Consider the following 72,089-nt stretch of genomic DNA (forward strand, 5'->3'; position numbering starts at 1 on the left):
ACAAGCTAATCCACATTTCAGCCAGGGAACTTCTCTCATATGCCCACCTCAAAAGGAGCTATTAACAATGTTGACAAAAAGCTGTTCAGTAAAATGCCTCCTTTCAAACTGGAAACTGCTTAACAGAAAGTACCATTAATTTTATTTTTTTTAATCACTTTATGTTGCATTGCAACTTCATACATGTTAGTGTATTAGTGTGTAAAAATGTATACACATCACATCAGGAGTTGTTTTATAGACAGCAGATTTTATGGATCTCTTGCAGATAGCAGATCATTTTACAGCAAGTATTCCTCCAAAGTTTCCGGAAGATCATATTCTTTGTTGGGTTACACCCAAGCCTCTGACCTTAGCAGGATTCGTGAGCTTTGTTTTTCTGATTCATGCCTTGTCATTGTCTTAAGGAAGTCACTGAAGGAAAACAACATTGTTTTCTATGTAAAGTGCACCAAAAGCAGGAGGTGCAAGTGCACATAATATTCCAACAAAGACAGCAAAGTTTACTAAACACACTCTTAAAATTAAAAGTTCTGAAAAACACAATGGCACAGACTAACCATTTTTGATTTCCCAAAGGATCATTAGTTTATAAAACAACTTTTATTTTCTCTTTCAGTGTGTAGATTAACATTCTAAAAATCTATATAACCTTTATAGAATTACTTAAAGAAACTTTTGTGTAATTGAGACGTTCTATGGATGTTAAAGTTTTCATGGGATCCAAAATGTTTAAGTCTTTTTACTTAACTTTTTTACTGTCGCTCTACCAAACGGTTGACCATGTTTTTACTCTTTTATATAATGACTATTAAAGTCATTTAAAGAATGGCTGTTTTAAATAATGGTTTAGACACAGCATTGTTGGTTTAGAAAAAAATCAAACAATTGATTTTGGTTATATTGTAAACACACACAAAAACAAGAACACGTGATAAATGAGAATCTGAAATATTTTATGGCAAACTTCAAAAAATAAAGATGATTAAGTATTCAAAAATGTTTTATTTTGAATATTCAAAAAAACAAAAACAAATTGGTCCTACACTTCATATTTTCACGTTTTTTTTGTATATGTATTAATTCTGGTACTTTTACCATAAACCAACATATCAACCATTTGGTAGAGGCTGACATTTTAGAAATTATGGTATGTGTTGGGGGAAAAAACTAGCGACTAGTTTGTTAACTAGCGACATTAGGAGTTAAGTTATGCAATACAAAAGTTTTTTTCTTTTTTCTGTGGGGCAGTTAAAGATATAAAGATCCTTTTGTGCAATTGAGAGCTTCAATTCAAAGTAAATGTTCTTTAAGGAACCGTCAATTCAAATAAACAACCTTCAAGATTGCATGAAAATATTTTTTTATTGTGTTAGCATTGATTATTATCTTATTTCCTTCAAAGTATTTAAAAATTGTATTTTATACAAAATATATTGATGCTATGATGTAATCTATAGTTTAATGCTTTTAATATGTTGCCAAACTTTGTAGGACCGTGTAAAATATCAGTGAAGGAATGGCACATTTGGTGTTAAATGGTGCATACTTTTTCATATAAATTCAGACATGAAATGTGTACATGTTGCTTTTACAAATATATACAGAATTTTTTTATATATAAAATTCAAATATAAAATGTATGTATTTAAAATATGTCTTTGCGTTATGTGTCCTTTTCTGCTACTTTGATTTTAACAAAAGAGATTGTATGTAGTGTTAAAAACTAAAAATGAAAATTCGTTACGCAGTATCTGCATGAACCCTGACAAGAAGATAATGGACTTTGTCCTAAGCTTGTATAATTTGCAAACTGCTTACTTGCAAAGCATGCCAGGCATCAGGTGTGTTCTTTCACGTATACTCACTCAGTGCCAAGAGAACAAAGCAAATGTTAAACAGCACAATGACACAGCAGTTCAGAAAAACATGACATTGACTGATAAGCCCTCATGCACACCATTTTCCCAAACACCCCCTCCATTTATGGCATTACTTAAAGATATAGTTCATGCAAAACTGAAATGTGTCATCATTTACTCAGCCTTTACTTGTTTCAAATCTTTATGAGTTTCTCTTTTCTGTTAAACTCACAGGACGATATCTATTTTTGGCTTCCATAGAATTTGTTTTTCCTACCATGAAAGTCAATGCTTGTAGGTTTCCAGCTTTCTTCAAAATATTTTCTTTTGTGAATATCTCATAAAGGTTTGGATCCACTTGAGGGACAGTACATAGTGAATACACTTTCATTTTGGGTGAACTATCCCTTTAACACATGTTACCATATGAAACCCATTGTGCTTGACTACTTCACGGATTAATTTGTAATATAGACTACTAAAGCAGTTTGTTGATTTATTAAAACAATATTTAATTGTTTTGAATTTGTTTTTCGTCCAGTTACAGTTAAAATATTTTTACATTTTATTTTATGTGATATCTGAGGCTGATAACTGTAGAGAGTGCACTGAGAGTGTTTCTCATTTTTGTCATTTTTAACCCTGGAAACCTTGTCCAATTGAGGTAAATACATTGTGTTTGTGCTCCCTCTAATGGTTGCCACTGCATAGCACACAACTCAGTTGCTACAGATTTGATACTTTATGTACACACTGTTATTTTGTAGCTGTTGTTGTGCTTTTCAAAAATTTAACCTTTTGAATAGTACAAAACATAATGCTTTAGTTTTGTACTTTTTAAAAGATTAAGTCAGTTGAAAGCTTAACAACAGCTACAAAATAACTGTGTACAGAAAGCAAATCAGTCTAATCAACTGTGTTACACTCTCAGAAATAAAGATACAAAAGCTTTTACTGTTTCCTCCTCATTTATTACCATAAATGTACATATTAATATCTAAAAGGTAAAGTATAGTAAGATTTTTAGATACACTCTTAAAATGAGGTTTGCTGCTATTTATTTCTTATGTAAAATGAGCTGAATCGACACAATTCTTGTTTTTTTCTAATAACTTAGTAGTTTTATTTTCAATCCACTTTGTAAATTAATAAGTTAACTTAATTCCTTCACGTTATCCCAACACAAATTGATTGTGTGGAATCCAACATTTTTTACAGTGTACTAATGTGTATTTTTATACTACTATGGACCCTTTGTGTGCAGAAATTTTAAAAGGTGCCGCCCCAGTGACCGATTTTATGTCTGAGACTACATCTGTCAATATTACACATTAACATTTAGGACTGTAATTCATGGATTTGAAGTGAACATCAATGCATTTCCCTACATATTTATGACTTCACCAAAGCCAGGTGCACACTGTACTATTAATAATAGACATATAATAGCTTTTCAGATTGTACAAACATGTTCCCATACAGCTTCAAGCCATGCAACACTGTAGGGATTTCATTACAGAGGAAAAAATGATGGTGATGGTAATTAATGTAGTGATCAGAGTCTACAGATTTTAGCCTAGAATTATAAGAATCAAGTTCCACCCTGGTTGAACTTAGATGTGAATGTTTACCTGTCACCTTAGAGATAGAAGTTCATGTAACTTTGTTTTAACTCACATTCAAGATAATGGTTTACTCTAATTTACATTTTTAAAAAATATTTTAAATGACTTTAAAATCCAAAACTTGTCACAATCAATTTAAAAGTGAATAAATAAGGCAGGCAATCATGTTTTACATACACTACCTGACAAAAGTCTTGTTGCCTATCAAAGTTTTAGGTAAAACAAATGAAAACTTGACTTCTAGTTGATCATTTGATGTCAGTTGTGGCTTCTATGAAAGGCAAAGGTCTCTTACACTTGTTTTACCTAAATAAAATGATCATGCCTTGATTTTTAATTGTTTAATTAGGACAGTAAGGTCTGACTTTGCTTTGACACAAGTCTTGTCACTTAACAGAAATAATGTACAGTATAGAATATTAAGTCATGGTGCAGTGAAAAAAGAATTAATATTGTGTATGACTCCCACAAGCTTGGAGGACTGCATTCATACATCTCTGCAATGAATTAAATAACTTAATAAATTCATCTGGAATGGCAAAGAAAGCGTTCTTGCAGGACTCCCAGAGTTCATCGAGATTCTTTGGATTCATCTTCAATGCCTCCTCCTTCATCTTACCCCAGACATGCTCCATAATGTTCAATGGTGACTGGGCTGGCCAATCCTGGAGCACCTTGACCTTCTTTGCTTTCAGGAACTTTGATGTGGAGGCTGAAGTATGAGGAGCGCTGTCCTGCTGAGGAATTTGCCCTCTCCTGTGGTTTATAATGTAAGGGGCAGCACAAATGTCTTGATACCTCAGACTGTTGATGTTGTCATCCACTCTGCAAATTTCTTACATGCCCCCATACTGAATGTAACCCCAAACCATGATTTTTTCTTAACCAAACTTGACTGATTTCTGTGAGACTCTTGGGTCCATTTGGTTTCCAGGTCTTCTACAGCAGGGGTTCCCAAACTTTTCAGCCCGCGACCCCCAAAATAACAATGCCAGTGACTCGCGACCCCCAATATCCTCTGAGGTGGTTATAAATACACAACCTTGCATGCAATGACGCAGACACGCCAATTAAATTTGTGTCAGTGCTTTAAATGTGCCAGAAAGTATAACCTGATGTTATAAAATCAAAATGCATCTGACGCTATTGCTGCCTTTAATATAATGTAATTACCCCAGGGGTCGCAATCCAATAGAACTAGTAACTATAAGCTACTATAGTAACTATATAGTAACTATAAACGACTATTTTTATTTTCAGTATAGTTATGGATAAAATATGTTAATTCTTATGGTTTAATAAAAATAAATAGATTTTTGGAAATCACCAGGCGACCCCCCTTCATTGCCCTGTGACCCCTCGGGGGGGCCCCAACCCCCACTTTGAGAACCACTGAATCTACCTGCTGCCACTTTTCCAAATGATCAACTAGAAATCAAGTTGTTATTCATTGCTCTTACATCTGAGATTGACAACAAGTCTTTTGTTAGATGTGTGACTGAAATACTGGAACTTCTGCATGATTTACATAACGTAAAGAGGATAGAGGAAGCACAGCTTATGAGAAATGAATAAAGAATTGAGAAAAAAAGAGAATAAAGCATGGATATATTTGCTTTACCTATATTCTTGTTTGATTGCTGATGCTTTTCACCCAGTACATTGAATCCAGATGGAATGAGGAGAAAGAGCAAGTTAACAAGTCAGAGTCCCGTGGGGATTTTGGCTACACATTTGCTAGATCTTGCCATCACTGAGAGTATGGTTGATATACATCTGTCATGCATTATTTGGGGGGGGAGTGCTTTTCCAAAGGTGCTTTTCTGGCTTTAGAAACTATGTCAGGGGTATCAGTCAGAAATGATGATCTGAATTGTCTTTCTCTGACCATTCATTCCATGTTAATTCCCATTAAGCCGTTCTTTAAAAGCTAATACGCCACAACATACAGCGCAATATAAACAAAGCTTAACCAAGTCTGGAAAGGCTTTGACCCTACTTCAAACAAACATTTTCTCCCAATCAGTGAGGATTGTACCGCTGGGGTCAGTGACTGTCTCTGTGTATTAAGAGGAAATTGCTTGATTTACAGTGATTTCAGCACATGTTTTGCAGAGCTGGAGCCTCTCCCAGCTTTTCAGACGTTTTTAAGAGGGTTTCCGTGTCGGCCAAGTTGATTGGACGTAAAATGCTGAGGTGTGTGGGACTGAGGTTTAATCTCCCCCTTGGGTAATCATCATTATATTACTGCCTGTCCAATTTGAGTTCCTTGGAGTGCTTCAAAACAAAGCAGCCAATGCTTTCACACTCCGCTTGAACGCTGCGAGTCCAAGCCTCTATCCCGAAGAGAATTCCTCCTGAAATCTTTATGGTGGGATAATTTGTTCCACATGCCAGAGCTCACCCACTAAATCACAAGGTCCCAGTAATCAATGCTTCCCTGTCTCATTATGGTGTGTTGTACTGTCTCAGAGCAGGCTTCTGGAGGATAAATGTCCTCTTAGATACAGACAATTCCTCGAAGTGTAAGTCATGTTCTGGATAGGCATCATCACCTAGTTTGGGGTATATTCATGTGTCCAATAAGACGCGGTCAGCGAATTGGCTGAGAGATTTACGCTGTAATTCATTCGCCGGGAGGAAGTTCTTGTTTGCGTTTCTGTTTCTAACTATCTTTGTTGTGCCGTCTCCAAAGCAGAACTCTTTTAACACATTAGTCAGATACGCTACTAGAGGGAAGAAAAAAACGCACATTTCTTCTTCTTCCTCTGCTCTAGTTTGATCTGCATAGCTAATGTTTTGGATTATTTCCCCATCTTTTAGGATTTAGTGAAAAACGTAATCACTTTTGGCCTTCAAGTTGATCCAAAGTCGTTTAAAGGACTGGATTAAATTGCTAAAGATCTGAGGCGGAGGATAGTAAGGCCATTTCCTCTGAAATCTGGAGGTTGTTTTCGGTGCAAAATGACCATGCGTGTTGCTTCCGCTAGTCTTGTGTTCTCAGGAACAGCTACTATACTTCATTCACAGATAATTATACCTTGTTGATATGTTTGTGCCACTGAGGTTGTTGTGATTACAAAACATTGCGATTTGTAAATGTACGTTTCCTGAGGTGAGCTATTTATATGGCTTAACATTCTTAAGCACGCATTGACTCCCACAAGGTATATGCATGCATGAATAAACAGTTTGGAATATATTTACTTCTCTTTTAAATAACAGTTTAGATCAAATGCATGAAGTTGAAGGAGAAGGGCAGGATTAATGAATGTGGTGGGAGCTCTGGCTTGAGGGCTCTGGCTCTGGGAGATGAATGGTCTTTGTCTCCATTCACAGACTTTGGATAACATCCCTCTTGTTATGGCATTGTTTGGTGATAACTGGAAAGGAAGTCCACTCACTCGCTTACGAGATAGAAGCAGCGTGGGGCTAACGGTAAACCCGTCTTTAACAAGCATTTATTTTCTACACCAGATAAAGCACTGCTTTGTGGCTTGCTGACCCATGGGCGAACTGACTGTCATGGTTATTGTTTCAAAATATACATTCTCACCGAGCGAGTGACTCAGTGACTAGGACTTCGTCTCTAACTGCTCATAAGGATCATTAGTCAAGCGTTAGTCAAGTCATGACAATGTTGAGGCGTTGGTATTGAATTGATATTAATTTTCCATTCATTTAAATTTACACACACACACACACAAAAAAACTTTCCAAATCTTTTACCTATCTTTGAAAACTAATCTTATTATTTTTAAAAGATGCGTATATTACATATATTATCATACATGTTTTTTCATAGGAGCAGTGCTAGCACTGTTGTCTCACAGCAAGAAGGTTGCTGGTTCGAGTCCCAGCTGGGCCAGTTGGCATTTCTGTGTGGAGTTTGCATGTTCTCCCCGTGTTGGCGTGGGTTTCCTCTAGGTTCTCCAGTTTCCCCCACAGTCCAAAGACATGCGCCATAGGTGAATTGAATACACTAAATTGGCTGTAGTGTATGAGTGTGTGTATAGATGTTTTCCAGTACTGGGTTACGGCTGGAAGAGCATTCGCTACGTAAAAACATACGGTGGAATAGTTGGCGGTTCATTCCGATGTGGCAACCTCTGAAATAAAGACTAAGCCGAAGGAAAATGAATTAATGAATGTTATTTAACTATTGTGTAATTATTTTACATTTGCATTTAATTACATTTGGCTTATCAAAGATAAGATGTGCCATTTTGGTTTCCCCATCAAATTTAATTTAATTCAGCAAAACTGAGATATTTATGCAAAACTAAACAGCATATTATTATGTACTGCACTTAATTACTGTCCAAAACAGTAATCATACCAAACTTTATTAGATTTAAATAATAAAAAGTGTCTTGCTAATTCATATTTTGGGTCTCCACTGTAATTCTGAAATGTGCTGTTGGGGATGTTTTCATCTCTTCTGGGGTGATTTTAATTATTAATTGACCAGAACCTTTTTTGTGTTTCAGCTTGCCGAATGTTTTTTAGTGACAAATATTATTTTGACCCATATTTTGAAAAAAATATTTTGAATTTGTCCAAGACTGTGATAAAAAAGTAAAAGAAAATCAGTCCATACAGTAATTGAAAATATGTAGTTTTGTGTGTGTTTTTCACCAAAACAGTGACATAATTTGTGAACTTGGCAATTAAAGAGTTATAATCCTGTAATTCTCTAAACAACTTTGTAGTTTTGATCAGGACTGAGGCTATTTAATAGATTTATGCAAAACAAATTGTAAAAAAAAAATATCTGTTGCATTTTTACAGCAGTTAATTTTAGTGGATGTTATAACATAACAACAGGGTAGACATTTTGAACAGTGCACGAGGGTTATTACATCATAATATGATTGTTATTGTAAATATGCATTTACTAATACATTATTAAAATCGAAATCTGTGTTTGTTAAAGCCAATTAATAAATTAATTGATATATAAATACTCTAATAAATGTATTGTTCATTGTTTGTACATCTTAGTAAATATTTTATATATCATTACTAAAGGACTGTTATTTTAAAATGTTACCTTGTTGTAACTATTGTTGCACTTAATGACTTTGTAGTGTGTGCCCTCTGTAAATCATGGTAAAAATGTGTGAAAATCCTTATTTTTGCTCAGAAATTTTCAAATTAACTGTACAGCACACATACCAAAAAAAAAAAATAAAAATAAAAATTTATTATTGGGTACATGTGTTTAAAAAGACTTTTAATTTTTTCATTGATTTACATTTCCAAAAACAACAGATTAAATAAATGAAATGAAATGATGGTACACATTGACTCTACTTTTGACAAAAAAAAATCTGCCCTATTTTGAGTAAAAAAATATTTTAATATAGGACCACAAAACCATCTTTATGTTTCACAAACATATAAATATATATATATATATATATATATATATATATATATATATATATATATATATATATATATATATATATATATATATATATAAACCATAAATACTTTGTTTGGATGAAAATTATCGCTTTTCTTTTATGCCACAAATTATTGGAATATTAAATAAAGATGTTCCATGAAGTTATTTTGTACATTACTGTTAACATTAATATAACTTAAGAACTAGGCAAATTTTCTCAGTATATTTTTATATACTGAATATAAATATTTTAAACAATCATATTCCAGCTTTTCAGATTGTGGTATATCAGCCTAATATTGTCAGCTTATTTATTCATATTTTTTTTTTTAGCTTTCATGGAATGCATAAATACATTTATGACAATTATGGTTTTGCTTTTCAGGGTCACATTTTGTTTCTGGCTTTTTGAGGCACATGTATGTCTGTTTATTTAGTTTTAATCATGCTTATGGTAGTATTCAAATTCAATTTTTATGCTAGTCAAAAATTCATATTGTAAAAAAGGGGTGGCAGACATTACATATTCCTTCCAGCAAAATGTCCCAGAATGTTATTACTCAACTTCAAAATAGCTTCACATAATAAAGGCAGAAGTGGAAAGGCTTCCAATTAAGAGATTGCTCTAACCCACAGGTAGACTGAAGCTGACTGATTCAAAGACACAAGAACTTCTCCAGACCTGCTTAAGAGACAAGAGGAGGGCACATACAGAAGGAAGGGAGGAATAAAACGAAAGAAAGAGGCAAAAATGACTTGGAGCTGTGTGGGAAGTAATGGGAGGAGCTTGCGAAGTATAAACTTGGATGTTTCCTAGCAGTGGAGAGCCTCGGCACGGTAAACGATGCCAAAAGTAAATGAAGAGGACGAATGCACCGTCGCGTTAACTGAACATTTGGCGGCTCTTATGTAAAGTTCAGTGTTGTGGAAGATCCGCGGGACGTGAGCAGCTCAGGAACCGACGCTGGGATCAACTGTTCGGGTGCACTGGAGCTGGACTCGGTGTGGCATGCGTGGATCTTCAGACACTCCTGCATACGCCAATAACACGCTGTCGTGCTAATAGAAAGAAAGCGAACATTCCTCGTAAGATGATCTGCTTATTGTTTTTGCACCTCTGTGCTGCCGGCGTGTTGTCGTCTTCCACCCGTGAGTACATTTATAGCTCTCTGTTTGTGTGTGTATGTTTGTGTGTGTGTTACATGTGTTCTTACGTACCTTCACTAGTTTCCGAACTTGACGCGTTGGTAGACAGAATAGGCTAGTTCAAATGGAAACTTAACGTTATTATAATAATATGAATGAAGTAAGTGGATACTTCATAAGTATCTTCAAAGCACAATATATTGTTTGTGTGTTTTTTAATAACAAGGGAGAATGTGCTAGGTTGTCATGTACCTATTTTATAAATATTGGTTTGAATTTATAAGCTTCATAAATGTTGCATTTGCATTTTTTATCAACAAAACAGCTTAAATTTTAAGTGTATTTTATTAAACAAATATAATAGTAGTAATATTTTGGAAAAAATCCTGCTGTTTTGATGGCTCGCCTCTTTAGCCTATTTAATTTCTGAACTTAATTTGGTAAAAACTTGTAAAAGAAAAAAAAAGGCTCTAGAATTTTATATTTCTTGTTTAATATTTAACACAATTCATATTTCTGACCAGTATTTTATAATAATAAACACATAATTTAGTAATTACTAATTTGATAATAATAGTAATATTTTTATAGTCATCTGAAAGCTTTTATCAAAGATGCTGAGCCGAAATTTTCTGGATTGTCTTAATTTTAATTTTAAACTGAGTAATTTTAAACATTTTTGAGCATCTTTAAATTGTTTTTAGCAGGTTTAATAAATCTAGGATTGTAGAAGTTAGTAAACACCATTAAATGCTTTATTATTATTGTTATTTATAGTGCTCAGCATATAGAAGTACAACCCCTAACGCATTTTAATATGAAGCTATACAATATTATATTTGTGCATATACATTAGATTAGTCAGCACTGAAGCCAAATCTAGAGCTAATCTACCAAAATAACTTAGGATTACGGTCCTAAAACTAGTACAGTCAAATTTATATATTAGAAAATTATTAAATACAAATTTAAAAACAGGAAAAATCAAATCAATGAAATTTTGTAGGTTGTAATTTATTTTTGCAATATTTTTCTTGAATTTAATTGTATAACCTTTCAGTTTCTAAGTTTGTTTGGTGACCAAAATATTATTTAAATAAATAGATCTGTTTAATAAATCTGTTTTGTTTAAATGCACCAAAATACATTGCCTATATTCATGGATAAAATTTTTCATTTTCAAATTGTGGTGTACTCACTGTATGCATTGCAATGCTGATGATATTGTTATCAATGCATGATATTGCACTGCATTGAAAAGCCTACTGTTGATTAAAAAAAATCCAAAAGGTCAGAGCTTAATTCATTTAACACATGGAGACTTCAGCCCTGTAACCCACGGCAAAAACCCGGACATCATATTTCTTAAGCTTGTTTTTGCAAAAGTTCACCTCAATTCAACACAATCGCTGAGGCTGAGCGTTCTGTTCGTAGCACGTTTCGGTGTTGGTGAAATATAGGTGTTTGTGAAAGTTTAATTTGCTTTTAATGAATCACAGAGAACAATGTATAACAGGATCAAAAGGCAACATTGTGTTGCAAATAACAAAGGGCTAAATTATTAATAGCCATTGTGAAACGCATTTACAATGCAAGCGTTTAGGACATTCCCCTTACGTGACATTCACAGGTGTTGGTGGAGGGGAAGATTGAGACTAATTACACCTAATTAAGTATTGCCTCATTCACACCCTCAGTGCCAGGCAGGGGATTAAGAAAGTGAAGTGCGTTACGTCCACTGATGATGGTAAACTACACTTCCCTCTCCTCTTGTCACACAGTTCACATTAAACGCAAAAGCGTCAGGCGGACTTTTTCTGGGCCTCAGTGAAATATAAACAGAGTTAAAAGGAGGACAAAAATGTGCCGGCAGAAGTAACCTTTTAAAAGATCATCGCGGTTTGACAAAACGGGAAGGAATGTCCAAAGGGTGGTCCCGCTGTTCAGCATCTCAGCTGTGAGATACTTTACTGCGTTTCCCTCGCCTTGATGACAAGATGAACAAGCTTACCTCATGGCTCGAAACCCTCTGATCTGAAACCAAATATCTTTCTGCTGATTTCCTATTCAGGTAAAAAATTATTTCTAGTGTCATTAAATGCACTGAAAAAAGGATTCACTTGATTTACTACGGTAAATTTATATGGGTTGAATCTAAACAATCAAATTGAGTTGAACAATACTAAATTTAATTTGTTTGTTAAAATTTAGCCCATATAAATGGTTTCCAACCACTTACCTTAAAAGAATTTAGAAAATTCAATGAATCTTTTTTCCAGTGTGGTTTCAGTCTTAAAATTCTACTTAAAGGAAACAGCACCAATCAAAATTAAAGAACATATAGTGAGCCTTGTCATGAGATGAAATAACTGATTTGAATCTTTCCTTCTTTGATAATGATAGAGGATTTCAACCTTTCTGCTTGTTTTTTTTTGTGCCGAATATGTAATCTCTGTCTTTTAAGGTTAGTCTGTCTATCCATCTTGATGTAATTACATGTAATCACATGGCAGATCACTCATCACTTACATTACCCAATTGCACTTTTTTTTTAAAAGGGATTCCACACTGTCACATTACAAGGGTGATAATGAACTCCAACAGGGTTTTTGAAATGACATTTGTGTGCGAGATCCTGTTGTGGAATTTTATATGCTAATTTAATGGAAGCGTTCAGTGCAGTGATAGATGCTGTTAGGAGTTTTGATGTGTGTGAATGTGTGTGTGATGTGTGTCTCCCGTGTAAAACGTACGCTGGAATAGTTGGCAGGTTCATTCCGCTGTGGTGACCTCTGATAAATAATGGACTAAGCTGAAGGAGAATGAATGAACGACACTGGAAATGTTCATTTAAATACTGACTGTTATTAATTAAGGGGAAATCAGCAGCCATTGACATCTATAGTATAAACGAAAATACTATGGAAATATCTTCTTTTGTGTTAAACAGAGGGAAGAGAGTTGAATAGGTTTGGAATAAGTGGATGATGAGAAAAAGATGACAGCATTTTCATTTTTGGGTGAACTATGCCTTTAGCAACATTTCTTGTTCTAAAAGTGCAAGCATAATTTAATTAATGATTAAATGTAGCATGTTAGAAGGACATTTAAATAAAGTGTTACATCTTTTATTCCAAGTAACAAAAATCATTTTAAGTGCACGGCTTTAATTTTTTGAAAGCTGATACTGATTGGTCTTTCACAGCTTTGTGTGGTCAATGTAAACGCTAAACTTGGTGAACAATATTTTCTACAATATAGTTTATAGTTCTATAATTTATTTTACATTTATTGGTTTATTTTAAAAGGTGGCACAGTGGCTTAGTGGTTAGCACTTTCACCTCACAGCAAGATGGTCGCTGGTTTGAGTCCCGGCTGGGCCAATTGGTATTTCTGAGTGGAGTTTGCATGTTCTCCTCTTGTTCACATGGGTTTCCCCCATAGTCATAAGACTAAATTGGCCGCAGTGTACTGTATGGTGAATGAGAGAGTCTATAGTGTTTCCCAGTATGTTGCTGCTGGAAGGGCATCTGCTGCATAAAACATATGCTAGAATAGTTGGTGGTTCATTGCGCTGTGGCGACCCCTGATAAATAAGGGACTAAGCTGAAGGAAAATGAAAAAAGTTCATTTGTTTTGTTTTGTTTTAATCATGCTTAATTTAGCTAGCAAATAGGTTTCACTTTACATTGATGCTCATATTAAAACATGCATTTGATCATAAATAACTTTGCAACTTGATGTCAACTATTATTAGAGAATCAGCAGAGGTTATAATATGATAAGTTGACATTAAAATACATGCCAAGTTACTTATAGGTCCTCTTGTACCTTATATTGTCATGCATTTACAGTGATCCAGTCAAGACGCCGTACAGTTCCATCTCTTATTATTAACATGCATTCAGATGCATCTCTTATGATCACTTGTGTTGGGATTACTCACAGTTAGTTTTATGATTTAAATAGCCGCATTGCAAAATTAATGTCAGTTTGTTTTATTTCACCCTCTACTCTTATTTATAATGTATGTTTCATATTTTTTATGCCACTGTGCGAGTGATCGGTTTTGGAACTAGCTGTGACTGCATAGACAATGGAAGGGGTGGTCTAGTTGAATATTTTAGACCCCATTTACACCCGTATTCAGTGCCATCTGCTTGTGGTTGAATTGACAAAAGCACATCTTAATACCAGATGTAAAACATCAGTTAGGCAACCATAAAAACATTAACCATTAAATATCCATCTTTGTGAAATAGATAGAAAATCTCTCATCTGAATATCCATATGTAACCCTGGAAAACAAAAACAGTCATAAGTGTATTTTGAGAGCTGAAAGCTGAATAAATAATCTTTCTATTGATGTATAAGTGTTAAGATTGGATTATATTTGGCCGAAATAAAACTATTTAAAAATCCGGAATCAAACTAATCAAAAAACTGAGAAAATTACGTTTAAATATGTCTAGTTATAGTGCTTAGCAATGCACATTACTAACCAAAAATTGAGCCTTGATATATTTATAGTAGATCATTCTCAAAATATCATTATGGAACATGATTTTCACTTAATGATTTTTGACTTCAAAGAAAAATTAATAATTTTGACACCCTCTATTTTTAGCTATTTAAATATATCCATGCAACATAATGTTGTATTTGTGGTCAATGAGCTAACTATGTCTCCTCCCTAAGCGTTAAACCCGTAATAACCAAGCTGCCTCTTTCCCTCTCAGAGGTGGCAACAATCTACCCTCAAGACCCCGCCCTGCTCATCGGCTCCAGCCTGACAGCAACGTGTTCGGTCAATCCAGACCACGGCATCCATGCAGGCTCGCTCTACTGGACGCTGAACGGCAAGCGTCTACCCAGCAGCACCTACAGCATCTTAAGCCCCACTGTGATCAGCGTCACCCTGCCCAGGCTCTCAGGGTCCCGTCAGCGCTCTGGAGACAACCTTGTATGCCATAACGGTGGAGGTCATGTGCTGGCCGGCTCCTGCATCTACGTTGGCAGTGAGTCCTGTCTACCATATTGTTCCTATTTACTACAGAGTGCGCTTAATTGGTGAATGTGCACGCAGTCCAACTTAAATACGATTAAATGGATTCTGTGGGTAAGCCTGGGGCCTTGGGGGAATATGGGTGAGACTAATAGACGGTCTTCATGCATTGACCCCCTTCCACTGAGCTGTAGTTTTTGCAGTGTTTAAAGCTGACATATCATGAAAATCAGACTGTTTCTGTGGTTAAGTACTGTAATCTACCAACAGAGAAAACATGAAAAAGGACAACCCAGTACTTTTGTTTTGTAAGTTTTTTTCTGGGAGCATGAGAAAAAATGTGCCGCTTTAGCGACTTAAGGCTTGTTCAAAAAAAGCGGGATAACTGTTTATATAAATAAAATGATCAACTTTACTCTGATGAATGATTAATGTTTAGTTTTAGTTTGTGCTTTTCTTTCTGTGTTAAATCCTAGGGCTGTCACAATAATTCGTAACACTTTACTTGAAGGGGTGTTCATAAGACAGAGTATCATTTGCTCAGTTATGACAAAGGTGACATTGTTGTTATGTCACCTAAACATAAACAAATGCATCACAACCTGTTTTTGTTTTTTTTTGTTATGACAACTTGTCATAAATCTGTCATAAACATGATTGTCGTGAAGCCATTGTCATTCATGAAATTGTCATGAATTTTTTAACACCCTCATTAATATATGTATTTATTTCCTCAACTACAGTTGTAAAAGCTACATTTTCGCTTAAAATGTCATTAAATATTATTGACGCTGTTAAACATTATTTGACTCAGTAATTACACTTTTATTGAGACATTTCAATGACAAATAAAGTTTGTTCTACGAATATCAGAAAAATATTCATGACACAATTATAATGCCTTATGACAATCATGTTTATGACAGATTTATGACAAGTTATGTTGTCTTTGTAATGTATTTGTCATAACAAACAGTGTCATCTTTGCATTTAAAATGACATAACTGAGCAAATGACACTTAATAACAGTTGTCAGTTATGCAATAAGCGTAATAATATTACTTTTCTAAGTAACGAGTAAAGTAACGCATTACTTAAAAAAAAAGTAATAATAGTTGAGTTACTTTTTTGAAAATGTAACACAAGTTACTTTTTAGGTTAATTAATTAGGTTAGCTTTTAAAAATAGATTGCTGAAATAAAATAAGGTAGCCACAATGAATGACGTAGTCAATGAGAAAATGTTTTGAATGCATTGAAGAAAAGGAAAAGGGTATTGTCTGAATAGATAGTGATTTTACTTAAAACAAATAGTTCAAAAGTAGCAAACATATTGCTTTGAACTTTCAATAATCTGTATTAGAGCTGCACAATTAATCGGAAAAAGATCACAATCTCGATTCGACCCCCATAGACGATCTTAATCCAGCATTTCTACGATTCTGTTAATCATATTTTCAAGTTCAGGAGAGAAGCAAAGGCGGCTGCACGAGTCTTTTCATTGTTTCACACACGTTGCTCAGCGACATGGACACCTCCAAATGATGTTAAAAGATATAATTCCCCTAAAAACGTCATTTTTGTCTTCATATAATGATGTATTTGCGGCTGGGAAATCACAGGTGACGTGAGCTGCTGACTGTGCAGGCGCGCGCCCTACTTAATGATAGCATGTCTACTTTAGTGAACAGAACCTTCATATGCTCTAAATAACATGTAATAAAGTTGTAAATAATATTCAGTTTGTGGCACAAAGTGATCGTTTGAAAGCCGCGTTCGAAGTATGAACAGCACTTAGTGAAAATGAAAGCATGCACATTATTTAAATAATCACACAATTTAGAGTTATAACTGCAACAAGCATTTAATAAGTTTTTTCTTCTTATAGCGAACACACAGTTGTGCATGAAAATAAATGTTTACAGTGTCAGTATAACTACTCTAGCCTATATAATGTTGATTAAATGGTCTAAAAATGTTTTCAATGACAAATTGCGAGCATACATCACAAACTTAATTTAACATCAGAATTATTATAAGTAGAATAGAATTATTTATTGAAACCAGTAGACCTACACATAATATTAATATTGTTGTTTTACCATATGTTTGAGAAAAAACAATAATCTCATATTAAGCTTTATTTTACATCTACAGAATCGTGAGAAAATTGTGATCTTTATTTTAAGCAAAAAAATTGCGATTCACATTTTAGCCAGAAAATGTAAGTACAGGTAAGCCCTGAGAACATATAACACTTCATGCAGGAGGTGCCACAGCAATGATTGCAAATAGAAATGATCTAAGTTACAAGCTAAGTGAGAAGCTTCATTTTATCCAAAATGAAACATAATTAATGAAATCAGACCTGGCCCGTGACACATTTCATAAGTGTAAGTGAATGGCTGTCTCCTTGTTTTCTCTAGCTGGCAAATGATCTATTTAATTGTGTTTTGTTACTTGTAACCGCTTGTACTGTAACAGGTTAACTCATTATATTTTCATATCGCGTCTAATGCCACATTGAAACGCGACGCATGCTGCTTTGTTTACAGATTTAAACGTGTTTGTGAGCTTGTGTTGCACTGCCGTTATTCATTGCTATGGCCACCGTCAGCTGTTCCTACACACGTGCTGTGGTCAAGGTTCAGAATACTTCAGCTTTTGCTGGTGTGTGGATTAATATTGAATGTGTTTCATAGTTAAGAATGGAGCAATATGCTGGTGTTTGACTACACTGGTTTTGGTGGTAAGGTGTCTGAATAACAGTGTTGAGTAAGTTTTACTATGAAGTGTGTTTCGGCGTCCGATGCGATTGCTATACCAATGTTGGCGACCTGGGGGCTTGACAAACCACCCTGGGCATTTGTCTGGCGCTGAACGCTGTCGACCAATCTAAACAGGCTGTCATAGGTCCAATCAGCGCAGATTAGCTTCGCGCTAAAGAGGGGTTTGGGAACAAATGAATCGCTGAATCGACATCTTTATCGATATAGCTTGGGTCTGAACTCTGTTGTTGTTTTACATTCCCAATTTTTTTTTTTTACTCTGTCTTTACCGTTATCGTGCTTGGTGTGAATGGGTCTTTAATATGCTTCTTGTGCAATGATCAGTTCAATGCTGTTTCTGGAAAAGTCAATACCAGTGTTTCGTGTTCTAACTCTATTTACAAAACAGGTATGGCAATTCATATTTTGAGAATGTCATCATTGTCCTTCACTCTGTTCACAGACATTTCAAAGCCATGTCATTTGATCTTGCTGAAAACATGCCAGCGTAATACATTCACACACATTTATTATACAATGTATAGTTAGATTTTCTGTGAGGACAAGAGAATTGAACTAATAGTGTAATGTTTATTTACAAATGAAAAGCAGGGGAACAAAGATACTGAATCAACTTCACAACAACTACATAAATGAATCCACTAAGCATTCAGAAATGTCCTGGTGCAGTCTAGACGTTGTAAATACTTCCTTTTTTTATCATTGTCCAACTGACATGTTGGCTTCGTGAGAATTCTCTCGTTTTGTTGTTTCTGTGAGAACATGGTGTAAAGGCTGTGCCCTCTTTAGAAAGCAGCAGCTTATATGCTATTGATGAGATGTGTAAAAAACAAAATAGGATGTTGGTAATCAAACACAAATTGGGGCTAATTTGACAAGCTATAATAACAGATCTATGGTGTATTTCCAACTATTTGCATTACACACTGCAAATGAAATGCTTTTCTTTGAGTTTTTTTTTCGTTTCTAGTCTAAATTAAAGGTGTGAACCTACACTGGTCTCACAGTTCGGTTAAGATTATCATGCCATTGATTCAGTTCAATTCAATATCTCTGTGCATCATGGTGCATGAATGATGCTTTCTATACACAGTTTTTTTTCCCAGCAGCAATTCTTGTATTAAATGTATAAATATATTTAAATTTATGTAATCTTTGTAATACAATTTAGTTCTTTAATACAAACAGTCAGATAAATAAACTGTACCTTTAAACAACACAAGCATTTATAACAGATAAACAAACATAAATATCCCGCTCGCTTTCTGAGCCTTGTTCTTTCTTACACCCCTTTGATTGGTCACATGCTCAACAGAAAGGGCAGCAATTGGCTCTATCCTGCTGGCTCTCTTTACAGATGAGTGACACTGATAAACGGCAGCGTCGATCACAGCTGATCCATGATAGACACGGTGGAGAAAAATCTGCAGACACGCGCTCGTGTCTGTATCCAGAAGTATCGCTGTTACAGCCGAGAGGAGAGGAAAAGTCCTGCCAGTTAGTCAAATGGGCCACAGTGCGAGAGAGAGAGAAATGGAGTCTACTTTCATTTACTCAATCACAGTGAAATAGGGGCTTCTGCTTTAAGTGTCAGTGAAAGATTGTCCAGCAAACACACAGGCAGTGAAATTGTGCACAGTTTCTGCATTTTAAGTAGTTGGAGCATTGTAAAATACTCGCGCTCGCTTTCCTGGCCATAGTAAGCTACCGCAACATGGCGCATATGAGATAAAGGATATCAGTACATAATAACCGATTATGAAAATTACTAAACCGATACCAAATTGTCTGCATCTGCATCGCAGTGCATAGAAGATATGATTCATTTTGAATTCATTTTGAATTTTGAAATATTTTTAATAAAGTTTAAATTTTTATTTTTTAACAATTATTTTTTTCAGAAGAAACAATTAATTTAACAATTTAATTTTACACCCCTAATCTAAATATCTAAAATTTCTAAACCAAGAAGCATTTTCTAGACAAGCAAAAAATATTGTCTTGTATTCATAAATATGACAATATTTTTTTGATTGAAGTGATTTTTTTTCTTTGCCAGTGGGATACACTCAAAAATATGACTCTTTCTGCTTGTTCAAACTGCTTATTTAAAATGACTTGAAACAACACCATTCTTAATTGTTAATTAAAACTTAATTGTTTTTACAAATTTAAGTGGATTGAACATAAAACAATTAAGTTAACTCAATCGATTTGTGTTGGGACAGGATAATGAACTTGTTTTTCTAGTGTAATTTTAAAGTAAAAACAACGTTATTGGCAGGTAACTTTGCTTGTTTTGCAGTATGGAAGTTTGACATCCAGTGGTTGAACTAGGTATTACACACCTGGTTCAAAACACACGCAAGCGCAGGTTGCCAGATTTGCAACACTAACAGGAGCAAGCCTGACTATCAAGCCTAAATGCTGATTTAAGGCTGATTTAAGTCGTGTTCTAAATAAAAGCAACAACAACAGCCATTTATTGCAGCTGGACAACAATAAACTGACAATGATCACCTCAGGTACACCTCATGTGCTTTATTCAGTGTTAAATGTTAATAATGTGTCTTTGAATGCCATTTTACATGACATTTATTGCCATATACTGAAAGCAGCAGCAGATAGTTGACCTCAGATCATGAAAATAAGCTAAACATTTTGAAATTGAACTTTAGGACTGCGACTCGGTTAAAATTAACAAAAATTAGTAATTCAGCATCTACATTTAATAATGTTAAAGTGATTTAATATGCACTAATTAGATAATAAACCTTAGCATTTTGTTGGAGCGCAGTGAGTGCACTGTTCTGTGCTTCTGAATGGCTGTATTCAAATTTCTGTCATGTTTTGTCTGGTGCGAACAGCCAAATTGCTTATCACTGCATATCTCATCACTGAGCATGTTGTTAGGACACAAGGCTACAATGTAATCTACTTATTGTTTATGTTTGTAATATTTATATTATTTGCTAAAAAATAACCACCTCATTTGGAACTCTGAATCTATGTTGGAGGCTGATACTGTCCACTGGAGGTTGCAGACACACACTTTGAGAGCCTTTCTGACTGAATGAATGAAATACACAGTTTCCACACTGTAAAAAAAAATCCTGGTTGCCTTACATTTTTTAGCTGAATAAAATTAACACTATGAGTCCATTGAACTTATATTATGTTAAACTGACTTAAAACTTATGTAACTTATAAAATTAGGTAGAACATAATTAACTTAGTTTAATAATTATCTAAATGACCTAAAAACATATACTGTGAGGACTAATTGATCATACTTTTTTTTTACATGCACTGAGGCATCCTGTGGTGCTGAAATATAATTAGCTAAACTGGCATCGGCCAGGTTAAAGGAACTAAAACAAAGATCGATGTTACAGCACGTAACACACTAGTCCGAATATCTGACTTCAGCATTGTTTTTCAGATTGGAATATTTCTTAAATATCTACAAACATATTATGGCATTTTTATGCTTTAGAAGAGTCAAAAACGTACATAGAGCACCTTTAAGAAAATTATTTGCAGTAAGGGTGTCACGATTTTGATTTTTAATCGAAATCAATCAAAATGTATGCTTAACTTCGATTATCGAATCAAAAAATAGAATTGTCGATGCTGCCATGCCCCCATGTCACGTCAGCTTGGCTTGCCAAGCAGGAAAAAAACTGCAGACGCATGAGACCCGTCGACAGAGCTTAAATCCTCTCCTCTTTCAATGAAGTCGCCGGTGTGGAAGTATTTTGGATTTCCAGTTAGTTATGTTGACAACGTTCGTGTTGTCGACAAAAAAAAAACACAGTTTGCAAGCTCTGCTATGCTACGGTTGGGATGATAGACGATGGGCGCATCGCGATCCTCCGCCCCGCACCCGTTGCAAATCCACTCACGAAAAATAAACACTCAGGCCCTGTTTACACTAAAATGTCTTTGTTTTTAAATGGCATTTTAGAACAACAACGATCCACATCCACACAGGCGTGTAGCGTTTCTGAGCAGCCCTCCTTCCTCACTAAAAACGCACATCACGTGACCACACACACTCATTCACACACAGACGCACACACATTGTCATGCGCTCGAGACAGCGAGTCAAGGCCGTCAGCGGGTCTGTAGACTGCTTCCATCTTTTACTTTCACACAAGTACTTAGTCATTTTAGCGAACACCTCAGATACTGTTGGCTGGTTTCTGTTGGTTGTGCACCTTTTTTACCGACGCCATTATAACGACACAGATCACTGCCTATTCACGAGTCCCGCAGAAAAAAGTGATTGACAGGTTTTAATTATTTGTGTTACTTACCTTTATTCATTTACTGTATGATTTGTTTATGGGTAAAACAAAGACCATGCAAGTCAGGTAGTTTAAACGGTAGGCTACAAATAATTAATTCGAAAATCGAATCGAATCGTGACTTTAGAATCGAAAATGTAATCGAATCGAGGATTTGGAGGATCGTGACACCCCTAATTTGCAGTATATTATTTTTGAAAACAAGACCATATTTTTTGCTTGTCTACTCTAGAAAATGTGTCTTGATTTAAGAATTGTTTTAGATATTTGGACTAGTTACAAGACCAAAACTCTTTATTTTTTTTGCAGTGCAGATAACAACATTTTTGAAATGATGGTCACCTTGTTTTCCCCCTATCCGCCAATGAACTTGAGAGTGGTTTTAGCCGCTTAAGATAGCTATCTGTTCCACTGTTATGCTTTTAACACCTGTGTGGTCCATTATAGACGCTTTTCCTCGACAGACACAAATGTGCCGCATTTGTCAAGTTGCATGGAATGGTGGCAGTATGGAAAATTACAAACGCAGACACACGTGGAAATTGAGGGAGCGAGACAAAGGCAAGGAAGCCAGTGTCTGTCTGGTCATTTGGTAAAAAGATTGAATGCCAGAAATGGAGAGACGTGGTTATGATAAGTGTGTGTGTGTGATTTAAGTGCTGTGTTGACTCAAGCTCTCTGTGTCTCTGAGGTCTCCTCTGTAAGGTTTGGTTCATATAATCACAGTCTTACACTTAGACGCAGTGTCTTTTGTGCTCAGCTGAATGGAATCTTGGCCCCATTCCTGAACTTAAATGAGGATGACAGCTGAAGACACTCATCCATTATTGAAAATGTTTTAAGTCAACACAAAGTCGAAATTGACCCTATTTACTTTCTTAATGCACGTTCCTCTGCTTATTGTGACTGATCCATTGGTGCGCGTTATTCCAAAAAAGGCAGCATTTATTATCTTTCATCAAAACTTAATAAGGCTTTTACTTTTGGAATGAGTTCTTTTTAAAGGTCTTCTGGTAAACAATACTGAATGCATTTGATAAAGGGAACAAAGTCGGAAATATTACAGTACTAACCACATCATTTGAATAGAATTATAAATGAGCCGACTTGATGCGTATTTTTATGCTCAAGCATAAACAAATAAATAAATACATTTCTCATTATTATCTAAAAAAAATGGTTGTTGGTAATATTTTGTGAAAATTATGATACAGTTCTTTCAGGACTCTGCAATTAATAGAATTTTCAAAACAACAGCTTTTTAAATGTAAACAAAAACAGGCCTGGATTAAGAATTCAGAGGCCCCTGGGCACAATAGCCCCTTTCACACAGTGATACCGGTAAATATCTGGAAAATTTCCGGAACGACTTTACCGGTATGTTCAAAAAAGTGCTGTTCACACAGGCGAGGACGTTACGGAAATTTTCCGGAAAAGAGCGTTCACACATCCATTCCAAAATACCGGTAAATTCTGACATCATTCACCACAAATGAGCTTTAACGGTTGCGCTTGTATTTGTAAACATTTGCCTAAATTACAAACTCTGTGGATGATTAATATTGTGAACAACTTTCGCAGGATCACTTTCGCATGTCGAGATGTTCATAATATTTGCGTGTGCAGGCGCTCACAGGCACACGCAAAGCTTGAAGGTAAACAAACAACGGCTTATCATAAGCATCTCATCGATTATTATTTACACAGTTGGCATAAAGAAGAACATATAAACGTGATCTGACTAACTTCTAGCAGCTAAATGTGTCTGGAAAAATATTCAAAGGTTTTTATTCTCACAAACCGCGCGGACGTAAATGCGTCTGACTGTTGTGATTGGCTAAAGCAGACGTCTCACGTCAGCGCTTATTACGGTAATCTTCCTTTTGCGTTCACACAGCGCAGCATTCCGGCAAATTGCCGGTAATGTTACAACTTCTCTTTCCGGAAAATAGCCAGAACGAATTTACCGGTATTTTCAAAAAGGACCTGTTCACACATACAACCTTTCCGGAAAATTGCCGGCAATTTTCCGGAAAGGTCTGTATGTGTGAAAGGGGCTATTGTCTTGTAGGCTACCTAGCTGCACCCCTATAGTTGAATAAAAAAATAGATTAATATAATATTTTAAATAAACTTAATCTATAGCGTATTGCCTGCATTTTTAAAATAGAAATAAGTTGCATTTTTGTAGACTAGAAATATATGTACTGTATATTATTTAAATCATACTTTCAAAAAAAAATACTAATACAACTAGTGAAAATGAATGGATTTTAATATACTTGTTTAAGTTAACACCTCTGCAATTCAGTTCTATGAATCTGAGTCTTCTATAATACACACACTTATTGATGATTCCTACTTGTCTTCCTCATGATGAAGAGTAGGGAAAATCTGATATGTAGTGGGGAGAAAAAGAAAAAAATATGTTTATCAGACACTGGATTCAAACCGGGTTCATGATCGATCATGTCAAAATATGTTGCCATGCACTTTGCTATGCCACTCACGTTGCTGTTAGTTGCGCCCTTTAGTTATGTTGTCTTTTGTCAATCTAACGGAAATAGGCGTGAATCGCTCAACTAGCTTCATCCAACAAGCTGTGCTATTTGCACTTAGCCTAAATAGACACAGTCAGCATTTTTCCTCCCTCTTTTAGGGGCCCCAAGTGCGCACGGGCCCCTGGGCCTGTGCCCATAATGGCCATTGGTTAATCCGTACCCGAAAAAAACGTATGTGTTTACTAATATGAATTAATAGAAAGACATTATAATATCTGCACAATGATGCTGTAACAACGGTAAATGAAAGGTTATTTTCAAACTCGGTCAACATTTAGAATGACTAATATTGGCTGAGCCAATAAACACAAATCCAATCCAGTGTTTAATATTATCAACCTTTTTTATATAATTCAAGTAATATTTTCAAGAGTGAAATCGTGTGAACATAAAAACATCAGTTGAAATAGCTACTGAAAAATATTCATTCCTTTATTAATTTTCCTTCAACTAAGTCCCTTATTTATCAGGGGTTTCCACCGAGGAATGAACCGCCAACTATTCTAGCATATGTTTTACTCAGCGGAGGCCCTTCTAGCCTCAACCCTGTACTGGAAAACACCCATAAACTCTCGCATTCACATACACACTCATACACTATGGCCAATTTTGTTTACCCCATTCACCTCTAGGGCATGTCTTTGTGGGGGAAACCAGAGCACCAGGGAGAACAGGCAAACTCCACAGAAATGCCAACCAGTTACCTTCTTACAATAAGGTGACAATGCTAACCACTGAGCCACCATGCTGCCCCTACTAAATAATATATACTTTTGTTTTTACAGTAAAATTAGATGGGTGTCAGATTTCTTTTATTAAAGAAAGAAAAGGAAAAAAAATGATAAAAAAGGAACAAAGCTGTTATCATAGGGGTTGCAGTATGAAATCACAATACAGTTGATGCTCATTTTCACATATTATTTGCATTGGCATACTCAGTCAATTTTTTCCTTGTCACACTTTTTTAAGTCTCTTCATGTTAAACTTAAAAGTATCTCCTTTACAGTTCCTACCCATTGGGTCCTTGCTTGAGGAACCTGAAACCATTTTTGAGTTATGGCTTTTCTTCTTCTTGCTTACAAAAGTATTTTTATTAGGTATTTTTCATTGGCTGGAACAGTTTCTGGCATTTTCCCAAGGTATAATGAAATGAAGGAACAGTCCAATTCTTCTCCAGATGTTTATATTATTTTCATTTTTAATTGCTATTTCTCACCAAAAGTGCTGTAAGCCACTGTTTTCTGACATTCTGTTCATGAAGCTTTTAACAGATTTTCTCCCGTATGCGTCTATGTACAGCATTTGGTCTTGCATGTAGTGGAAACCATCATGTGTTATTAGTGTGCCTCTAATAAGGTGTTAGAAGAGGCATGAGTCATGTTCTACTAACTCACTTTGACAGCTCTGTGAAAAGTCATTGACCTTGTCTGTTTTTTTTTTTTTTTGGTGATTTTTTAGTGCCTCCTGAGAAGCCTGTGAATCTTACCTGCTGGTCCAGGAACACTAAAGACCTCACCTGTAGATGGGCCCCTGGGGGCCAGGGGGAAACCTTCATCAAGACAAAATACACACTCAAATATAAGCTCAGGTCAGTGCTTCTTCCCAAATTCACGCCTTATCTTGTTTGTATGTTTCATGTTGTCACATGCCCATTCTCTGGAGGACAGTGGAGGGATGTTTAAGGGTGTCTCAAAACCAATCTGTGCTAATCCTTCCTGATGAGCAGAAGCTGTACACTTTTTTTTTTTGGTCACAGGGAAAATTCTGTAAAATTGCAATTACTTTAAACACCAGTATAGTTTTTCATTTGTAATTTTAAATTTTTTTGCATTTTATCAGAATTATTAGCACCCCTGAATTATCAGCCATCCTGTTTATTTTTCCCCAATTTCTGTTTAACGGAGAGATTTCTTCAACACATTCCTAAACATAATAGTTTTAATAACTCATCTTTAATAACTGATTTATTTTATCTTTGCCATGATGACAGTAAATAATAGTTTACTAGATATATTTCAAGACACTTCTATACAGCCTAAAGTGACAGTTAAAGGCTTAACTAGGTTAATTAGGTTAACTAGGCAGGTTAGGGTAATTAGGCAAGTTTTAATAAAAATATAGCTTAAAGGGGCTAATAATTTTGACCCTAAAATGCGTTTAAAGAAATTAAAAACTGCTTTTATTCTAGCCGAAATAAAACAAATAAGACTTTCTCCAGAAGAAAAATATTACCAGACACACTATGAAATTTTTTAAAAGGGAAATATTTAAAAAAGAAAAAAAATCAAAGGGGGGCTAATAATCCTGACTTCAACTGTAGCTAGGTTTAAGGGTGGGTTAAAGTGTAATGGATGGTCAACAGTGTTATTAAATATGTAATTACAGGAATTAATTACATGTGTAATTACATGCATGTATTTAATCAATTATAAGTACAATTTAAAAGCATGTATTTACACAATAATTACATTGTAACTAATTATTAATTTCATTGTAAGTACATATTAGTTAAGGCCACTTAATAAGAAGTGGGACCAAAAAATAAATAAAAATAGGACGACTCAACCAGTTATTGATTTCTTAACTCTTCTGAAGTTGGTATTGGTATACATTGGTATTGTGTTGTCTAAAATGAATATAAACAATATAATGTAAAAATATGGAACCTTTACAGAAAACCTTTTTTATTTAATATTTTTTAAATGGTTCCAGAATAAAATTAAAACAATGTTTTAATTCAACACAAAGCTGTAAATCGTAAATATAGAAAAAAATGCTGTCTTCATTTTTTGCCATAACATTATATAACTTCATGCCCAGTGAGCATACAGAATGCTGATTCCAGACAGCAATTATCATATCCTCATTCCCTCAAGGAATATGCAATAATTAAGGAATCATAACCATAGACCATATTGCTGTCTTTACGATCGCATCACCACAAAACTGCTTTATCCAACCATTTATTGGTCCATTTGATAATAAATAAGCCTTATGTGTGCATCTATAGGTGGTACGGACGGGAGAAGGAGTGTGAGGACTACAGCACGGGAGAACCATACACGTGCTACATCCCCCGCGACCTCGCCCTCTTCACGCCCTATGAGATATGGGTGGAGGCGTCCAACCAACTCGGAACCGCAACGTCTGACGTCATCTACCTGGATATCTTAGACGTGGGTGAGTGTGCCTGACCTTTGACCCTTTTTTCAGGCACAAGCCCCAGGTGTTCTCCTTGTGGGCAGCACGCAATCCGAGAGGACCACGAGCAACGTGAGAGCGCCACTCCTTGGAAAACAGGGTGGAGGCATGACAAATCGCAGCGGTCCATCCAAGCGTCATCAGTATCTCTCTGTATACTGTATATCTACCCACCTACTCACACATACCTGCGGAGCCGTGCAACCCCCTCCTACACAGACCAGTGGAATTTTTACGAAGTTTCTTGCTAATCCTTGTACCGTGACCTGCCCGGGGCTACCGTTTAGCAGTGTGACTGGAAGAGGGTGAAGTCTGTTTTGTTGAGTCCTTAAGATCTTATGAGCTTTGAGTGCAGGCCAAGCTCGCACGTAATCTCTTCAAACAGACACTTTAAACTACAAGCATGTTCATAAAAATGGAATTAGCATTGTTTGGACTTGAGTCGGAGGGCCTTTTGTCTTGGCAAGACTTTAGAAAGCGTTTGAGATTGAAGTGTAATAGCCTGAACGCAAACGAAAACCCCATGTCCTTAAAGAGGAGATGAGAAAGGTTATAAACTTGGGACATCCTGCGTGGGTAACTGCACCTGTAGGGGGAGGCAGGGCGATTTTGAATGGAAAGTGCAGTGAGAGGAAGGTGGGTGCACCTCCAAACATGCCAGAGTTATGACACAGCAACCACACCTAATGCCTGCACCTCCTTAGCAACAGAGACAATGCTCATCTATGTTAGCACTTAATTAAACAACAGCTCAGGGATCCAGGCAAACTACAATTTCATGGAATTTTGAAGCATGTTTAAAGGGATGGTTCACTAAAAATGACATTTCTGTCACCGTTCACTCGCTGTCTCTCTTAATGCATACAATGAGCTCTTTTGTAAGGTTGGTGGCATCAAAAGTTAGTTTGATTTGTTGTGAAATAGCAAGTCAGCTAGATATCTAAGAGATCAGAAGCGTATACTAAAATGATTGGAGAAAGAATAATAGGTTTAAAACCAATCTGCTGTGTGTTTTATGAACCATTGTTTGTTGAGAGTGGCGTGACATTATTTGAACCAGCTTGTCTGTGCCACTTGTTCCATACAAGTTTTTGTTCTGTTGAGCAGCAAGGAATATTTAATGTAAGAATGTTGGAAAACTGTAACCACTGACTTGCGTAGTAGGATGAACAAATACTATGGAATTCAGTGGTTTCTGACTTTTGTGTTACGCAGAACAAAAAAAATTAAACTGGTATCAAACTGGGGTGCGTTTTCGAAAATCATCATTAGCCAGCTAAGGTCGCAAGTTGCGTCGTTACAAACATAGTTTGTTGACATTCACAAACTGCATCGCAAACTACACCTCTGGAGCTGTAGTCAGAAGCATAGTTACTGACTGTATTCTATTCCCATTTATCCCCCCTATGCCCTATTCCTTTAGAATGTTCTAACATTTAGACTTTAATTAGCAAAAAAAATAAAGTCATCTCTCTTGGGTGTAATTTGCTTTCAAAGTATTTTTAAAGTTCAGTTTTAGCGATTTTTTTTTTTTTTTATGTTGCCTTCGCAGTGCACTTTGAAAACATTGATGTCATTTTGAACACAGCCATGGCTCATGACGAAAGCTATAGGTGACCTGTTATTTAAAAGCGGAATTTATGTCAAGTCTCCAAAGCTTGTGAAAACAAAGATATATAGCATATGTCAATGCTTTAATTTATAGTAGGTTATTTGTTAAGTATCTGTACTGTATATGACATGAGCCTGTTGGTTAGAACATTTCTGCAGTGGTTTGCATGTGTCAAATTGTAAAAGTAGACTTTTCACAAAATAAATAATAAAACAATAATCATCATCATCATCATCATCATCATCATCATCATCATCATTATTATTATTATTTTTAAAGTAGGATTTTTTTTCATTTCCTAATAAATAATAAATATTAAATTTAAATTATTAATAAATAACCTCATTATTTTATTTTTTAATGATTTATATATGAGATTAGAATTCGTGTTAGCTTTTTGTAAGTGATTTTATGTTTTAGAATAGAATGTGTTATGTTCTCAATAATATTTGTAAAGGAAACCTATATAGGCCCTATATGTGTCATTTACAGAAATTTCAATTAATATGGAAAGCGAGTGCATTTTTTTACTAAAACTATTGGATTTTTTAAAAATGCATGTGCATGTAAAGCGATAAAATTTAAACAAAGAAATTATGGGGTTTTTCTCTAAAGAAGTTGTTACTTCACCCTATTTAGAGATTCATTATAGGCATTTTACGTTTTAACTAACGTGGTTCAAACGATGGATCTGTAACAGAGAAACTACGGGTTTTGGGAAACACTCAACACTATATCGTTCTTTTCCCAAACGATGCATCAAACTATGATAGTTCAGCCGCAAGTTATGTCATTGTTTGGGAAACGTACCCCAGGTAGAGAGAATTTCTTTGATGATTTACTCACCCTTTACTTGTTCCATACCAGGTTTCCCAAAACCAAAGTTGCTTTGTCGCAGATCCATCGTTTAAACCACGTTTGTCATAACATAAAATATCCATGATGACGCTGAAACGGGGTGGGGTAACAACTTCTTTAAAGAAGAAGCCTAAAATTTCTTTGTGCAAATTATATTGTTTTACATGCCCACGCATTAAATAAAATCCAATATTATTTTTGGTATGAACACGCACTCGTTTTTCATATTAATTCAAATATATGTAAACTGTACATATAGGGCCTTTGTTTCCTTTACAAATATTATTGAGAATATGGTACAAACACGAAACTAAAACACGAACTAGCTAACACTCATTTTAATTTGATTTATAAGTTTTATAATCACTTATGGTTGTAATTTACAGTATGCTATTTATCAAGAAAATAAAAAAAATCATACTTATTATTATTATTATTATTGTTTATTAATTTGTTATTTCATTAATTGTAAAAGTCTACTTTTACAATTTGGCACATTCAAACCACTGCAGAAATGTTCTAACCAACAGGCCCATGTCATATAGTGATACATCTCTTAATAAATAACCTACTATAAATCAAAACATTAACGTATGCTATATATTTTTGTTTTCACAAGCTTTGGAGATGTAACATATTTTAAATAATAGGTCGTTGAAGTTATAGCTTTCGTCATGAGCCACGGCTGTGTTCAAAATGGCATTTCAAGAGTTCACACTTAGATATTGTTTGATAAATATTAGCAGGTTTGGCATGCTGTCTCGGGAGAGAACCCTGAGCTCGGAGATAGTTGAGCCCAGGGCTCCCGCCTGGTCAACAGAGCATGTAAGGGGAGTACGAGATCAGGTGGTTCTCGAGAGCTCCCCGCGGTAAAGGAGGAAAGGAGGAGAATGGGTGGATGGGGGGTTTCTTCGAAAAACGAAGGTAAGGGAGTAGTTCTAGCTAGGTTAATTATAGTGATTATGGATTAATCTGATTGGCTAACTAATGATTGTAGATGGGTGACCAGCTGCAGTCAATCATATCACATATTCCTCTCAAAATTAAGCTGCGGTCACACTAGAGTTTGTGCGTGCGAAATTCAGTCGTGCGGAGGTGCGAAAAGGGGTGGGATTAAACAAGATGATTAGACATTAAAAAAGTGAGCGATTGCTCCATGTTTTAAATTTCTGTCCAGAGAGGTCATGTTTTGATTCTCGATTAGTCTCACGCAATCAAGTGATGCGATTTCGCAGGTCAGAGTTCACCAAGCTTAAACTTTGCACTGTAGCAACCTTGACGCATGACGCAGCGTTTCCGGTCTGATGCATTCGCGTGCGTATGAATGGAAGTCTATGGGAGGAAAAGCCCAGTGTGACCGAATATATATATATATATATATATATATATATATATATATATATATATATATATATATATATATATATATATATATATATATATATATATATATATATATATATTAGGGATGTAACGGTATCAGAATTTCACGGTACGGTAATACCTCGGTATGAATGTCACGGTACGGTATTTATTGAATCATTTACAGGAAAAAACAAAACTTATGAAAATACTCCAAAAAAGTGCCAAAAGTGTCAATGACATACAAATTAGCCATCTATCTGTAAGCTTTGAAACAGGAACTTCAATTTTAATAACAAAAAATTATTAAACCATGTAAAAAAATAAAGTTTCAATTTAGTATTGTTAAAAACTCATCACATTCAACATTTAATCACACTCAGCCCATCTACCCAGATGAGAGCTCTGCTAGTCGGACTTCTCATCAAGCATCTCCCGCTGGATCTAATCTCACTATATTTATTAAACGGGATATTTCATTTATCTTGTTGTCTTTATCTAACGACATATTCCCTGACTTTGGGCATTGGAATCTATTACTTGTTCTCAGGTAACGTGTTTTGGCTGAGCGCAAAGATAAGTTAATGATTAATGTAACCACTTACATTCTGTATATTGACTGATCGCCTTTATTTCCTATAATGTATAAACTTATTGTATGTTATACTTTTAAAATGGCCATTATCGATTCTTAAAACTGATACTCAGCAAAAGAGAGGCTGTGTTTCGTATTTTCACTGAAATTGAAAGGAGGCAGTTGTTATCGGCTCCGTTTTGTTATAAATATCCACACAGTGAAGATGACGCTCATCTTATGCAGCACGACGCCTCAACATTTCTGCTGTCTAAGTTGCTAATATTAAAATGAAAATAGGCAGTTCCTTAAATCATGTTTACATTTTATTGTTGAGAAAGTGAAACAACGAAGCCAGGGTGATGTGAATGAAGTTATAAAGTACACTGTTCCCTTTGAAGATTTACCCGTGTCCTCGGTATAATCTGCTTTTCCATATCAAACTGAGAAGAAGAGACTGCAACCTTGATCAAACTTGCGAAGTCTGAACTTACACGGAGATAATGCAGGACTGAACTGTGCGTGTAAAGCAGGTCGCACACCAGAAGCGACGCTCGGCGGCGCGCCGCGCAGCGCCACGCAGCGCCACGTATTTTAGAATTCTAATCATAGGTTTCTATCAGGATACACACACCGGCGCCGCAAGTCGGCGGCTGTCGGCGGCGCCCGGCGACGGCTCAGGACGCAGTTCATTTTTCAGCCGCGCCACAGAGCGCCATCTGATTAGTTTCATGTTAAATATCATTCGAATGTGCGCGTCTGGTGTGCGATCCTTTAATCTGTCATGTACGTGCCGTGTCGCGTCGCCGAGCGGCGCTTCTGGTGTGCGACCTGCTTTAGAGTTTTCCAGCTCTTTTCATCCCCGCTTCTAGCAGCACACTCCATTTCCGCATTACTGGATCTGTAGCAACAACAGACCGCAAGGGATGATGGTCAAGCATGGGCTGATGGCAATTGTAGTTTTCGTTACCTCCCGTTCGCTTCATTCGCCTGAGCAAATTTTCTCAGAAGACCTATAGTTTTACCGAGTCATGCGACTTCGGTAATATCGAAAAAAATTAATATTGCGGTATGACGGTATTTACAATACCGTTACATCCCTAATATATATATATATATATATATTTTTATAATTCCAAGTCAAAATCTTGGAACGTTCTAAATGAATAGCATAGCATGCTATGGCATAGGGGGTTAACTGGTAATAGAACACAACCAGGAATTATGCTTCTAACTACACCTCTAGTAATGTAGTGGCAAGCATTCAAGTTTGCGACCCAGTTTGTGAATGTTCATTGCAACGACGGATTTGGGAAAGATCAAATCAACCATGTTTGTATCAATGGAACTTGCGAAGTTAGTTGGCTTACGCTGGTTTTCGGAAATGCACCCCAGTTTGAGTTTTTGCAATATTAAATTCAAGAATGCTGGAAATTGTAATTATTGACTTGCAAAGTAGGAGAAACAAAATACTACAGAACTCAATGGTTTTCGACTTTTGTGTGAAACAGAACAAAAAAAAACAATCTGGTATTAAACAAGTATGAGTAAATGATGAAAGAATTGAAATATTTGGGTGTACTATCCTTTTTAAGCTGTGTAGTTTTATAGCAGGCATTATCAACATAAAAACAGAACAGAAAAATGAGCTTCAAGTTGATAAGAGTAGAATTAAAATGACTAGGATAGAATTCTATAGGTTGTTTTCAATCACGCGGTTTTGGTGACACGCAAAATTCAGATGGAGGGCAGAAAGAACAGAATGTAAGCATAGAGGAAAGTCCATATTTTTGCGAATTGTACCATATTTCAAAGGAGATATAAATAAAAAACAATCACATGTGTTTGGCATGATCCTTATATCATGAAGAGGGATGAGTTTTCCACAAAACCAAAATATATTTGCCTGTCATTGATGCGGTACATTCTGTATAAGCTATTATGTTACATTAAAAAAAAAAGTAAATACTATAGTGTTTGGAAGCATACTATATATAATTACTTGAATTAAACTACACAACTGTAGTAATAAACAAATTATTAAGTAGGCTTCTGTTTTATCCACTTTAATTATACACCATCACAGCACACCACTGTTTACACTAACAATATTTATTACAGTTTATCAGTTTACTATACTACAGTGTTCGGTAGCATTCATTAACAAAACATTGCACACAGCATACATTTTACTATGTGGTTCAAAAACATGTTTATTATAAATTACTATAGTTTTTCCCCATGCGGATATCTTTCAGACATCCCCAAATAACAGATGAAAGCATTCAAAAGTGTAGACGCATAGTCTACATAATATTATTTATTTATTTTTGTAAGGAATGAACTTAATAAACTTACCATCAACATTTACCACTGCGCGTCTCTAACATTACGGTTGTTTATTCCACCATAACGCTAGTAAAGACTTGGAATATTGCAAAACAAGACAGATATTTGCAGCAATTACATGGCAGGGTACGGTATTTATATTCTTCTGGATTTTGTGTAAGTGTAGTGATGTTTGTATCTATCTTTTATGTAACATATTAACATATACACATAGCTAGGCCTGTACATAATCTTTATTGGTGCTGTCAAACGAATTATCATGTTTAAAAAAAGTGTCCACATGGATGTGTTAAATAAATGTTTATTACATGCCGCCTTCTCTTTCGTTTTTTTTTTTTTTTCTTGAACTTTCCTCCCGTTAATGAGCAACACTTTTGTAAGTCCATAATAACTGTTTGGCATTTCTTATTTTAGCCAATTTAAACTATTATAAATAACATATTATAAACAAAAACATTTTGATGTTCTGATAGCGACTCCAATGTAGAAGAATCACTTCCTGCCCTCCATCTTAATTTCGCAATGACGTCATGTGAAAACAACCAATATAAATCAAACAATATACCATATTTATTATGAATCGCAAGAATATTTTGTCTTGCCCATCATGTTGTATTCACTTACCAGTTGATGGATAATTCACTCAAAAAATAAAGGTCATAGCTACTTAGCATCAGCAGATTTGTTGTGTTTGGCTAGTTTTACAAAGTGAAAGCTGATAAGACCTGCAGATGTTTCTCTTAAAGCATACAATGAGCTCTTTTGTAAGGTTAGTGCCATTATTTGATTAGTTCTGAAATAGCAAATCAACCAGATAAGAGATCAGAAGCGTATACGGAAATAATGAGCAGCTTTGGAGAAAGAATAATTGGTTTAAAACAAATCTGCTATGTGTTTTATGAACCATTGTTTGTTGAGAGTGGCATGACAGTATTTGAACCAGCTTGTCTGTGCCATTGTTTTATTGTTGTGTTTATTCCATACAAAGTTGAAATCCATGACCTAATAGAATTTGAATGTAAAAAAAAGTAGAATAAATCTGCATGCAGATTTGTTAAGGATATGATAGATAGATCCTATTCAGGGGCATACGCCGTATAAATACATATGCCAGAGTAATTAGTGGTTCAATCCACTGTTGCAACCCCTGAAAAGTTAGGGACTAAACTGAAGGAAAGCAAGTGAGTGAGATCCTATTCACCACTGAACTAGTGAGCTTTTCTCACTGCTAATATTTTCTGAATTATTCTGTACTCTTGTTGCACTTGAAAGAGTTAGTAAATATGAAATATTCTCTGAGAAATGTACTACTAGGTGCCAGATTAACACCAATAACTGAAAGTGTTCTCCATTTTTGACCAGTGTTCTTTTTCAATAGATTGTTCTCAAAATTTAAACCACACTGAATTTTCTTTCATTTTATTTTTTTTTTTAAGATTTAGTTTTGGCCTTTTGGCGTTTCAGACAGGGCAGGAAGTGAAGTGGGAGAGAGAGAGGGTTGGGTCGGGAAATGTCTTCGAGTGCTATGACACCATGTGTTCACACGCTAACCACTAGGCTATTGTGTCGACAACCCCAATGTATTTAAAAAAAAAATTTTTTGGGTCTGGGGTTGATTCCCAAAAACCATTGTTAGCCAACTATGATGGCATGTTCTGTCATTACAATAAGTTTGCTGATTCTGTATTTCCCAAATCCATTGTTCCAATGAATGTTACATTTTATATTAGCCCTGGGCAAAGAGTAATTAATCACATCCATAATAAAGTAATAAAAGATTGTATTTACATACTTTACTGTTTTATATGCAGATTTATATATAACACACACATTTATGGATAACAAACACACATATCTTGTGTCAAATCAAGCTTTTATTTTGGAATAATTGTGGTTAATCTTTGCCCAGCACTATGTGCTGAAGTCGTGAAGTATGGAATACTGTTTCAGGGTCCAAGCCGCTTTACATTTGAAAAGAGGAAGTATATGTTTATGGCCACTTTTTAGTCTTATCACACATTAAAGTGAATTTTACATAAAATCATAGTGTACTCAACAGCCTCTGGGCTTTCTGCATCACAAATACCAAAATTATAACAATTGATCAAAAATTTATCAGTTTCTGGCCATCGGATATCAGGCATGGACATATATATATATATATATATATATATATATATATATATATATATATATATATATATATATATATATATATATATATATATATATATATATATATATATATATATATTGAGATTGTCGTGATTTTCAAAAGTAATACATCGCTTTGAAAATGTTTATTACTACCATTTGATGAGTCCCACTATACAGTTTGATGTAGTGCTTGGACCCGGAAGCCGCTTTGCATGACGTCACACTTAACAAGTCGACAGACAGACAGACAGACAGACAGACAGACAGACAGACAGACAGACAGACAGACAGACAGACAGACAGACAGACAGACAGATAGATAGATAGATAGATAGATAGATAGATAGATAGATAGATAGATAGATAGATAGATAGATAGATAGATAATTATATAAAATTAAATGATATAAAAAGTATCTGTTGTGGATGTTATCTAAAGAAGTTGTTTCTTCATACCCTTGTGGAGCGTATGGGTCTCTAACAGAGTTCAGAAAGCACTTGTCACTACATAGTTCATTTGCCGATTGATGCGTCATACTATGGTAGTTTAGCTGCAAGTTAAGTCGTTTGGGAAAATTGCTCAAGGATGGAAGGAAAACCAATCAATAAGGTCTTTTTTTGTCACAATAAACACTATCAGACTGGAGGTTTTGGATACCAGAAAATAGACTTTATTAAAGCCGAGATGTCTGAAAACAGCCCTTCGGGACAATCTGAAGTGTTTTGTCACCATCATTCTGCTTTTATACATGCAGTTTCACCTTGCGTGTTTTTGCTCAGCACATACAGTTGAAGTCAGAATTATTAACCCCCTGAATTATTTGCCCGTTTATTTTTTTTCCCCAATTTCTGTTTAATGGAGAGAAGACTTTTTTCAACACATTTCTAAACATAATAGTTTTAATAACTGATTTATTATATCTTTGCCATGATGACCGTAAATAATATTGTACTAGATATTTTTAGAGACACTTCTTTACAGCTTAAAGTGACATTTAAAAGGGGCTAATAATTCTGACTTCAACTGTATAGGGTCGCTTGGCTCTCAAGCCCGCTAGCTAAGGTCTACGTAAGAAACTTCTTTCACACCAAAGATGTCACTTTATAGATGAAACTTCTTCTAAGTGTTTACATACATGTTGCATTAACCTAATAATATGTCACTGTCCTGAATACCGCTTACACATTTGGCTTCATATAAATGTTTAACATATATAATCAGTGCTTTACATATTCAGTTAATTGACATATTCAGTTATTCTTCAGCATTGCTTTCCTATAGCAGGCTCCCGTAACCGGCTCCAGCACCTCTGTGGGCTCATTTTACACAAACCCAGTTTTAGCCTGGCTCATGTTTACTTTTAGAAATTACTTTTAGAGAATACAAACTGCTTCACAATTAGGTAATACTCTTAGAGAATAAAAAGTCTTCGTCAGTCATTTGTGTCTTTTCTTCTCCCAGTGACGACAGATCCACCGACTGATGTGACGGTGAGCCGAGTTGGAGATCTGGAGGACCAGCTGACCGTGCGCTGGGGGACACCGCCGGCACTCAAAGACTTCCTATTTCAGGCCAAATACCAAATCCGATACAGACTGGAGGAAAGCAGCGACTGGAAGGTACAGAAGCTCTCTTGAACAGTGAGCACGTCCTCATTACTATCACCGCTACCATACCCGCTTGTTTTTCTAAAGCAAGCCATACAAGTATGCGAGTGAATGTGAGTTTCTTGTTTTTCAGAGTGGCGCAATGATTAATTAGAGCGGCTCAAAAGACAACAGACTTGTTTCAGTAGAATTTGGAGTGTTTGTATTACTTGTCCGAAACGTCATTTCCAGCTGTAGCCGAGCAGCACATGGTTTCCAGTCCTCTGGCCATGGGAGAGTCCGGCTAAACTTTAAGCCTTCAAATAAACTTAGGCTTTCACTGTCCCCATTTCGCTCATATGGATCCAATCAGTTGGCAGGTTTCCTTCTGAAGCTGGGCAGAGTTGGGTTACATAAGTTTCCCCCCCTCTTTTACCCATCATTGTGCTGTCAGTTGCACAGTCCTACATAGTTAACAAAGTCAAAACATGACAGTGACCATCAAAAGCACATCACAGAAGACGACCTGCTGTTTTCAAAGTGTGTTTAGTGAGTTGTATTATCGCTCTCAACCCCACAAATTGCTCGCATAGTCTGTACGAAGGGAAATAATTACCCAGCATGCCTGTTACACGGCAACCTGATGATGTTAACATTCTGCCACTCATCACGTTCCAGTAGTAATGACGGTCCTTGGATTACAGAGCCGTGCATATTAACCATGTTTGTAGCTTTTGAAATGCGAGTCTGGAAATGGAGCGCGGAAAGGGACTGATTCGGGGGTACCGGGATTGTAAATAATTACAGGAGGCCCACATTCCTGCATTTGAATCCTGACTTTACCTCTGTCTGCTACACACGGGAAAGAGGAAGCATTGAGCCTGGCATTGGCCTCGTCTGCACGTCGTTGATGCTGTCTGCACCCGTGCAATTACTCAATCTGTATTAAGTGATAGATAACAGATTTTCTCTCAGGGTAGTGTCGGCGCTCGCTGTGTGTATGTAGAGCCAGAAGGCAGGCCAATTATTTATGTGTGTGTGCGTCCCTGTCATTTCCCTCCTGTCTTTGTCTCTGATATATGATGGTGTATCCCCTTGGAGCACAAAAGAGGGAAATTTCTTTGTTCTCCCTCTTTGTAGATGAGCTTGTATGAACTTGCTTAAGGATTTTGAAAGTGAATGGCTTTTTTTCCTTTCTTATAGAGAACATTAAATATGCCCGGTAGGGTAACGGTGTGTGTGTGGTATGTGGCCGCTGGAGGTGTTTGATGTAACAGACGTGTTTTGGGTGTCGTTCTCTGCAGGTGGTGGATGATGTTGGAAACCAGACTTCCTGCAGGCTGGCAGGGTTGCGGCCGGGCACAGTGTATTTTGTGCAGGTGCGCTGTAATCCGGTGGGGATTCTGGGATCTAGGAAAGCAGGCATTTGGAGCGACTGGAGTCACCCAACTGCAGCCTCAACACCACACAGTGGTAAGAGAAGTCATGTTCACTTACATGGGAGCTAATGGCATGGTATTTCATTTCCAATTCCATGATAAATATCAAAATAAAATGGTATTACTAAGCATGTATTTTCAAAAAAATACTTAGGAGGGTTATATGCACAATAAAATTCATAAACACTTGATTAAAAAAATCAAAAACCACTAAAACTGTGTTATATATATTGTGTATTTTTGTACTTGCATTTTCCAACAAATGTAGAAAATTAAGTCATTTTAAATAATGCCAAGGCATGTGTCACCATGCTAATGATATCTTACACCGTGGATGGATTTCCGGATTTCTGGTTTTATAGAAAACACAGAAACAACAAAGATGCTTTAATATGTTGTGCGTTTTTTTACAAACTCCATTATAACTAAATCCTAAAGTAGGGCTGCATGATTATTCGAAAAAAGATGGCAATCCCAAATCGAGCCCCCACATGATCTTAATTCAGCATATCTACGATCTTTTTAAGTTCGGGAGAAGCATAAAGGCAGTCGCACAAGTCTTCACGTTGTTTTATATAAGCTGCTCAGCAATGTTGACATCCAAATGGTGTTAAAAGTGTCACATACTGCATTTATATGGTATAATTCCCCAAAAATGTAATTTCTGTTTTAATGTAATGATGTATTCACGGCCGCAAAATCACACGTGAACTGTTTGTTTACTACTGAGAAGATGCACGCGTATCCACGAATAAAGTATACTTTAGTGAACAGGACCTGCATAGGCTGAAAATAACAGGTAATAAAGTTGTTCACTTAGTTTTTTTTGTCAAAGTGACGACATCCATGACATGAGAGCACTCGGCAGCGAAAGTGAAACCAAAACCTTGCATATCATTTACATGATCACATTGTAAAATTATGATTATGACAAGCATTTGATACTTTTTTTTTTTTTAAAAGCAAACACAAAGTGTTGTGCATGAGAATAAATGTTTAACAGTGTCAGTATGTCTCATTTTACCAGTGGAAAAAATGGTCTAATTAGGTTGTCAATGACAAGTATATGTCTCAAACATACTAATTCAACTTCAGAATTATGAATAGTTCTATTCTGATGTCATCATTTTACTGTGCATTAATGAACAGGATACATTTAAAGTCTAGTCACGTCTTCCGTTCCAATTCTATACAAAATTTAGCGATTTAACTAACAGTAGACCTGCACATACACCTAATATTATTATTGTTGTTTTACCATATGTTTGAGAACTACCAATAAAAATAGGCTACTCATATTAACCGTTTTTTTACATCTACAGAATTGTGAGAAAATCATGATCTTGAGTTTTAGAAAAAGAATACGAGATTCTCATTTTAGCCAGAATCGTGCAGCCCTACCCTAAAGAGAATTTAGTATGATAAAACAGGAAGTTTTCCTTCCCCGTGTGATCACGATCATGAGAGGCTGTTCAAACAGAATTTGTTTTATCCTGTCCAATGCAGTACTTTTCTATTGTTTTTCAATGTAAATGCACTGGACGGACGTGTTTGACCCTTGCGCTCGGGTCTCACATTTTTTAGACGCCTTGCCAAGTTACAAGATCTTCAGCTTTTACATGCAGCACAGGTCATTGCTGTCAGGCCCAAAAGTAGTTGTTGTTGTACCGTGCCATGTAGATCTCACACTACATGGCATATTATAAACCCATTTCCGAGCAACACGTCTAGCTTTTTTCGAAGCAAAGATGCATTCGGTGTGTATGAGCCCTAAAGGTTGATTTTTTTTTTATAGTTCTGCGTCAAGCACATATGGTCCGGTGCAGACTTCGCACGATCGCATAGCCCTCGCTGTGGATGAGATCGACACTGATGCCCACCTCTCAACAAAATGTAACTACACGTGCCTACGATGCGTAGCACAAGCTCTGTGATTGGTCAGCTTGGTAGTGCTGACAAGCATGGGCGATGCTGATAGCTGCGAGCCCGATGGAGCGATTGTTTACAAGTGTTGAGTCCCATAAAGAAGCTCCAGATAGAAACTTTTGTTTTGTGTTTACCTTATGATTAACGTTGTTGCACATTCGCCGGTTCCCACCTCTAAATGAGCAAGTTATAGCTACTTCAATTCAATTCAGCTTTATTTGTATAGCGCTTTTACAATGTAGATTGTGTCAAAGCAGCTTCACATAAATGGTCATAGTAACTGGAACAGTGTAGTTCAGTTTTTTAGTGTTTAAGTTCAGTTCAGTTTAGTTCAGTTCAGTGTGATTTAATCATTACTGAGAGTTCAAACACTGAAGAGCAAATTCATCGATGCGTAGCTCTACCAATCCTGAACCATGCGAGCCAGTGGCGACAGCGGAGAGGGAAAAAAAACTTCACCTGATGGGAGTGAAGAAAAAAAACCTTGAGAGAACCAGACTCAGTTGGGCACGACCATTTTAATTTCTCCGCTGGCCAAAAGTCTTGTGCAGAGCTTTAGTCGCCGTGGTGAAGGCTGGAAGCTGGCCTCAGCGAAGACTCGTCTTGTAGCGTTCAGAAAAAACAAAACACCCGTGAAGAAACTCGACACAGAGGAACATTAAAACTTACTTAAGTGTTAAATATTTGAGCTCATCCATGATCCTGATTTCTGCAGGAGTCCCTTTGAATGTAATGAAGACCACGACTCCCATAATTCCACACTTGGCATCACCAAAATATGTCTTTGTTTGTTGTGTATATATGCCCTCTAGTAGCAGAAATTATGAATTATGTGCCTTTAAGTGAACTTGCACTCGCAACACAAAATATAAAACGTTTTACAAGGAAGTGACCATTTGTTCTTCTGAAAACACTGGATAGAAATGATGTTTACTGACAAACTGTCTATGCGATACAAAAAAAATGTATTTGCTACTTAGTGAATGGGACAGTAGTTATAAACAGCTGGATTTGTGTTAAAGGGATTGTTCACTCAAAAATGAAAATCAGCACATCATTTATTCTCCCTCATTTGGTTTTAAGTCTTTATGAGATTCTTTATTCTGTTGAACAAAAAAGAAGATATTTTAAAGAGAGCTGCTTGCTGGTTACCATCGACTTCCATAGTAGGAAAATAAAGGACTGTATAAAAATATAATTGCTGAGTAAATAAGTTTTTATTTTTGGGTGAACTTTCCTTTTAAGTTAGCAATGAAATTTGCAAAGACAAATAAATAATGTAACAAATGAGTTACTCATCGTTAGTTATGTTAATTACAGTAATGCATTACCTTACTTGAACTATTGGGACCTTGTGTTACCAACTAATTTTTATGGAAGCAATACGCCACAATTCACTATCGTTAAAAGGTTTAGGCACTCAACTGCATGTCATACAGCAATCAACAGCAAATAAATCAAAACAGCCTAACATTACTGAATGAAATGTTGAACCCATAAAATGTTCTGTAAACGACTTTGCGAGCTTTAGGGGCGGTGATGGACTCGATATACTTGATTTATGTTTTGATTGTTGCTCTGAATCCGATTCTGGCATAGTCTCTGACAAAAACGAAGAGAGAAAAAAGAATCTAGAATATTTTTAAGGAGAGGCTCAGCTTTATATTTTGATATATTGCATGAATATGTGAACATACAACGGAACATGAATTTTTGGCAATGAAATGTTTTTTTCCTGCCACTTGAAAAGAGTTCAAATACTATAAATTGTGCATTTCTGTTTGTTTTTTGCATCCATTCTTAACGATTATGAAGTTATATTTATTTTTAACTATGCCACATTTTCTTTTGACTCGAACCCCAACCCCTCTTCCAATTACTTTCTGTGTCATTCACAGATTCGTATTAATAAAATGACCAAATCAACATACCAAAGCAATAAACAAAAAAATATAGCCAAGGTCTAAATAGTAGCAGCGAGAGTTGGATTGAGCTGTTGCCATTGCTGTCTTTCATCATATTTTCACATTTCGAATGTGTCGTGCAGTCCATCCTATAATCAAATACATATTTCCAAGACGATGCTTAGTCCAGCAGACACCAACCAGCACATGCAACGCATTACCTCAGTCATACATCTCCTCATTTTGTGGCTTGCCAGAGAGTCACGGGGGAGTTTTGGATGTATTTTTTCAGTCGATTGTTTCTGAAGATTAACAGATTAACTCCTCTGCACATTAACTCTTGTGGCGCGGCCCACATCTGGAGCTCAGAAACCTGCTGTTTATTTAAAATGGAAAAGGATTTATTTTTTATCCCAACTTGTGTTTGGTCGGCTGTGTAAACTGCGGCCTGTATCTGTGATAAGCTCGACGCTTGTATTAGTCTCCCAAAATGCACACGTGTTGATTTTCTTTTTGTTTTTTCATCCCAGAGCGGTTGTTGACAGGGTCATGCGACTCGAAGGCCGGACAGCAGAACTCAACGCTACGGCGGGATTTAAAGCAGTTTTTCGGCTGGGTGCGCAAACATGCTTACGGTTGTAGCGGGATGAGCATCAAACTTTATGATCAGTGGAGGGTCTGGCTGCAGAAATCTCACAAAACTCGCAACCAGGTAGGTAAGCAGCTTTTTTATTCGCATTCTACATTTGTCTTCTTAAACTACACTCTAAAAAAATGATGTTTGTTGTTTGTTCAAATTACAAACTACATTTAAAATGAGCTGAAACAACAGGGGGACAGCTTAATTGTTTCATGTTCAATCCACTTAAATTTGCAAACACTTTTTAATTCACTTAAGTCCTTCATTTTGTCCCAACACAAATCAATTCTGTTCCAGAGAATTCCTTTTTGTTGTCACTATATAACTGCACTATAAATAATGTTACTAAAGGCATTTTTTTTTCAGTAAGAGTAATCAAATGTATTAAAGTTTACCCCGTTAAAATGCCGTTACCGTTACTGACACAATAAAATGCGCATTACTGTATTCTGTAATTAAGATAACTGAAGCCGTTTTCATGTGAGCATTGTGTCTCCCAGCCATAGGACCTCTTTCGCTGGGGTGTTTGTGTGTGTCAGTAATGCGTTTAGTTTCTCAACAGCGTTTTACAATGAAAATGATCCGCATCCACACTGGCGTTTCACCTAGCGTTTCTGAAAAGATCTCTATCCACACTATACTTCTGAAAGCGCTCATCACAAGGCCACACACACACACTCTGGCATGCCCTGCAGCCTGCACACCTCTGAGCTGTAGGCATTCAGCGGGTGCTTTGAGCACACCTCCCCAGGTGAGAGCAGCACACATTCGACCGTTCATAAAGGATATAGCGCTGGATTTTATCTCACTATAGTTGTTAAACGCGATAGTCACCTTGTCTCTATCTAACACCTCTTCAGTCTTATGAATCTATTACTTGTTCTCAGGTAATGTTTTGACTGAGTGGAAAGTTAGGTTAATACAATTTATGTAACTACGTACACTGATTCTGCACATCTGGCTGATCGCTTACCTTTATTTCTTATATTGTATAAACTTAATGCATGTTCTACACTTTCATTATGGCCGTGTTGATTATTGAAACTGATATTCAGCAAGAGAAACAGGATATGTTTCATATTTTTCAATGAAATGAAAGGAGGCAGTAATGTTATTGGCTCATTTTTGTTATGAATATGCATCCAGTGAAGATTCAGATCATATATATGTAGCTACATGATGCCTCAACATTTTTGTTGTCTGTTATGTTGCTAATATCAAAATAAAAATAGGCAGTTCCTTATATCAAGTTTCCATTTTATTGTTAAGAAAGTGAAACAACGTAGCCAGGGTGATGTGAATGAGGTTATAGAGTACATTGTTCCCTTTGAAGATTCACCCGACGTGTCCTCTGGAGTTTGTTTTCCATATCAAACTTGCGAAGTCTGAACTTACAAGGAAAGGATGCAGGACTGCACTTGTGCACTTAATATTGAGAAAAAAGCCCCAATCAGAGTGATGAATGTCTGCAGGAACGCCACTTTTTTTAGATGTCTCCATTTTCCTCCATCCACACTGCCACGGAGCAGCAGTGTTTTAGACCAAAACGGCCTCTTCAGCATTTCCAAAACGCTCCTTTTTCAGGGCTTGAAAACTCCGGGGTGGTATGGACGGAAGGCGTAACTGTAGAAAAACGTGTTAATTTTAAAACTAAAACGTATTAGTGTAAACGGGCCGCCAGCGATGATGATTGGTGTGTCTGTGAATGGGGTGTCACTGACAACATGAACATTAAACGTGATCAAGATAGGGATCAAGTCCGTTTACATTGGTTGCCAATCAGAGGCAGAGTAGTGCAGGCGTTCACACACAAGCACACGCACAGTCAGTGGCACACTCCAATGTCCAGGAGTCAGAACGATGGCAAATCCAACAAGTTCAAAGGTAGCTTTTGCAGACTGGAAATATAAGCACTGTTTTTCCCTCATTGAAGCAAGAATGTTTATGTGCCGTGCAACATATGCCCAGGAAAAAAAAAGGTTTCTTTGATTCGGTGACAAGTAACTTTTATCTAATGAAGCACCACAAGTCTTCTGAGTTGTGGTTTGTGCAATACTTAAAGTTTTAATCCATCTATTGAGTTTTATTGTGCAACTATAGTAATGAAAATATTTATAATGATATGTTGAATTTAATGTTTGTCTCTCACATTGTCCCACAGCAACATTAAAATAGTGTAGTTTAATGTGCAATGTTCATTCATTCATTTTATTGTCGGCTTAGTCCCTTTATTAATCCGGGGTCGCCACAGCGGAATGAACCGCCAACTTATCCAGCAAGTTTTTACGCAGCGGATACCCTTCCAGCCGCAACCCATCTCTGGGAAATAATGTGCAATGTTTTATATTTATTTTATAGTCGTTTGACAAATTAGATTTTTTTTTAAGTAACGTGATAGTTACTTTCCCTGGTACTTAGTTACTTTTATAATTATGTAACTCAGTTACTAACTCAGTTACGATTTGTGAGAAGTAACTAGAAACTATAACGAATTACACTTTTAAAGGAATGTGCCCAACACTGGTTGTCACAACACAAATAGATTAAGTTAACTTAATCATTATACAAATTTAAGTGGATTGATCATCAAACAATAAAGTTGTCCGCCAAAAAACCTTAAGAATTGTGCCGTTTTAACTCACTTTTAAATTAGCAGTTTGAACAAGCAGCAAAAGCCATTTTTTGAGTGTGGATTCCCATTAATCAGGTTTAAGTGTCTGGTTTTCTTCAGCTTTAACTGTTATGCCAGGAATATTTGCTCTCATAACAGTGCAAGACTGTATCCATTGCCTTAAGTTATTGGAGTTGCCCGGGTTAATTGAATTAAAGTGCTCCTTGTGTTATTGTACCGCGTTTCCTGTGTTTTTCTCGGCAACCACAGATGTAAATAACATGAGGCGACTCATATGATTTCAGGTAACTTTTCATAAACCACTCGAGTAAACCGGACTATTTAAATAAACGTCTGCACACTGAGTATCATTCGACATATGCGTTCAGTTCTGAGTTCACATCTGTCAGATTCCGCAGTAATCTTGTTTTGGAAATAACAAGAATTGTCCTTCATTTGAGAATATACCCAATAGAGACATGCTCCTTTCATGTCTCCCTAGTGCACTGCGGTCTGTTTTACGCAAAAACATTACCCGAATCCATGCCAGCATCGCAGATGAGTTTCTTAGATGATCCGCCGGCATGTCATGAAGTTACCAATGAGAGATATAAACCCACTGCAATTACTCTTCAGTATATCTAAATTTCCAAACCGCAAAGACTTTTTAACAATAAGGCAATGTGCCAAAGTCTGTCAACAAAATTATTTAGTTGTATGCAGTACGTCCATAACTGTTTTCTGTCCTCAAACATCACTTCTAAGCAAAAGATTTTACAGAATTGATTATAAAGCTATTCTCTGCGTGCAAAATTTTTTGTAAAATGTAGCTACTTTTATTTTTAATATTGATAATATTGAGTTATCAGACCTATTTTTATATTATTTGTGCTGGTTTCCCAGGAAGTGACATCGCTAATTAGATGAGAAATGAGAAATCTGAAGCTAATGAGAGATGAATCCACAGCAATTACACTAAGAACACTCGAATCTCTGAACGGCGAAATATGAGCAGATGCTCTAACTATAATTTTGTCATCAGTGCACACAGTCTCTAATGTTACTTGAGTCATTATTTAATGCCTGAGCCAAAGTTTGTCATGAAAATTATTTTCTTAAATACTTCCAAGAAATTGTTTTGCTTCTTATTAGTCAGACATTCAAATTTATTTATCAGAAATTTTTTAATATGAAAAAGAATTGACTTTCATTTTATACTTAAAAAGTTAGTTCACCTAAAAATTACACTTGTTATTAACTACTCGCCCTCATGTGGTTCCAATCCCTTGAGATCTTGGTTCATCTTCAAAACAAAATTAAGATACAAAATCGAACAAAAAGTTCTCAGGGGTAGCTTAAACAATATATTGCTGCTCTTTAATCAAGGGATTCATCAGAATAAACAACAAAATCAGTCCAAACCACTTAAAAAATGTGGAAAAAGTATTAAAAAGCCTTTATTCACATGGCTAATCTTCAAAAAGCCTTTTTAGTTTTTTTTTTATTTTTAGATGAAGTTTTAGATGAAATCTGAGAGCTCTCTAACCCTCTATAGCACAGGTGTCAAACTCAATTCCAAAAGGGCTGCAGCTCTGCACAGTTTAGTTCCAACCCTAATTAAACACACCTGATCAAACTAATTGAGTCCTTCAGGCTTGTTTGAAACCTACAGGTAATTGTGTTGGAGCAGGGTTGGAACTAAATTGTGCAGGGCTTCGGCCCTCCAGGAATTGAGTCTGACACACCTACTCTATAGACAAAAACAATCAAGAGAAGTCCTGAAAGGAAAAAGAAAAAAGAGAGTAAAGCCTTGTTTACACTAATATGTTTTAGTTTTAAAGCGTATAAGTTTTGCGGTTACTACTTCCGTCCTGAAAATGGAGTGTTTTGGAAACGCTGAAGAGGCCATTTTGGTTTTAAAACGTTGCTGCGCCGTGTCAGTGTGGATGGTAGAAAATGAACAAATCTGAAAACTGAGGGGTTGCTGCAGACATTCACCTCTCTGATCGGGGCTTTTTCTCAATATTAAGTGCACAAAGTGCAGTTCTGCATCCTTTCCTTGTCAGTTCAGACTTTGCAAGATTGATATGGAAAACAAACTCCAGAGGACACGTCGGGTAAATCTTTAAAGGGAACAATGTATTTTATAACTTCATTCACATCACCCTGGCTAAGTTGTTTCACTGTCTTAACAGTAAAATGGAAACATGATATAAGGAATGGCCTATTTTGATATTAACAATTTAACAGACACCAAATAGTTTGTGTAGCTATATATTTATATGACCGTCATCTTTACTGTATGCATTTTTATAACAAAAATGAGCCTATAACAAAACTGCCTCCTTACATTTTCATTTAAAGTATAAAACATACCTTGTCTCTTTTGCTGAATATCCGTTTTATTAATCAATAATAGCAATTATTAATAAATTTATATTTATTTAATGTATTTAAGTTTATACAATATAAGAAAATAAAGGCAAGCAATCACTCAATGTGCAGAATTAGTGTACGTTGTTACATAATTTAATATATTAACTTTATTTTTGCGCTCAGCCAAAACACGTTACCTGAGAACAAGTATAGATAGAGAATAGAAGCAAAACACTGAAGACTTGTTAGATATCGACAAGATGAATTAAATATCACATTTAACAACAATAGTGAGATGAGATCCAGCGGTAGATCCTTGATGAACTGATGCGCTGCTCTCACCTAGGGAGGTGTGCTTAAAGCACCCGCTGACTGCCTGAAGCTCACTCGCATACCAGATTGTGTGTGTGGTCACTTGATGTGCATTTTCAGTGGTGTAGTGTGGATGGAGATCTTTTCAGAAACGCTAGATGAAATGCCAGTGTGCAAATCGTTTTAAAACTAAAACGTATTAGTGGAAAAAAATTAAAAATGGCTGTCATGTATCTAAATTAGTTTAGGCTATGCTTTTACTACAGTTGGTACGATGCTTGCATGTTGTGCTTTTGATGGAAATATTTCGTACTGCCAATAGTAAATGCAGACACTGAACTGACAAGGAAGACAGGACCAAAGCAAACAAAACATTTTTACAGTTTTTGTGCAACCCAAGATCTTCTTGGAGCTTATTTTGATTACAGTTTTGGATTCTTTTCTGGACTTTAAACCCTCCAAGACCATTGCTGTCTATGGAGGATGAAAGAGCTCTCGCATTCAATCTAAAATATCTTCATTTTTGTTCTGAAGAGGGCAGCATGGTGGCGCAGTGGTTAGTACAGTCGCCTCACAGCAAGAAGGTTGCTGGTTTGAGCCTCGGCTAGGTCAGTTGGCATTTCTGTGTGGAGTTTGCATGTTCTGCCCATGTTGGTGTGAGTTTCCTCCAGGTTCTCTGGTTTGCCCTACAAGTCCCAAAACATGCGGTATATGTGAATTGGGTAAGCTAAATTGTCTATAGTGTATGTGTGTGAATGAGATGTGTATGGATATTTCCAAGTGATGGGTTGCAGCTGGAAGGGCATCCACGGCGTTAAACATATGCTGGATATGGTGGCGGTTCATTCCGCAGTTCCGACCCCAGATTAATAAAGGTACTAAGGCGAAAAGAAAATGAATGTATGAATGAATTGAATGAAAGTGTTCTGAAGATGAAAGAATGTCTCAGGGATTTGGAACGACATGAGACTAATTAATAACTAATTAATAACTAAATTTTCTTTTTTAGATGAACTAAACATTTAAATGCTAATCATTTGAGTCAGTTTTTAAAAAAGTGACCAAGTTACCAAGGAAAAATGAACACCATAGCGGTCACACTTAAAACATTTACAATTCTAAACCACAAAAATGCAAAGGCTTTCTAACTATCATTTTTTGGTCATCAATGTCAATGCGCACACCAAATGTTGCTTTAGTCATTCGACAATGCCTAAGCCGAAGTCTGTCATCAAAACAATTGCGTTAAATCCCTCCCTGAAGTATTTTTCGCTGCCAAACATCAGACGTCTGAATGCAAGCTAACACAACAATGTTTGTTATTGCACGTCATCTGCATGTTCTTGAAGCAGAAGTCATTTATTTTGAATGAAGCATGTACAACAACATTAAAAACATTTATTTATAAATGCATTTACTTATAAGTGCTGTACAAATGTTCAAATAGATCTACACTATTAAACTAGGTTAAATTAGGTACACCTGTTCACCTGCTCATTTATGCAAATTTCTAATCAGCCAATCACATGGCAGCAGCTCAATGCATTTAGGCATGTGGACATGGTCAATACGATCTGCTTCAGTTCAAACCGATTATCAGAATGGGGAGGAAAGGGGATTAAGCGACTTTGAATGTGGCATGGTTGTTGGTGCCAGACGGGCTGGTCTGAGTATTTCAGAAACTGCTGATATACTGGGATTTTCACGCACAACCATCTTTAGGGTTTACAGAGAATGGTCCAAAAAAGAGAAAATATCCAGTGAGTGGCAGTTCTGTTGGTGAAAATGCCTTATTGATGCCAGAAGTCAGAGGAGAATGACCAGAATGGTTCCAGCTGATAGAAATGCAACAGTAACTCAAATAACCACTCGATACAACCAATGTATGGAGAAGAGCATCTCTGAACGCACATGTCGAACCTTGAGGTGAATGAGCTACAGCAGCAGAAGATCACACCAGGTGCCACTCCTGTCAGCTAAGAACAGGAAACTGAGACTACAATTTGCACAGGATCACCAAAATTGAACAGAAGATTGGAAAAACATTGCCTGATCTGATGAGTCTCAATTTCTGCTACAACATTCAGATGGTAGGGTCAGAATTAGGCTTCAACAACATTAAAAACATGGATCCATCCTGCCTTGAATCAACAGTTCAGGCTGCTGGTGATGTAATGGTGTAGGGCAGTGGTTCTCAAACTGTGGTACGTGTACCACTAGTGGTACGCAGGCTTCCTTCTAGTGGTACGCGGAGAAATTAAATATGTGATGTACATGCTACACACATTTCAAAATTTATCAAAAATGATGTACATGATAAGCCATATATGACATATAGCCTATATTTCTAAGATAATCTGCCACATTTTTTAACTGTGCAGAGTTGTAGCTGCTTTACTGGGCCTACTACGCTACTATATTTCAATACTGCTCATTTTGGTGGTACTTGAAGAGACAATTTTTTCTGAGGTGGTACTTGATGAAACATATTTGAGAAGCACTGGTGTAGGGGATATTTTCTTGCCACACTTTGGGCAATTAGTACCAATTGAGCATCGTGTCAATGCCACAGCCAACTTGAGTATTGTTGCTGACCATGTCCATCTCTTTATGACCACAGTGTGAAGTCTTCTGATGGCGACTTCCAGCAGGATAACGCGCCATATCTCATAGCACGAATCAACTCAGACTGGTTTCTTGTACATGACAGTTCACTGTACTCAAATGGCCTGCTATCATGTCAATATGGACCAAAATCTCCTGAGGAATATTTCCATTACCTTGTTGAATCTATGTCATGAAGGATTAAGGCAGTTCTGAAGGCAAAAGGGGGTCCAACACAGAACTAGTATAGTATACCTAATTAAGTGGCCGGTGAGTGTATGTAAAAGCTAAAGTAGTGTTTAATTTTAGATTTACAAATGATAGGGGAGACCATTCCTGAGTTTGTTACATTTAAAGCGACACCTTGGTACAGTTAAAAGCAGGCAACCTAACAACTAAAGTGTCTGAGCAGGACAGTATGGCACAAGAAGATCAGAAATGTAACTATAGCCAATATAATTTGAAATTGAATAAATCATCCGTCCTTTTAAATCCTACATTTCTAGGAAGTGACATCAGAGATGAGACTTTTTGATGAAGAAATAAGCCTGTAGTAATTACACAAAGCGTTTAATATCTCCAAACCACCAGATATTTTTCACCCATCATATTTTTCATTGTTGGTGTTGATGTTGTCATCACTCTCCGTGATCTCAGGTTGTTTTTGAATGGCTATTTGAAGCCTTTCATGTTCTATGGGCGTTTATCTGATTACTGTAATATTGTCTGCTTTCAGGTTCTTCAAGGAGATAAATCATAGCACGTCGCTGCTGGCAGGCAGAAAGAACACTTAACAACAACAGCACACTGTGGAAAAAACTCACATTTTCCAGACCGCTGCTTGACTCAGTGCAGGAAAGTTAAAGTACAGCTGGACTCACAAACGGGATGTTCAAACAACAAAAGGTGACGGGCATTTGGGGCTCTTGGACACAGATTTCATTGTGCGGTTCGCTAAAATGCCTTATAATAACAAAAACAAACGGTTAAATGTTTTTCTTTGACATTAGCCATGAAGATCTGGTGGACTATATCCTCGCAACTTGCAATCCGTGGAGATTTTTTGACCATGTCGAGGAAGCAATTAATTAAAGGTCATAATTTGCACATGTTTAATAAGGATGACTACGATGTGACACATGGTCTGAACGCGGACACGTGGCGTTTTCTGATCTGTGTGCTATAAGCGATTCATCCTCATGGACAAACGGGAAACTTATGAACGTTTTTCATTGTAACTTCAAGACAACTGGACGAATAATAAGGCCATCCAGTTTTACCAAAGGTATCATTTATGAATGTTTGAGTGTGACAGACTTTATATTCCAGCAGAAAATGTTGACAGGTATACCTCACAAAACACTTTGTAGTCTGCTATTTCGTTAACTGGTACGTGCCATATCAAAAGTTGATCCCATGTAATGCTGAAAATATCATAAAACTAAGTCTCGCTGCATTTGAAACTCAACCACAAACATTGGAGGATTTCAAATTTGACATGTTGGATCCCCAAAGTGGACTCAAAAGTGGCAACGAGGAAGATTTTGGCCAGCCAATGTTCTCTTTTGTTTATACATGTGTTGCCGTTAGCAAACGTCAAGTGTGTTTGTAGCATTGAACTGTTTGAAAATAATTTTATGTATTGAGACATTTTACTACTTTTATTTTTGTACTGAATTTGTATCCACATATTTAAATGTAAAGTTATGTTTCGATTCTTAAGTTATGTGTAGGTAGATTATATTATTATTGACTGAATTGTTAAGTTCTAATATTGTGCATAAAATCCTTCTTTAAGATCCGACTTATCAACTTGTTCCTTTCTGAATTTTTATTTGAATTTTTCTGTCATATTAAAAAGATCAGTGTTGCCAGATTGGGCGGTTTCCCGGTGCGGGTTTAAAATGACATAGGCGGGTGTAAAAAAATTGTGAGGTTTTGCAATGGAAAGCCAACACTAACATGTTCACACAACTGCTTTTCGTGATTTTCGCGTTGTCGCGACCCCCCACACACACACCCCGCCTTTTCGTGATACTTTTTGGGCTGGAATTAGTCAGCTACATCTGGCAAAACTGGCCAAGATAATACTTTAGTTTAGGAAACTAGTTCAAGTTGAAGATAAGATAAGACTTGTTATTGAGAAAATAAGAAGTTGTTGATAGTGTTTTAATTTTTTTGTTTTGTTTTACACCCGAAAAAAGAGTTTTTCAACAATCAAAACAATACAAAATAAATGTAATACAACTATATTTCCCCCTTCATATATTAGATTTTTTCTAAATAAAATAGTATTCATTTTTACAATGTTTTAAAACCACTAAAAAAGTCAGAAAAACTATGCTGTTTTATTTTTACATATTAAGATGTTACAATTAATGAAAATACAATGTTATTCGACCCATATTTCGACATTTTATTTTGACAAATCATATTTGAGACAATAAACCAAATGAATTACTTGCATTGAATAAGCTATGCAGCTAAATCACTTTTGTATTGTAAAAATGTGACGTATATGTGACCCATAACATTTTTATTATACATTTTTTAATGAAAGATGAAATTTAGATATATTCAGTAAATCTATTGCTTATTTCAGGTTATTTAAAGATGGATAAAGATTTTTTAAAAAGGCTAAAGATATCCATTTTTTTCTTATTTTGTTAAAATATATATTTTTCCTTCATTTAGCACTGCCCTTCATAACAGACAATACCTGGATTATTCCCAAAACACATGCTCTTCAGATTCTAAACATTTTACCCCCCAGGTCTTAATGCCTTGTGTTTTCTTCTGGAACATCAGTAAGGGTTTAAACCAGGGGTGCCCAAACTGGAGTCCTGGAGGGCAGGTGTTCTGCAAAGTTGAGTGTCAAACACCAATCAGACACACCTGGGCTAGCTAATCTCTTACTAGGCTTTCTAGAATCATCCGTTCAGGTGTGATGAGGTAAGTTGGAGCTAAAATCTGCAGGACACCAGCCCCCTAGGACCAAGTTTGGACACCCCTGGTATAAACCTTTTTTAGCAGTGGTGTTTGACTCCCTCAATCATCCTCAATGTGAACAGATGGATCTCACAATCATACTGTCACTGTTGGAAAGGGTTTAAATCTGCAGAAGATGCTGGAAAACTGAAGAATCTGCTGAAGATTGAGTTTTTTTTTTTTTGAGGAACAGCAGTTAGTTTATCAGTTCAGAACAAACAAGAGACTCATAAACACTTCAATTAAATTCAATTAAATGTTTATTTCTATAGCGATTTTGCAATTTAGATTGTCAAAGCTGCTTAACATAGAATTACTAGTAAATTGAAACTGTGTCAGTCCAGTTTTCAGAGTTGAAGTGCAGTTTAGTTCAGTTCAGTGTGCTTTAAAATTCACTGCAGAAAGTCCAAACACTGAAGAGCAAATACATTGATGGGCGGCTCTAAAAATCCCAACCAAACAAGCCAGTGGTGACAGTGGCGAAGAACAAACTTCATCATAAACACATGCAAATTACAGAGGGGTTTGGGGGGGTCTGTCCCCCATATATAAACACTTGATCCCCCAAGAAGGACATTAAACAGTAGTTAAACAGCAAATAAAAAATATGTGCAGTCTTTCATGGTCATCAATTAGCAAACCTATCACCTTTATTTAATATCACAAATGTCATTGAGAATCACTCAATATCCCTCAAAACACTAAAAGCATAATGACAGGTTTGATTAAAGGGGTGGTGTATTTTTAGAGTGTGGTTGTGTTTATGGGGTGCAAAGCAATGTGTGCTAATGCTTCATTTGTAGAAAATCACGTTATTTTTTCATATATTCTACTTTAATTATATAAAGAAACTCAGCTAACATGAAAACGAGTGTCATATTTCCTAATTCCTCTGAAACGCCTCTACAGGCATGTGCTTTTGCACTTTTTAAACAATAGCTGTTAGCCATAATCAGACAGAAAATGAGAGCACACAGCCGAACCTCACACCTGCTCTCTAAAATAAATAAAATAAAAATCTGACAATAAAAGTCTGACAACTGTCTTTCACAAATATTCGGGTCATAAGCATGTGTAAGTAATATAAAACGTTCACATATCTTTTGCGAGTTTGTAATTTGAGATGTAGAACGCATGGAAAGTGTCTGCATGGAGACACTGAAAGTGGCCGCATAGAGAGACACTGCAGCGCTGCTGAAGATAGTGTGTGTTAATAGCGGTTTCACTGATGAATATAATTTTGTAGCTAAATTGCTAGCAGAGCCAAACAACATTTCCCATCATTTACCTTGTTTACACCCTTGCTACAACATACCATTAACGCTAGAAACTGTGCATGTAATAGATCAATTAAAAAAAAAAAAAAATACCTACAGTTTCACCATCCACAGCTTTGTCGGTTGGAGGAGTTTTTAGCCGAATCCAGCCCTGAGCTGGGAGAGATTCTGGTAGCTCTCCTTCAAATGCTTCAGCTATATCTTTTTTATAATTCTCTGGAACATAATTAAAATCAAATTGTTAGCACTTCTCTCTTTGTGTCGTGTCCTTTGGAAGCCCAAATACAGAAACGGAACAAGCTCTGTGGAAATAGCAGTGTTTGGACGCCATTTTAGCTTTCTCTGCTATAACACATAGTACATATGCACATAGTGAATGCATGTAACCTGAGGCGTTTGTAATCTCACTACCCCAGATGTATTTTTTTTTTTGTAGTCCCCAAACTTCATTCGCTGTAGGCTTTGCTAAGCTAACTCTTTAAATGCTAATGTCTCCCTTTGCATTGAACTTTGAGTGTATTACATTCAGAGATGTTGTTTATGTTCACACTGCTACATTAAATATTAATCAAAGGCGGCAACACCAAATCTCCAAAAATACAAATTTATTAAATTAAAAAAGCTGACACAAAGCGTGTAACGTTTCGAGCCACACAGCTTCTCATCAGACACACTGCTACATTACACATCAACTAAAGTTTAAAATATGATATCGTAGTGGACCGCCCCTTTAATAAATTAGATGTAATTGAATTAAATATACAAATTTGGTTCACTGATGCGTATTACAATACATGACTGAAAAATTTAAACCACCTGGTCATCAATATATTATTCGCACCCTGCTCATATACAACCATCACAAAGCAGAAAAAGCACTCGTAGATCATTAGGAAACCACACACACTATTTAAAACCAAGAGGTGTGTAAACTTCTGAGCACAACTGTAAGTTGACTAGAAAAGTTTAACTAAAAAAATGAAGGCAGCAAGGATTTCTGTTGTGTGTTTTGGTATTCTCTAAGCATTTACAGAACAAGAAACTAAAAATTCAACCATCTACAAAAAAAAAAAAGGCAGAAATCCCAATTGCAGAAAGCTGAAGTGTTTTGCCAGAGCGTGCTCCTCTACAGGGAAAAAGATGAATGTGTGTACGAGCAGTTGTCTGGTTAAATTAGCGCTCTTACACTGGCCTCTTCCACGGTCAGTATTTCACTTCTCCCTAAGTGACACCCACAAAGAACAAAAAAAAAATTAAACTCTTTAGGCCATTGGGTTTACAGTCCTTAACATTTCAGTCCTGTGACTTCCAAACACGTGACTGAAAAATGACAAAGTTCATACGCTTGTCCAAATAAAAAATATGACCTGTGACCTTGATTGTAATCCCTGTACGGGTTTTTGGAGCTTTTTTTTCACAAATTCGTGTTTGTAAAGTGAGACCTCTGGCACTTTCATGGTACAAGGATCAATAATATGCTCAGTATCGAGTTGCAGATTAACACTCTCTGCTTTTATTTATGGTACTCTTGCTTAACATGAGTTCATGTGCAAGTTATATGCAAACTACTCATGTGTATATGCGTATTCACTTTGCTGAACTCTGGGGGGTAACTTGACCTTTCTTTTTTGTGGCTTTGAGGTCGGCTGTGGTGTTACCTGCTTCTACATCAAGCAGGTTAATGTTTAATGTCTGCTCAATTCACTCTGCTTGCACAACACACATTTTCTTAGCATGCTAATGACATTTGTATTTCGTATTTTGTCAGGTTAGAGCTGGTAATGGAAAACAGCTCATTGCGTCATTTGTTTGAAGTGGCTTCTCGCTGTTAAATCAGAGTAATTAATGCTGCAGAGCAACCTGATATGGAGATCCTACTGTAAAGCTATGCCACAGAAACGAGAGCAGCTTTCTAGAGGATTCATTTGTGCTGTGTTCTGGGTGATGGAGGTGTCCATGGGAACATAACATGTATTTTATGTGATTTTATATAGGTTGCTTTATCAAACAAATAAATTAATGAATATCATTTTTGATGTTTAAAAGTAAAGAAAAAAACAACTATCTAATAAACACTATAGAACATATTTGATTCGTTTAACACTAAAAGCTGGACTAAACATATAAACTGCAGGTCATTTTAAAGAAGAATTAACATATATGTTTTAAAATTCCTTTTGAAATATAATTTTAATAATTAATTAAACAAAATGTGAACGTTTTCAATGGTTGTTATTGTAGTTAACTAAGACTTTTAAACAGACTTAAAACAGAGATGCCAAACTAGGGCTTATGGGCCAAAGTTGGCCCATAGTAACCTATGATTTTGTCCACCATCCCATCTGAGAAGATTTAATGTGACTTCTAATTTAATGTAACTTTTTGTTTGTTTTACTTTATTCCTAAGCTACAAAAAGCTAATGCAAATTCAACATTTCAATTAAATAAATCAGTTTTTTTTTTACTGTGACCTGACAGATAGAGGACAATCCTGAGATATCAGTGAGCAAATGAAGCCAAGGCAGATTCTGCTTGACTAATTTATTCAGCTTTAAACTCAACTATCATTAGTTTTTATTTTAAAGTGTTTTACCAGATTCCTATTTTTTAGTGATAAATAATAGTAATTTGTATTTAAAAATAAGTCTTTTTTCATATTTTTAGATTTAAAATGCTAATCTTATAACAATATTTATTAAACTGGATTAACGTATCATTTAAATCCAATTTAGTAAATGAATACGTTGTAGTAAAATAGTATGGTGAGCACTTTTGTAGGAAATACTTTTGGTGCATCAAAAAGTGTGGTTATGATCACCACCCGACAAGCTGATTCAGCAAAGAATAGTTCTTAAAATTTGACTAAAATGCATAGTTGGATAGAAAAATGAGACGAATAACTGCAAAAAAAGGTCCTCTTTTTCAGAAAAAAGAACCTCCCCTTTCAATAGGCGGCTACAAGCCTGTGACCATATAAAGAACTGCAGTCAAGACTGGGTTGGAGTAAGGAATTAGGCCTAAATTACATATATTACAATCATTATTTTAAAAAGGAAAAAAGTGGTCCACTAAAAGCTGGAGTAAACATTAAAACTACAGGTATATAGTAATTTAAAGAATAATTAACATATACATTTTTTTTATTCCTTTTGAAATGTAATTTATAAATTAAACAAAATGTGATGATTTTCAACAGTTGTTATTTTAGTTTATTATAAAACAAAACTTTTGTTGTTAAAAACTAATTTGTAATAAAACTGGATGTGAATATTTTTTACAAACTAATACAAATCACACAACCAAATTACCTTTTATAGGTCTCTCACAAGTGTAAAATTTACTAAAGCTTGAAAGTAGAAAACAAGATTAAAATTTAAATGGAAATAATTTTGAAAATAATAAATACTTTGGAAAATAAGAAAATACTTTAGAAAAATAAAGTTAAAAATGTATTTAAAATCACTAAATATCAAATAACACTGCTGTAAATCACATTGTTGATAGTTGATATAAAGAACTGCTGAGAGACTGGGTTGGAGTAAGGAATTAGGCCTAAATTACATATTATTACACAATCTTTATTTTAAATGATAGCAGTGCTCCAATAACATTGGTGACCGTTTACTGTCAGCTTAATTAGTTCATTAGCCGTCGTTTACAGACAACATGCCAGGCTGTAACTGCGGGTGTCTTTTGTAGTCAGTGATGGATGTTTGGAAATCTGTAATGCGGAATGATATTGAGATGGAAGTTCTCGTCGCTCGGACAAGGATAATGTTTCTTGTGCTTGTAAGAGTCATTTATAATTCAGACGGCAGTTGTATCTCTTCACTGTGTCTAAACTGAAACTTCAACCTCTACCGGACCTCACTGAGCAAGTCTACTGGCCATTTTTCTTCTCAGCTCTTTGAAACCAGCCAAAAAATAATCCCAGAAAAATATCCGCGACATGGCGGAAGTAGAGCGGCGGCGGCGGCCCATCATCGCCGGGCGGGAACGGGGTGAGTTTTGACCTCAGTTGATTCATTTTGTACAAATAATTGATTGTGATGAAAGAATTATTCAGCGAAGCGAGGAGATCTGACGATTTATTTCAGCTCTGTCAGTAGTTCAAACATGCTTCTATTCGGCTCTTGAGAGAATGGACTGGCGGTTTGGTGAAAGAAACTGTCACTTGGCTCTTTTATTGAAACACCTGCTTGTATCGTTCTGAGAGTTGAACTGCTTTTGTCTGTATTTTATTTTCGGACAAAGCTTTGAAAAGGTTGTGTGAAATTTAGCTGTGTTTATATCAAATTCATACGAATTCAAATAAAAAGTTTTACAACCGAGCTTTGGAAATGTGGTCAGCATGTGTGGCCTTTTGTGTCTCGCTTGAGTCGCAGTCCGTTGTTTTATTTTAGGTTTAATGAAGATGAAATGACCGCAAGGAACAGGTAGTTGGCATATGCATTGATATTGTGCTATATATAAACTGTACTAAGAACATTAGTTTATGAAGTGAATATGCACTCTTAATGAAAATAAATGGTTGTGCAGTTATGCATCGGAAAAATGTTTAGTAGGCCACACCTGTAATCGTTTAGTGAGTGCGAATATATATTGCCTAATTAATTTAATACAATATGGGACATTACTGTAAAACTCAGTGAACTCAAAATTTACAGAAAGTTACTTCTACACATTTAAGAGTTTTGAACTCAGTGTTGAGGGTGAGTTAATTAAATACCTCATTACTTCAACTTAAACGGAGTAAGTTCACAGTAATCATATAAATTAGTTTTTTTTAACTCAAATGGTTTGTTGCAATTGGTTTCTTCAAACGATGAGCTGACTTAACTTTTTGAGTTTTACTGTAACTTACTCAGTAGGTGTGAGTTCTCTTCATTTATTGTTTTTTACTTTTTTTTTTTTTACTCACATACTTTAAGTTCACAGTACTCAATTGAATTCATTTTTGAACTCAATGTTTTTTTGTTTTTGTTTTTTGCAATCGTTTTCCTCAAATGGTTTAGGTTACCTTAACCTTTTGAGTTTTACAGTGTACCAGAAACATAAATTATCTGTCCCTGAAATAAAAACATAAATACAGTCAATAAAATAATTTAATCCCAAATGTTTCTAAAATGGACTGATTGACTTCTGTGAGTTGTTCTGTAAAGAAAATGTTACATACCGTTTTAATACTTTTCTTATTCTAAAAACTGTTTAGAAAAAAAAAAATTCAGAAAAAAGTTGTTATTGTTCACATCAATTGATTAAAAACATGAAATTATGAATTAATTCTACAAATAAATACTACAAATATATAATACAAATAAATGTACAATTAATGTAATGTATGGTTTTTAAGGATGACTAGCTTAAAAGTCAGGCCCTGTGAAATTTTTTAAGTGAAAATGTACGTTTCTGGTAGAATGTCCTATATAACTTATTATAAAGAACTCCTTTCCACCATGGAGAACTCTCTGTTGAAAGAAAATGTTTTATCAAAAACCATGAAAACATCAATGCAGATGAAGACAACTTTTATTTTTAGGAGTGTGATTATTTTAGTGTAATTTTGCACTACAGTAATTTTAGTATTATTATTTTATTATCATAATTTTAGTATCATTTGTAAACTATTAGAGCTTATTATTTTGACTTGGCTCTTATGTTAATTTGGATTTTCATTCATTCTTTTTTTCTTTTTCTTTTTTGGCTTAGTCCCTTTAATAATTTGGGGTTGCCACAGCGGATTGAACCACCAACTTATCCAGCATTTTTTTACGCAGCGGATGCCCTTCCAGCTGCAACCCAGTACTAGGAAACATCCATACATTTTCATTCACGCTCATGGAGAATACTCAATTCACCTATACCGCATGTCTTTGGACTGTGGCGGAAACCGGAGCACCCATTTGTTCAGTAGCAATAGTGTTTATTTCAGTTAGATGCAAGGCAGCATTCGTTTTTATTTATAGTATACTTTGGATTTGTCTCTTTTACCAAACCTCAGATTAAGTTAGTGAGTAATAAATGTAACTATAATACAAGATTATTATTGCTAAAATTAAAAACACAAATTTAAAATATTTATTTATTGATAATTAATAATAATATTTACTTATTGAAAAAAAAAAAAAACTTAATTTGTTAAGGGGGCTAATCATTTTGACCCTAAAAATGTATTATTTATTTTAAACTAAAATAAATACAGTTTCCTCAGAAGAAAATATATATTAGGAAATACTGTGGCAAAATGTTGGAAAAGGGGTACAAATTTTACTGGAGGGCTAATATTATTTATTTATTTATTTATTTAATTTATTAAATGTTTTCTCTTTTGTGCATTAATCAGCTTAGTGAGGCTGATTTTATTCCAATTAAGTTCTTATTATATTTCAGGAATTGCAATCAAATAAATTAAACTTAATTTATTTAAGGTCAGTTGGCATTTCTACTTTTTTGCATGTTTTCCCTGTGTTTGTGATGGTTTCCTGCAGGTGCTTTGGTTTTCTCCACTGTCCAAAGACATCCGCTATAGGTGAATTGGGTAAGCTAAATTATCCGTAGTATATGTGTGTGAATGAACGTGTATGGGTGTTTCCTAGTGATGGATTGCATCTGGAAGGGTATCCACTGCGTAAAACATATGCTGAATAAGTTGGTTGCAGCTGGAAAGGTATCCACACTGCGTAAAACATATGCTACATAAGTTGGTGGTTCATTCCGCTGTCGCGACTCCTGAGTTAATTGATTCCTGATCATAGACTAAGATAAGTTTGGACAGGGCATCTCAACAGTATGTGTCTTTTCAAAATAAGGAGTGACTGGTAACAAATTAAAACAAAAAAAAAAATATATATATATATAGGCACACATTTAAATAATAACAAAACATAATTTGCTTGAGCTTTACAATGAAAACAAAATGTAAAAAATAATCACTTCAACCAATGCACTATTATTCTGAACTACCAATTACTCAAAATTAGTTTCAAATCATTATCAACACTGTTCCAGTATAATAATGAATGCTGAAATTCTCCTGAGTGTGTGTTTTTGTGTGTGCCTGCAGGGCCCGGGCCGGGGCGTTATGCTCTTCCGCCCACTATCGGTTACATAAACCATGACTACACCAAACCCAGCAGCCCGGCCTATTCCTTCCACAGCCGCATGAGCAGCAACAGTGAGTGACATGACAACAAAACACTGACACACGACACGATCCACTCCACTAATGCGGCCTGCCATCAATCATGCCCGTTCATGCACAACACTCACATATTTCAACATGGCATTTATAGGGATTGATCATTTTATAGATGAATTAGTGTCGAGTATGATGGCTGAAATAGTCTTTGGATTTGCATACACACACTTACACGCCTAATTAGTGACATGTAACGCCTGCTTCCTCGTGGAAGGAATTGAGAACACCCAGTTTGATCAAAGAATGAATGCAAAAAAAAAATAAAAACCTCTCCCACATCTGGACTTTATATTCCAAACAACAGCATGCAATATAATGATTAATGCTATTTCTTTGGCATATTACGCTGACAAAATCCATGCGCTTGATTTTAATCCATATGTTTGATTTTAATTAACATTTAAGAGTATTTTTGTTGCTCAGACAGTAGAAAATGGTTAAATAGTGATGCATGAACCTGATCAAATTTGCTACTAAATGTAATTGGTTAAATTTGTTTCTTTTGAATAGTGGTGTCTGTGGATTCCAGTCCTGGGCCGCGGTATCGCGTGGATGCCAAAATGACGCGCTTTGGCAGAGACGGGACCCCGTCGTACTCCATGCTGGGTAGAAGGAAGAGAACAGGTCAGTTTTCGTCTGATTTGATGCATTTTTTTTTTTCATAAATCTGTAAATTTGTTTAATTCAAGACTTTTTCATAACAGAAGTCTGGTTCTGGTTATAACAAAACTGTTTTTTTTTTTACAAAAGTATTTTTTATTCATAGAAAGCTTAATAAATGCTAATAGAGTGTCTTTAATTATGCAAATAATTTTAGTAAAAAATATGGGTGAAATATAGATGTGGGTTCATTTAGTCAGCACAATACAGATATATTTACACTCAGCGGCCACTTTATTAGGTACACCTGTCCAACTGCTCTTTAATGCAAATTTCTAATCAGCCAATCACATTGCAGCAAATCAATGCATTTAGACATGTAGACATGGTCAAGAGAATCTGCTGCAGTTCAAACCAAGCATCAGAATTGGTAAGAAAGGTGATTTTAAGTGACTTTGAACGTGTCATGGTTGCTGGTGTCAGACGGGCTGGTCTGAGTATTTCAGAAACTGCTGATCTACTGGGATTTTCACACACAATCATCTCTAGGGTTTACAGAGGATGGTCTGAAAAAGGGAAAATATCCAGTAAGCGGCAGTTCTGTGGGCTCAAATGCCTTGTTGATGTCAGAGGAGAATGGCCAGACTGGTACGAGCTGATAGAAAGGCAACAGTAACTCAAAAAACCACTCGATACAACCGTGGTTTGTAGAAGAGCATCTCTAAACGCATACCATAACTTTGAGGTGGATGGGCTACAGCAGCAGAAGACCACACTCCTGTCAGCTAAGAACAGGAAACTGAGGGTACAATTCACACAGGCTCACCAACATTGGACAAGAGATGATTGGAGAAACGTTGCTTGGTCTGATGAGTCTTGAACTCTGCTTCAACATTTGGATGGTATGGTCAGAATTTGACATCAACAACATGAAAACATGGATCCATCCTGCCTTGTATCAATAATTCAGGCTGCTGGTGGTGTAATGTTGCATCCAATGCATCTTCTGATGGCTACTTCCAGCAGGATAATGCGCCATGTGATAAAAGCAACTGTGTGATGCTATCATGTCAATAGGGACCAAGATCTCTGAGGAATATTTCCAGTACCCTGTTGAATCTATGCCATGAAGGATTAAGGCAGTTCTGATGGCAAAAGGGCGTCCAACCCAGTACAAGTATGATTTACCTAATAAAGTGAGTATGTATAGTTATGTAAAATTGAAACTATCCCGCCCTGCACTTTTAAAAATAGCATGTTTTGACAGTGATGCCGTAGATGTGCTATTGTTGGTCATACAGTAAGTTCAGCATTGAACTATTTTTCCATTGTATGAAGAACAATATAATTCAAAGCAACTTTATCAACTATGAATAGCTTTTTGCGAATTGTGGAAAAGTTTCTATGGATGGTAAAAATTCTAAATGCAACCACTAACACAACTAAGCTAGCCTTTATTTTTAAAGAATAAATACTGTAAAAAGTGATTAGTTAACTACACTTAAAAAAATAAAGAGTAAACTTGTTGCCTTAAAATTGTTATATAAACAAACTACACTGTTAAAAATGCAGGGTTCCACACAATTCATTTATGTTGTCCAAATTTATGTGGATTGAACATAAAAAAATAAGTTGTCCCAATGAAATCTCAAGAATTGTGTTGATTCAGCTTATTTTGAATAAGTAGTTTGAACAAGCAATATATATATATATATATATATATATATATATATATATATATATATATATATATATATATATATATATATATATAAAATTGTATTATTATTTATTTATTTTTTAGTGTATGCAAAATATAATATAATTATAAAAGTTGAGGTAATGGGTTTACTGACCTTTTTTAAAAGTAAAGGAACTAATCGATTTTTACAGTGTAAAGAACCTTTTCCACTAAATAACCTGAGTTGATTGTAATAGAAAGCTTCTTTCAGATTTGAAAGATTTTTCATAGAGCCACTATTCCGAATTAAAACCTTTTTATCTGTTAGTAAGAAAATAAACATTATTCTAAATGGTTTAATCCAAATCTTCTGAAAATGTATTATTTTATTCACATATAAACATTGAGAAGCAAACATGATTCAGATTTGCTCATATACAGTAAGCTAGGGGATAATAATGAATTAATGATAATTGAATACTGCTGAATGAGGTTTGTTCCTGCATGTCACATGGCACATTTAAGCCTCTGCAATAACCAATGAGGTTTGTTTTTTGTTTGTCAAACAGGTTCAATTGAGTTTCTGGTCATGTTTACTGATCATTGTTTACAGTAGTCAACAGTTGGATCAAAAAAGGTTTTTCAAAATTGTCCTAGGACAAGAATGTGTGTGGTTTAATAGTTTTAGGACAGCTTTGATGAACGGTTTTGATCCGCTTCAAATGTTGACTACTATTGCGTGTATGTGAACAATGAGCCACATTAAACCTGTTCATAATATAAAGTGATTGTCTCTTCAGAAGACTTGATTTCAACCATTTGATCTGTTTAGATTTGTTCTTATTATGAACATTTTGATAACTCAGAATTTGGGGTGTATACACTTTCAAAGAAGAGTGAAATCTTTCAGAGATAGGCTATAATAAATATGCAAAAGTTTAGCTAGGAAAATTATACAAGGAATAAAATACAAAAATGGTAAACAAACTAAAAAAAATTGCAGACATTGTGTAGCTTAATTCATAAATGCAGTTAAAATCAGGATTATTATTTAATTGTGTATATATTTTTTGCCAAGTTTTGTTTAAAAGAGAGAAGTTTTTTTTCCAACACCTTTCTAAAGATAAGTACCTTTGTCCGATGTTAAACCTGTTTTAAATCTGTATTTTAATGAGAAATGGCAAATGGAATGGGATGAATTTAGAAACAACAAATTGTATGAAGTGAATCCATTTGTAAATGAAAAAATTACCATTTTGAAAATAGACATGATCAGGTTGTACAAGATGTAGAATCTGACACTCAAGACAAACACACTCATAGTTATTTAAAGGGGAAGAAAAAGCTATTTGTGACTTGTGTAAGAATATTTTGACCGTAAAGCAAATTTAATAGAATGTGTATTTTTAAACTATATTAAAGAAGGTTTTTAGTAAGGAAATATTTTAAGGCAAATGTTTAAAAAGGTTTCTTCTGGAGCAATTTTAAAATATTCATCTTTAATCAAACTAAAAGATTTTACAGTCTGACTTTGTTTTTTGTTTTGTTTTTTGTATTTTTGTACAAGGTATGTTTGTTAAGAAACTGGCATATTTGAATGTTATATGTTGTATATTTAGTATAGGTTTTGCCATGAATGTAGCCAATGCTGCTGATATGGGATTAAAACAAAGAAATGCATTTCTAAGCATATCAGTTTTTCATTTCTAATAACTGATTTCTTTTATCTTTGCCATTATGACACACCCTAATATTTGACTAGATATTTTTCAAGATACTTGTATTCAGCTTAAAGGTCAGTTTAAAGGTTAATTAGGTTAACTAGGCAAATTAGGCAAGTCATTTTATAACAATAATTTTCTGTAGCCATTTGATAAAAATAAGGGGGCTAATATTGACCTTAAAATTGACCTTATATTGACCTTAAAATATTGACTTTAAGACAATTAAGACTTTCTCTAGAAGAAAAAATATTATTGGAAATACTTTGAAATTTTTCTTACTCCTTTAAATATGACATAAGAAATATTAGAAAAAGAATAAATATATTATTAATTAATAATAATAATGTCAAAAGGGCTAATTTTGCCCTGAACTGTATATAACAACAACAGAAGAGTACATTATTATATCAACTCAATTCATTTCAAAAAATGTATTTCCAAACTACAGACACATACATTTTTCTGATGGCCAACAAAAGTCTTTCAAGTTTGTAGCAACATGGGCATGAGTAAAGGATGACAGAGTTGTCATTTTGTGAGGAATTAATCCTTTAATGTTAGATGAAAAATAGCCATGCACAATACCTTTTGAGCAATTTATAAAGAAAACTGTCAATTTGAAGTCGCCTAAATCCTCCATCGCATGAAGCAGTTGTTGATTCTGTTTTTTTTTTTTTTTGATCAGCTAGTACCTTTCAGACTCCAGGACCAGGAGCCTACAGTCCTGAGAAAGCTCCACCTTTAAACCTCCACCACAGACCTCCATCTTACACCATGTCCTCCCGCACGCGCTACCGCAGTGTGGATCCTGTACCAGCGCCCAACCGCTACACCTTACCCAATCTCTTCGGCACCACAGTGTCCTGCAAACCCTCCAGCCCCTGCTTCACCATGTCTGCTCGCATGAAAGCAGGCGGCCCGTCTGAAGATCTGTCCATGACCCCGGGGCCAGGCCGGTACAACAGCACAGACCCCAGCGTTTACTTGAACAGACAGCCTTCCTTCTCCATGCAGAGCCGTCATAATATTCTCATCGACAGCACCGGGAAGCCTGGTCCGGGTACGTACAGCTCTGAAAAGGTGACGGCGCACCTGCCCCGAGCACCATCTGTTTCTCTGGGGGTCCGTCACTCCGAGTTTGTAACGCCACTGATTGTTGATGTATTAGATTAAATTGAGACGACATGGGTGTATTAGATGCGTGTTAGATCACAGAGTGTTTACAAGAATTTTAAGGGGAAAATAAAGAAGTGTGAGGAACTTCTAAGTGAACAAGTGGTTTTCAGTTTCATTCACATCAATTTTCATGGATCATTACATGACATTAAAAACTTTAATAGAATTAATAAATATAATATGTGTGCTACATAATATCCATGTAATAAAAATGAAAATAAATATGTAATAAACAGCTTAAAGAGATCATTTTCATTCAAAAATTAAAATGAGTATCAAAAACAGATTCTTTTTCATTTTTATGTCAAAAAATTGCGTCATCTCAGGCTATTTAATTTCTTACTTCACGACTATTATTACTGGGATATATGCACACAGACTTTACATTTCAGCCCGCCAGCCTTAGCACTTCCTGTGAACTGTCTTTCCATTTTAAAAGTCCCATGTTTAAGGTCTGATTTATTTAAAAATCAATAATCTTCACTGCCTGACATATGATATGAAGTGGGTCTGTAAGAGGCTAAATTATCATATGCATTTGTTTATATGACAAAACATGTCTTTTTGACTCAAGAAGGTCCATACTGACCACAAAGACAGGTACTGATAAGATAGGGGCCTGTTGTGTGGACTTTGGGGGTTTTATGATGTGGTCATATGTTGATTGCTTAGTTTGAATGTCTCAGCATTTGGGCTTTAGTCACATGGTTAAGAAAGATGCAAAATAGGTGGTAAACTCTAGCTCTGGCTCTTTTCCTGCCCTCTCTTTTCCTGGCCTGTGTTTTCCTGCTCTGCTCCTATCCTCTGGAGTCTGTCTTCTTTGACTCTACTGCAATAAGGCTATCTTCTGGGCCTGCTCTATTTGTCTCTCTCTCCCTCCCCCTGTGTCTCTCCTTCTACCTCTGGTAACTTTAATTTTACATTTAAGCTGGGTACAATAATCATATGTTTTATCATTTCATATTTTATCATTTTATACAGTTGTTTGTAATTAATACAGTTGTAAACATAGAGTATTATTGTCATTAAATCATCTCATTTTCAAGTATTTGTGAATTACTTTTGATTTAACATCAACATTTAATTGTTCCATATAGCAATACAATACAATCACATAATATCAACGCTCTCCCACATTTATAGCGTTTAATACTGCCCCTATTTCCGTTTTTGGTATGAGATTGCAGAAGAATGGTTTGACTAGAAATGTACAGTTTTTACCATCACGCTGATAACTTTTCAGTTGCTCGGCAGAACTACAGTTCGAACCGCTGTGGTTAAAACTCATTCTTACAGGTCTCAGACCGAACAAGAAGCACTGCATTAAATTCCAATTAATGGGATTTTTAATGACCACAGAGAGGCATGACCTTGGTTTAATGTCTCATCCAAAAGATGATGTTCACTGACAGTATAATGTCCCCTTCACTTTACTAGAGTATTAGGACTCACACAGACCACAGGTTGAGCGCTCCCTGCTGGCCTCTCTAATACCACTTCCAAAAGCAACCTGGTTTTTATGGTCTTCCATCTAGATGCTTACCAGGCTCAGCCCTGCTTAGCTTCAGTGAGTAACCGGTCTTGGTCTGCAGGATGATGTGGCTGAGGTTAAAATATTATTCATTTATTTAATGGTGTATACATAATGCTTTAATACCAACAGCATGTGCCACAAATTCTTTTAAAACAGTATTATGCATTATGTCGGTACCAGTAGCCTAGTGGTTAGAGCATCGACACGTAGGTGCTCAAGGTGATCCAAGTTCGATTCCTGGCTTGAGGTCCTAAAGGTGAAAGCCCCTAAAAAAACATTGAATTGTATTGTTTTGTATTATTCATAGCAAGAAGGTTGTTGGTTTGAGTCCCGGCTGGACCAGTTGGCATTTCTGTGTGGAGTTTGCATGTTTTCCCTACGTTCACATGAGTTTCCTTTGGGTTCTCCCACAATCCTGCGCTATAAGTGAATTGGATAAACTAAATTGGAGTGTGTGTGTGTGTGTTTGCGTGTTTGTGTGTGTGTGAATGCAAGAGTGTATGGGTGTTTTCCAGTACTGGGTTGCGGCTGGAAGGGCATCCACTGTGTAAAACATATGCTGGAATATTTGGCGGTTCATTCCACTATGGCGACCACTAAAATAGAGACTAAACTGAAGGAAAATGAATAAATGAATAATGACTTTTATTTATTTATTTATTTATTTTTATTTATTTGTATTGATGAAGTGTGATTGCTTTTCATTGTGCAAATATTTGAACATTCCTAAATCAAATACATTTAACCAAATAACAAAAGATATAGAGTATTGTAAAATATTATTATCTTTATATTTTTTAATAATGCTTTACGTTATGTTTACAAATATCTGCCAACAGGGTTAAAAGTGTCTCTCTTTTTTTGGAATTACGATTGTTTTATACCCCATTGATGCATATTTTTCTTTAAACAATAAAATTGAAACAAGACAATTTCTACAGTCCAGATACTAAAAAAAAAACTATTTTGGTACTGAAAAAAAGATAAAAATCTGTAAAAACGTCATTTTACAAGCTTTTTACATCTTACAAGCTTTACTTCTATCAAGTAAATATACACACACACACACACACACACACACACACACATATATATATATATATATATATATATATATATATATATATATATATATGATGCAAGTGTTTGTTATTTTTAAAGACAAATCTGCACATTGAGCTTGAATAATAGCAATAATTTATTGAGTTTATAGACAGAATGGTTGAAGCCGAGATCCATCACTTTAGGTATAGTATAGTAGGTATAGTGATGTGTATTGGTGCACTCCATTCACTGCTCTGTCCATCATCAAGAATGTCCTTTGCTGATATTTGGATGTAATACGTCCTTCCTGCCACCAGTCCACTCAGAACCATTTTATTAGACTCGTAAGGGCCCAGCTAGAAAACAATAAACATTAAAGCATGAAATAAGCATCATGTTTCATTCCTGCCTCTTAACACAAGAATCACCAAGGCGTATTGTAGAACTAAAACATCCAGCAGGTAAAAATGACCCATTTACATGACTACTGTAGTACTGTTATCTGTTCAGCTGAATCATTTTTTAACTAACTAGAACTTTTTTTATTATTATTTTAATTCATGAAAAGTGGTTTTGGTATGATCTAGTGATAGGGGAAATCAATGCAGCATCATATCGCAATATTTTCCACAACTATACAATATT

The 72,089-nt window shown here is 35.6% G+C and overlaps 3 protein-coding genes across 4 annotated transcripts in view; 2 read left to right on the forward strand and 1 right to left on the reverse strand.

Annotated features, from left to right (window-relative positions):
* The first annotated feature begins 9,724 nt into the window (after nt 1-9,724).
* Nucleotides 9,725-54,030, forward strand: crlf1a (cytokine receptor-like factor 1a). 2 transcript variants are annotated; one of them, XM_009298725.5, is made up of 8 exons: nt 9,725-10,049; nt 14,786-15,064; nt 26,169-26,298; nt 27,721-27,890; nt 38,286-38,443; nt 39,715-39,883; nt 44,210-44,395; nt 52,959-54,030. In XM_009298725.5, exons 1-8 carry the CDS (start codon nt 9,992-9,994, stop codon nt 52,973-52,975), a joined length of 1,167 nt encoding a protein of 388 aa, XP_009297000.1. In that variant the 5' UTR covers nt 9,725-9,991; the 3' UTR covers nt 52,976-54,030.
* Nucleotides 54,031-60,134: 6,104 nt separating this feature from the next.
* On the forward strand, nt 60,135-68,955 carry odf3l2a (outer dense fiber of sperm tails 3-like 2a). Its single transcript, NM_001017836.2, is given in 4 exon segments — nt 60,135-60,488; nt 63,551-63,661; nt 64,196-64,309; nt 68,376-68,955. Coding segments are annotated over 4 exon segments (765 nt in total). The 5' UTR covers nt 60,135-60,436; the 3' UTR covers nt 68,864-68,955.
* Nucleotides 68,956-71,601: 2,646 nt separating this feature from the next.
* Nucleotides 71,602-72,089, reverse strand: part of ebi3 (Epstein-Barr virus induced 3) — a 5,423-nt gene continuing 4,935 nt past the window's right edge. Inside the window, 1 exon segment of the mRNA NM_001113508.1 lies at nt 71,602-71,800. Coding sequence (NP_001106980.1) covers nt 71,639-71,800 — 162 coding nt within the window. The 3' untranslated portion in view covers nt 71,602-71,638.

The sequence above is a fragment of the Danio rerio genome, chromosome 2, assembly GCF_049306965.1.
Source record: "Danio rerio strain Tuebingen ecotype United States chromosome 2, GRCz12tu, whole genome shotgun sequence".
In the NCBI taxonomy this organism is placed as follows: Eukaryota; Metazoa; Chordata; class Actinopteri; order Cypriniformes; family Danionidae; genus Danio; species Danio rerio.

What these genes read in the sequence shown, in the direction of transcription:
- crlf1a (XM_009298725.5), top strand. Translation starts at nt 9,992, where the DNA reads ATGATCTGCTTATTGTTTTTGCACCTCTGTGCTGCCGGCGTGTTGTCG. An exon ending in CCTGGATATCTTAGACGTGG is followed by an intron (nt 27,891 to 38,285) that starts GTGAGTGTGCCT and finishes TTCTTCTCCCAG; the next exon opens with TGACGACAGATCCACCGACT. An exon ending in AGCCTCAACACCACACAGTG is followed by an intron (nt 39,884 to 44,209) that starts GTAAGAGAAGTC and finishes TTTTCATCCCAG; the next exon opens with AGCGGTTGTTGACAGGGTCA.